Below are 72,089 nucleotides of genomic sequence, written 5' to 3'. Positions count from 1 at the left end.
ATCAGCCTGTTTGACATTATAATGTGTTTAATGCAGCTTTGCGCAAGTCTCATAGAAACTAAACTTAAAACTGCATGGCTCATTTGCATAAACTAAGCGGAGAAAAGACAAAAAAAAAAAAAAGCTTCTACTAAAGGACAGGACTCAGTGGAATATGAGTGTTCTCTCTGTGACAGAGGGATGTTGATGATGATGGTGAGTCTGTTCTGTATCTGTCGTGATGTTTTCAGAGATCAGACATGTGCAAGTTTAACGCAAATGCGGCGAGAACGGGAATGAAAATTACAATTCTTTGCGAGAGCGAGCGGAGCAGGACTGCACAGTGCGAGACTGTGTTCTAACAACACATAAAAACAGATTTTATAATAAGGCAACTCGCATAAGATTAACACGATTAAAAAACATAACGCTCTAAATATGACTGTAATTAATTAATCGCAATTAACGCGATAATTTGACACCGCTAGTTTAAATCATCTGAACAGACTCGTCACAGCAACATCACATGACTCTGAGGAAAAACGCTAGTGAGCAGTTGAAACTTTCAGGTATGAAAACAAACCTTTGGTCTGACAAAAGAGCCTACTGACATAAATTATTGGAAGAACAAATGAACTTGATTGGATGAAAACAGCCACTTCGTAAGACGACAGACGAGAGAGCAGCACAGGACCTCAGTCTGCTGTAAATCTCCATCTGAAAGCCACTAACCATTACTTTGAGGATAGTGAGGTACAAATCTGAGCCAGAGAAAAGACATGATTTGAGAGGGGAGTTAAAGATGCTATTTTTGTTAGGAAAGACAATCCATCTTTGAACAGAAACAGAGCACATCATCTCTCTCCTATTTACAATTCCATCCTCAGACCTAAATCAAAACAAAGAAAACAATAGTATAGTCCGGTCATGCTCAGAGGTGTGAAAGCTCCCATCAGGGGTCTGAGTAATTATGCTAATTTGACTCGGGCTCAATCCCCACTAGGTGCAGTTCAGTAGACATGGCTAACAAACAGAAACTGTAAACAAGGTGTTAGTTTCAGAGTAGTTTCAGTGTAGTTGTCTACAGATATAAGACAGAGTCCACCAGTGTCTGACCAGAACCGAAGAAGCAGGTTGGATGAGCTGAGAAACTTATTCAACCAAAAAACTTTTGTCCAGTTGACAGAAATGAATTTCTCCTACCTAGCCTGATTCATCAGCTGATTTCACTTTGTAGAAACCGTCTGACCTCGCAGCATTAGGATTCATTCGCTCGACAGTAAGCGGGTACTTTTTAAATTCAACCAATCGCTGCTATTTGGTCGTGACGTACGTAATGGTCCGGTAACAGGAATAACTGGTATATTAAACTTTTCCCAAATCCCGTAGGAAGAAGGACAATAACATCTTTCCCCTTGATAAAATTCAACAAACATTCTCTTTGTTTTGACTTTAAATCCTCGATCTCAGGAATCGTTGACAACACAGAATGTATGGCTCTTTGCTGATTGGCTGGTGCCCGAACCCGCACTTCCGGGGTTTTTGCGAATCGTCTAGTGTATTCTGATTCTTGACCTGTTTGTTGGGGAGAAATGAAATTGACGGGAGGCACTAGGTCTGGACGACTGAGGGATTTCATGAACAAGTGAAGCCAGTGTAATGTCCCCACAGTCTGTAAAACTAACAACGTGTGTGTGTGTCTCTGTGTGTGTGTGTGTCTGTGTGTCTCTGTGTGTGTGTGTCTCTGTGTGTGTGTGTCTCTGTGTGTGTGTAGAGTGTTCAAGTGCACGCTGTGTCCCTACACCACAGTGAGTCAGTATCACTGGAGGAAACACCTGAGGAACCACTTCCCCAGTAAACTCCACACCTGCAGCCAGTGCTCCTACTTCAGCGACCGCAAGAGCAACTACATCCAGCACATACGCACGCACACAGGTACTGGGACCGGATCTAGGACTGGATCTAGGACTGGACCGAGATAAGACTGGGATAGGATGGGACCAGAACTGGACCTAGCACTAGAACTGAACCCGGGACTGAACCCAGGACTGAATCCAGAACTAGGACTGGACCCAGAACTAGGACTGGACCCAGCACTAGGACTGGACCCAGAACTAGGACTGGACCCAGAACTAGGACTGGACCCAGCACTAGGACTGGACCCAGAACTAGGACTGGACCCAGAACTAGGACTGAACCCAGGACTTTATGCCGCACTAGGACTGAACCCAGGACTGAACCCAGAATTAGGACTGAACCCAGGACTTTATGCCGCACTAGGACTGAACCAGGACTGGACAGGACTGACCCAGGACTGCCAGCACTAGGACTGGACCCAGAACTAGGACTGGACCCAGCACTAGGACTGGACCCAGGACTAGGACTGGACCCAGGACTGCACCGAGGACTGGACCCAGCACTAGGACTGGACCCAGGACTTTATGCCGCACTAGGACTGAACCAGACTGGACCCAGAACTAGGACTGAACCCAGGACTTTATGCCGCACTAGGACTGAAGCCAGGACTGGACCCAGCACTAGGACTGGACCCAGGACTGGACTGAACCCAGGACTGGGAATGGAAGCCAGGACTGGACCCAGGACTGGACTGGACTGGACTGGACTGGACTAGGACCCCAGCACTAGGACTGAAGCCAGGACTGGACCCAAAACTGGGAATGAATCCAGGAATGGACTGGACTGGACCAGGACCAGGACCAGTACTGGCCCCAGGTCTGTAGTCCCCAGAACCCTCTTGACAGTCCTCTTTCTCTGCAGGCGTGCGGCCGTTCCAGTGCCCCTACTGCGACTACTCCAGCTCCCAGAAGACCCACCTGACCCGCCACATGAGGACGCACTCAGGTGAGACGCCCCGCCCACCACACGCCACAATAAACTTTAAGAACAATATATTACTACACAGATGTACTGCATGAACGGTATGAATGAATGAATTTATTTACTTTATGACACTGACACCACAACAGTAAAACAGGATAATCCCAGAAAGACATTTTTAAAGGAGCCGTGATGTCTGGAGAAAAGGGAAACGGTGTGATCCGAGCGCAAACGTCCACTCTCTTTCAAAGTCTGGAACGCACCGGTCCGCACCAGTTCAATTCCTTTATTGTCACTGTCAAATAAAATCACAACTAAATTACGTTGGAGCATCACCACAACTAATATAATAATAATGAGCCATGTTGGATTGTTGTGGTTGTCGGTCGGCTGTCAGTCAGTCGGACTAAACGCGGACTAAACGCGGACTAAACGCGGACTAAACGCGGACTAAACGCGGACTAAACGCGGACTAAACGCGGACTAAAAGAGAAAGCTGGTGAGTCTGAGTTAGTCCTGGGTTAGTCCTGTTTTAGTCCTGTTCTGTCCCTGTCCTGGAAATCAGTCCAGTTAGTTCTGCCGTGTGTGTCGGCGATGGTCTTTTTCCTCTTGAAACGATGTCAGACGCAGACTGAGAGAGACGCCTTTAGTGTTTTTATGACATAAAACATCAGCGGAGGAGATTGACTCGACGACTGGGGCGTATATGTATTTATACTCCACTAATGACACTGGATCAGTCCCGGTCTAGTCCCGGTCTAGTCCCGGTCTAGTCCCGGTCTAGTCCCGGTCTAGTCCCGGTCTAAGCACGGTCTAGTCCCAGTCTAGTCCTGGTTTAGTCCTGGTCCGGTCCTGGTGTAGTCTTTGTGATCGGCTCGGTGATTGTGGTGTATATATTTATTCTCCGCTCATGCTTGTGGTTCTCGCTCTGGTTCTCGGGTTTTTCTTCCTGATAATAACGTCGCTGCGTCACTGACGCCAAAGACGCGCCGCAAAAACACAGGACGCTCTAGTCGCACGTCCACATAGACTTTACATTGAAACTTGACGCCTTGGTGTGAACGGCCCTTAACTGTTTCATTTTATTTCGTGATTCTAATTCTTGAAGCTGTAACTTTTCAATTCATATTCTGATGGATGCTTCAGTTTGAATGCTTTTAATCTGTGTGTGATTCATCACGGGCACGGGCGGGTAACGAGTGGAATGTTAAAGGGTTCAGGTGGGTGTGGGTTTAACTTTGATAAAATCACAGATTAATGGGCGGTTGCGATGCTGAACTGCGCAGGTGCGGGTGGGTGTGGGTCTCCAAAAATGGACTCTGCAGGACTCTGGAGGATTTTTTGAGATTTGCTTGGGGTGGAGTCAAGCTTCGGGAGGAGGTTTAATGGCTTTTTAACAAGACAGTATCTTTCAAAAGGCCTGAGCTGCAACAAATAAATAGCAGAATGAACCAATAATTAGCCATAGAAGTTGCATTTTCATTTCTCTAAAGCTCAAATATTTTGGGTGTAGTACAGAGCCTTCACGTCTAAACCTGTGAGCCTGTCGTGACCTCTGACCTCCGTCTCTGTTGCAGGTGAGCGTCCGTTCAAATGCGAGAGCTGTAATTATTTGGCGGCCAATCAGCACGAGGTCACACGCCACGCCCGCCAGGTCCACAACGGGCCCAAACCGCTGGCCTGCCCCTACTGCGACTACAAGACCGCCGACCGCAGCAACTTCAAGAAGCACGTGGAGCTGCACCTCAACCCTCGCCAATTCAACTGCCCCCTCTGCAAATACGCCGCGTCCAAAAAGTGCAACCTCCAGTACCACATCAAGTCCAGACACGCCGGGTGTGACGTGAGCCTGGACGTCTCCAAGGTCAAACTGAGGGTGAAGAAGGCGGATTCGGACAGCAGGGGGGACAGGAGCGCCGACGAGGAGTCCTGCGTGGATCTGGGAGAAGATGTGGACGAAGACGAAGAGCCAGCGAGACCCATTAATCTGTCCATCAAGAACAAGAAGCCCCAGGAAGAGGCGAAGAAGTCCGGAGACGGTGGGAAGGACCTGGACAGGAAGCTCAAGCAGAAGAAGATGGAGGACTTTGTGAAGGCGGTGCAAAGGATGACGCCCAAAAAGAGGAACAAGAAAGCTGACAAGACGCAAGAGAAGTCTGAGGAGAGGAACGAGGAGAGAGCCAAAACGGACGATGGTAAAGCGACGGGGAAGAAGGACAAGAAGGACGAGGAGAAGGACAAAACGGAGGACGGCAAAGGTGCAGGGAAGAAGGACAAGAAGACAAACAAAGTGTCTTCCGTAAAAGCAGCCAAGAAAGCCAAGACGTCCAAGAGGAAGGTGGCGGAGGTGTTGGACCTGTCCCAAAAAGAGGAACGTCCAGCCAAGGTGAAGAAGGTCAAAGACGCAGAGGAGAAACCCAAAAAGAAGAAGAGCAAAAAGGGAGGGCAGAGTCCAACGGAGCGGGGTTCAGTGGAGGTCCCGAAAGAAGTCCGAGAAGAAGCCTCAACGGTCAACGGAGAACACGTGGAGAACGGCGAGCAGAGAGGTGACCAAGAGGCAGCTCCGGAGGTGGTCCAAGACGTGCCAGAGAAGATGGACGTCGTACCCGAGGAGACGTCGAAGGAAGCGAGCGAACCTGACACTACCGCGGTACCTGAAAATGTTCGTGAGCGCTCGCCGGAGAAGGTCGCAGAGGTGGTGGAGGAGCTGACGGAACAGTCCAACCAGAAAGTACAGCCAGAAAACGGAGAGAAGACGACGGAGGTGGAGGTCGTGAACAAACCGTCAAAGAAAGGGGAGAAGAGTCCAAAGAAGTCTGCTAAAAAGAAGGGAGTTTTGGTGGAGGACGTGGCGAATAAACTGGCTCTGAACAAGGAGTCTGAAATGGTGCCAAATGCGGACAAAGTTCCTCAGGTTTTGTTGAAACCTGTGGAAACCGTGGAACCCCTGGAGAAGATGACTCAGACAACCGTGTCCAAGCAGGAGACGGAGCCCACCACCTCAGAAGGTTCATCTCCAACGTTCTGGGAGTCCATGTTCCGAGAAGGTCCAGCCCACTCCTCCACAAACGCCATCTCCTTCCAAAGAGGTGTTCGTGAAGCCGTCGGGCCGACCTCCTCTGTTCCTCCAGCGGCAGGCGTCCAGCAAACCCACGGAGAGCGAGGAGGACGAGGGCATCCACGAGGGGGTCCACGAGGGGGCGTCCGACGCGTCCGACAGCGCCTCGGAGTGCAGCGACGACTCGGGGCTCAAGATGCTGACGCCGACCGACGACGTGCCCACGCCCGCCGAGCTCAAGGCCCACCTCTGCATCTTCTGCGACCGCACCTTCCCCTTCAAGAGCGACTACCAGCGCCACCTCAACCGCCACCTGGTCAACGTCTACTACATGGACCACAGCAAGGCCGGAAAGTGACCTCGAGAGTCTCTACATCTAAAATAAAACGCGACCTGCCCTTTTAAGAGTTAAGTTTTAAGAGTCTCTACGGTTACACAAACAAGTGACCTGCCCTTTTTTCACAATGTCCGGAAGTGTCCTGCTTTAGAACTTCCGGTTAATGGTTTTCTATGCGTCCGGCGTATTCTCCACCAGCTTCATAAATCTGCCCGATCACCAAATCTTCAACCAACAAGGTCCACAAAGAATGTATCCACAACTTATCAAGGTAAAAAAGATGAAAGTTTAAAGGCGAACAGCAACTATGTTCCCTCAGCGATGTGTTCCCTCATTTCTAAGTTGTTGGGGTTTTTTTTCTTTTCAAAATTAGGCCCTATGTTCCAGCAATTTTCATCAGATTTTATCCCAATTTCTCCCAATTTTGTCGTCAATTCCACCCGACCTTTTCTCCACCAACGCCACACTACAGATGTAACGTAGAGGTCACGAAGGTTGAAATGACTCTGAATTATCACTCTAAATGCGGTACAAAAATAAGAATGACTTGAATTTCAAGATGGGGAAAAGGTCGGGTGTAATGACGGTAACAAAAATGTGAGAAACGAGGGAACATAGTCTCTGTTTGCCTTTAAGTTTTCGTCTTCCTTACCTTCATAAGTTGTGGATAAATTCTTTGCGGTTGAAGATTTGGTGATGGGGCAGATTTATGAAGCTGCTGGAGAATACGCCGGACATTTCCACAGACATTTTGCCAAAGAAAACCATCAACGGGAAGTTTCGCAAACCTAAAATGGGGCACCTTCGGCTGTTGTGAAAAAGGTCTTTACTGTAAGGCAGGGGTGTCAAACTCATTTTGGTCCGGGGGCTTTATCCAACCTACTTTGACCCCAAAGTTCAAATATTTGTTCAGAGAAATACAAATCTATTACAGAAATCTTTTTTAATTGATGAACTCTTTCTTTTACAAAATATTATGAACAACCTGAAACTTTAAGAAAAATACAAATTCAACACAATATTTTAACATGAACTTGTGTGCAAATAGGAATAAGTCTATTTTTCTTGGAAAATCCTGCACTCGGCTCCACTTTTCTCATGTTGGACATTTTTCTGATGAGAGTTACCAATATTTTAATAGAAAATATAATTAAAATATTTTCGAGGGCCAGATTAAAGGTCTTGGAGGGCCGGATCTAGCCCCCGGGCCATATGTTTGACACCCCTGCTGTAAGGCTTCTTGTTGATCTGCTTTTTTTAAGAATCGATACAGTTCGGCCGACAAGTGACCTTCAATTATCAAGCGAAACGTGACCTTTTATTTGTAAAAAAAAAAAAAAAATACTAAGAAGACTTATTTTCTAATGTACAGTTTCTAAATCGGTGTCAAAGTGCGTTGATGTTGCTGCCGTATCATTGTACTGTAGATCAGTTATCCAGAATAAGACCCACAGACCTCGTAAACAGGGGTTTGAATGAGCTAACCACTCTGCCACTGTACTGGACTTGGTGCCTTATCAATCAATCAGTCAATCAGTCAATATGTCAATTCTTGTGTAAATAAAAATAAAACCTGGCTCTGAAAGTGAAGCCAATATTTCCAGAAACATAACAATGGGTCAGTCCGTATGAAATCAGCCGCCCTCCCCTATGAGCCTCTCAGATTTGACTGAAAAAATGTCCAAAAATTTCTAAAATGGCCAAATGAAAGAATCTCAAGTTTTAGCTCAGTCACTTCAGTCGCTCCTGAGTTATGGCCTGTTGAAATTTTGGGCCATGCTCACTTTTTCTGAAGCCTTCATTTATAAGCATGTTTGAAAGACAATAACTCCATAAAAAATAGAGCTAGGAAGATGAAGATTTGTATTATTGTAGATTCTTGGTCATAGATTCTGAATCTGTTGTCAAATATTGAGTATCTTTATTAAGGGGGGAGCTGTGGGCTCTCGAAATCTCACATTTGGTTGCCGCTGAATTTTTTTTTTTCAATTTTTGATGTCCAAGATCTATTTACTCCAAGCAGATATTTACAAACAAACTGTTGAACCTGAATATTTCAGAGAATGAATGAGAGTGAGAATCTCCAGTTGTCTTCCCTTTATAATAAACAAATAGTGTTTAAGTCTATTAAAGGTAATTTAATCTTTCTCGCAGGTGGAAAAGTACCTAAACTCCACCGAAAATGACCCTGTGAGAGCTCATTTTCAAAAATTCCATTTGAAATGAAGGAAGTTAATAGTAGATGTTTTTATTACTTTAAACTAATCAGAATATGCCAAAGTTTGTCTGGTAAAAATTTGATCAACATCTAACAGTGCCACATGGGGAAGTGAGGCTCCAAGAAGGGGTCAAAAAGATCGAACTCTGGTCTGTGACCATATTTGGGACTTTACACCGTCCACATGAAAGCTCAGAAAAGTGTGAGATTGTTGTCAGAAATGGTCATTCTCTAAAATATTCAGGTTCAACAGTTTGTTTGTAAATATCTGCTTGGAGTAAATAGATCTTGGACATCAAAAATTGAAAAAAAAAAAAATTCAGCGGCAACCAAATGTGAGATTTTGGGGGCCCACAGCTCCCCCCTTAATAAAGATACTCAATATTTGACAACAGATCCAGAATCTATGACCAAGAATCTACAATAATACAAATTTTCAACTTCTTAGCTCTATTTTTTATGGAGTTATTGTCTCTCAAACATGCTTATAAATTAAGAAAAAGTGAGCATGGCCCCAAAATTTCAACAGGTCATAACTCAAGAACGACTGAAGGGACTGAGCTAAAACTTGACATTCTTTCATTTGGTCATTTTATACATTTTTTGACATTTTTTCAGCCAAATCTGAGACGGCTCATAGGGGAGATTCTTTGAAAACGTCTGATTTCATGCGGACTGACCCCAGGTACAAGTTTGAAGCAGAGTTAGAGTGAAAATCTGGTTAGACGGACTTTGTGCCTTTGTTTTCTTTATGGTCTCGGGGCCACGTCTGTAACCGTGGTGCGTACTTTTTTTTATCTTCACTTGAGATTCGATTGCAGCTGTGTATCAATTATGAAGCTCCTCCACGTTTTTTAAGCACTAACCAGGTGTAAATATCAAATAATTTACCTTTGCACGTGTTTTTCTAAAGCAGTTTTTGAGTCCAAGCGTCAGACTTTTGATAAAAATAATGCATTGTTTTCATCTTTTTTCGGAAATACGATTACAAATTCTGAGTGTTTTGGTTTTTTTTTGGTTTTGTTTTAAAGTTGCATTGCGTAACTTTCCGCCAACTGCTTGCCTTCATAGAAATTGCGTGATTTTGTATTTGTAAACAGTTTTTACAACCGCAGATTTCCAACTTCGTGCAGGCGACTTTTAACATCACTGGACATCAGTAGGTCACCAGGACTGGACCAGGACTGAACCAGGTCTGAACCGGGACTGAACCAGGATTAATCCAGGTCTAAACAAGGTCTAAACACGGACTCAACCAGGAGTAAACAAGGACTAAATGAGTCCTGACTGAGTCGTGAGCCAGGACTAAACCAGGACTAAACCAGGACTAAACCAGGACTGACTGAACCAGGACTGAACCAGGACTGAACCAGGACTGAACCAGGACTGAACCAGGACTGAACCAGGTCTGAACCAGGTCTAATCCAGGTCTAAACCAGGTCTAAACCACGACTAAACCACGACTAAACCATGACTAAACCAGGATTAATCTTGGACTTGAGAGAGGGAAGACCCCGAGCCCAAGGCCCGTCCCGACACTTAGTCCTCGTTCAGTCCTGGTTTAGTCCTCCTGGTTTAGTTCTGGTTTAGTTCTGGTTCAGACCTGGTTTAGACCTCCTGGTTTAGTCCTGTTTCAGTTCTGATTCAGTTGTGATTTAGTCCTGGTTTAGTCCTGGTTTAGACCTTGTTTAGTCCTGGTTCAGTCCTGGTTCAGTCCTGGTTCACTCCTGGTTTCGTCCTGGTTTCGTCCTTTTTTAGACCTGGTTCAGTCCCGGTTTAGACTTGGTTTAGACTTGGTTTAGACTTGGTTTAGACTTGTTAGACTTGGTTTAGACTTGGTGTGGTCCTGCTTCAGTCCTGGTTCAGTCCTGGTTTCGTCCTGGTTTAGTCCTGGTTTAGTCCTGGTTTAGTCCTGGTTCAGTCCTGGTTCAGTCCTGGTTCAGTCCTGGTTTAGTCCTGGTTTAGTCCTGGTTCAGTCCTGGTTCAGTCCTGGTTTAGTCCTGGTTTAGTCCTGGTTTAGTCCTGGTTCAGTCCTGCTTTAGACCTGGTTTAGACCTGGTTTAGTCCTGGTTCAGTCCTGCTTTAGACCTGGTTTAGACCTGGTTTAGTCCTGGTTCAGTCCTGGTGTCCTACAGGCAGTTTTTATTTCTCAAATACTTTTAAAACCTTCTCAGATTTCACGCGTCACACATTTGTTTCCATGGATAGATCGATACATTTTAATGCCGTACTGTGGGACATTCCAGGCCCTTAAAAACATTCCGTGGAGGCGAGCAAACGACAGGCGCTCCACTGGCAAAGTTACGCAATGCAGCTTTAAAAAAAAAAAAAAACGTCTCCGGCATTATGAAATCCTGAATGAACTTTGCACTCACTGTATCTAAACCCGCCACAGGCCCATAGCGACCGGGACACTCCTCTGGTTCTGGTTCTGATTCTTATTCTTGGATTCTACAAATAAAATGTAACTTTCCTTTCGTTTATATCTTAGCGACATTTTGCCAAACCCGTGTGTATCTGTGTAAAGAATAATGTCTGTTTTTTTTAGCGCGTTTTTGTAGGTTCTGTCCAGTTTTTTTAACCGAAAAGTGCCTTTTTTGACAATCACGTTTTTGTCAGTTTGGTGGAGCCGTTGAATCTGGTTTGTTTCACTGTAAATAACTTTTTGTGTTTTGTACTTCACACCAAAGACACGCAATAAAAATCACAGAAAATGAAAAGAAGAGTGTTGCTTTATTTTTGATGATTTTCTGCTTTTCTTTGTCTGAATCAGAGGTTCTGAACCTTTTATCAGTATGAAAATGTCCCAAGGACCCATATTGTTTTCTGCAAAGTCATTGTAATCGTGCAGGCGACTTTTAACATCACTGGACATCAGTAGGTCACCAGGACTGAACCAGGACTGAACCAGGACTGAACCAGGACTGAACCAGGACTAAACCAGGACTAAACCAGGACTAAACCAGGACTAATCCAGGTCTAAACCACGACTAAACCATGACTAAACCAGGATTAATCTTGGACTTGAGAGGGTATGAAAATGTCCCAAGGACCCATATTGTAATAAAATTTAGAAGTTCAAATCATGTTTTTAACCACATTTAGATAGATTTATTTGTCAGTTTTACAGTGGATACTTTTTGCAGGTTTCCCACAATCATGGAAATTTTGGAAAACTCATCGGAAACTGAAAATGGAGCGGAATTTTGTAAATTCAATGAAAGTTTTGGAAAAGTAATGGAATTTTAGTGTCTCTTTCACACAACTACAGCGTTCTGTTAAGTTTTCATTAGGCTATTATTATTTCTGAACGTCTGTGCCTTTTGTTTCAAAGAAACGACATTAAATGCACTGACAGGATTTTGAATGTTAAAAACTCTAATAACAAACCATAAGGTGAGTGGAAAGAGTTCACACTTCATATTTAGCCCTAAAAGTCTGATCAGTTCTACACATGTAGGTGCTGTAAAGTCATGGAAAATTCACTTTAGGTCATGAGTGTCAAACTCAGGCCTGAGGGCCAAATTTGTATATAGTATAGAGTAGAGTATATTTGGCCCATGAGATCATATCAAATATGTATTTGAGCTATAGAGAAAATATTATTTTATATGATGTTTGTTCTCGATTTAATGTTTAAGCAAAACTATTATTAAACATTTATTTCAATATGAAAAGGTTTAACATTACATATGTCGAAAGAAGAGAAAACATGCAAATGCTGATGAAATTTTTCAATAAATATTTAGTTTGGCCTGCAACTTTTTAAATTTTGGCCTCTGTGAATTTGAGTTTGACACAACTCATGAAAAAGTCATGGAAAAGCTTTGAAGTTTTGTCAGTGAAAAAGAGTGGGAACTCTGGTTTTACTTTTACTTCACTACATTTGAGATCTGGACTGAAAAGTCTTTTTTGCACATTTAATTTGAGTTTCCAACCCAACTTTGAGTAAAACAAAAACACAAAACTCAATCCCTTAAAATCAGCTAAATTCTTTTTCATAACCACTACATTTCATCTTTTAATTGTTCTAAAAATCTTTCTTTATAAAAAACGTTCCACTCTTTAAGTACATTTTAGTACATTTAAATACATCTTAAGTCGTTTTTTTCAAGTGATACTTTTACTTTAAGAACTTTTCACTTTTGTACCTGTGCTTATATTTAAGTAACAGAGTACTTCATCCACCACTGCCCTCAACACAAAAAACATCTAATGCCAAATAACGTGTTGTGTCCTTCATCACTTAATTGTTTGTGGAGCCAGTCAATCCTTTAAAAAAATTGACCAAATAATTTCCGTTGTGGATCAATAAAGTCTAAATAGTAGGTTTGAGTTTGTGCTGCAGTAACAGGCCGTGTCCAGGAGGAGGCGGTATAACCACACTAAAGTCCCTGCGCTTTTGAGTCTCGTGAGTTTTAAATCGTGTTATAATGTTGTTTCCTCCTCAAAAACAGAGCTGGAGTTGTGTTTTTTTTCATTCATGTTTGAGTAAATCTTTATTATCAGTCTGTCCACATCTCCAAAGCTCAAAACAATCCACCAGTTCCACCTTGTGATGTCACAAAGTGGTAGTTTTGAAGTGAACAGATCGACCTTTCAGCTTTTGTTCAGTAGAGTTTGACAATTCCAGCGATGAAATCATCCAAATGATTCTAGTGAAGCTGTGTGGAGTTTAAAAACACAGTGGAGCACTTCCTGTATCACCACATGACATCACAAGGTGGAACAGAGTGTTTTCCGTTTGAGAGAAGAACTCAGTTTGTGTTAAACTTGTGTACTACTACTACTACTACTACTACTACTACTGTTACTACTGTTACTACTTCTGCTACTGCTACTACTACTACTACTGTTACTACTACCACTTCTGCTACTGCTACTACTATTACCACTGCTACTACTATTATTATTACTGCTACCACTACTACTACTACTGCTACTTTTACTTCTACTACTACTACTACTACTACTACTAGTACTACTGCTACTACTACATCTACTACTACTACCACTACTGCTACTACTACTACTACTACTACTACTACTACTACTACTACTACTACTACTATTACTACTGCTACTACTATTATTACTACTACTACTACTACTACTACTACTACTACTACTACTACTACTACTACTACTACTACTACTACTACTACTACTACTACTACTACTACTACTTACTACTACTTACTACTACTACTACTACTACTACTACTACTACTACTACTACTACTACTACTACTCTACTACTACTACTACTACTACTACTACTACTACTACTACTACTACTACTACTACTACTACTACTACTACTACTACTACTACTTACTACTACTACTACTACTACTACTACTACTACTACTACTACTACTAGCTACTACTATTACTACTGCTACTACTTCTACTACTACTACTACTACTACTACTACTACCGCTACTATTGCTACTACTACTAGTAATACTACTGCTACTACTACTACAACTACTACTACTACTAGCTACTATCTATTTATTATATGTTTTTAATTTGATGTATTATTTATTTATTTATCTATTTTTTTCCCTGAAAGTCTATGAAAAAAAACAACAACAACGAATAAATCAAAGTGAGATTAGTAGTATTTCTGTTCTGTTCTGGATCCAGTGGGACGTTTTTCTCGACAAAAACACAAATGACCTGTCGTATTTTCCAAACAAACCCCAGACTGTGAGTTTAAACCATGCAAATATCTCCCACGATGCTTTGCAGTTTATAACCTATTCGGCCCGGCCTCTGTGTGTCTTAAAGCTGCACTGTGTAACTTTTTCGATCGGGGGGGGGGTTCCACAGTGTGACATGAAACAGCTTTACTCTACATTTATTCAGTTACACGTGGATTTATGGCTCAAAAATACTGAGAAAAACAAACATTCTGACTGGGACTTGGTCTGGTTTGGTCTCCATGACGATAGGAAGGTTTAATAATGCCATACTGCGGAACATTTCAGATAAAGCAATAACAACTCCATGGAGAAAAGCGTTTGACGAACCCTCCACCAGAAAAGTTACACGATGCAGCTTTAATGTTAACCTCAGTCCACAGCGAACTGCTACTCCCAGACACTACTACTGTGTACTTTGTAGTAATACTGTAGTACTACTAATAATCCCACCACTACTAGTACTTTTTCGTCTACTACTACTACTACTACAACTACTACTAGTTTCTTCTACTACTACAAAATTGACTGCTACTGCTACTACTACTACTACTGCCTCTGCTAGTACTACAACTTCATCTACTGCCACTACTACTACAACTACTACATCTACTACTACTACTACTGTTAGTACTACTGCGACTACTGCTACTGTTGCTACTACTACTACTACTACTACTACTACTACTACTACTACTACTACTACTACTACTACTACTACTACTTCATCTATTACTACTGTGACTACTGCTACTGTTGCTACTACTAGTACTACTCCATCTTCTACTATTACTACTACTGCTACTACTACTTCTTCTATTACTAATGCGACTACTGACTATTACTACTGTTAGTACTACTGCGACTACTGCTACTGTTGCTACTACTACTACTACTACTTCATCTATTACTACTGTGACTACTGCTACTACTGCTACTACTACTACTACTACTTCATCTATTACTACTGTGACTACTACTACTTTTGCTACTACTAGTACTACTCCATCTTCTACAACTACTACTACTACTACTACTACTGCTACTACTTCTTCTATTACTAATGTGACTACTGCTACTGTTGCTACTACTACTAGTACTTCTTCTACTTCATCTATTACTACTATTACTACTACTACTATTGCTACTACTACTAGTACTACTTCATCTACTACTATTACTACTGCTACTACTGTTAGTACTACTGTGACTACTGCTACTGTTACTACTACTACTACAGTCTGTACTTTGTTGTTTCTGGCGTCATGTTTATCCTGGTTTGTGTTTTTATTGTGACTCCTGCGGTGAGGACAGATGATTCCACTGTGTACACGGCACTTTCAAATACTCAAGAAGTATTTTCACTCATGTTAAACAAGCATTTTAACCTCCTAGAAAGTTACACACTGTAGCTTTAATGTGGTGGTCTCATACAGGGGCCCAGACTACATGTTCCCTAACGAACAAGGTATATTAGGAAACTTTGTGAGGGGCCCCTGGGTAAATAGTACCCTTTACCTCCCCTAGTTTGATGTCCCTGGCCTGGGTAGTCTGTAACCCTTTAACTCCCAGTCAGTACCCTTTACCCTCGCAGTCAGTACCCTTTAACCCCCAGTCAGTACCCTTTAACCCCCTCAGTCAGTACCCTTTAACCCTCCCAGTCAGTACCCTTTTACCCTCCAGTCAGTACCCTTTAACCCCCAGTCAGTACCCTTTAAGTCAGTACCCTCCCAGTCAGTACCCTTTACGTCACCCTTACCCAGTCAGTACCCTTTACCCCCAGTCAGTACCCTTTACCCCCAGTCAGTACCCTTTACCCTCCCAGTCAGTACCCTTTAACCCCCAGTCAGTACCCTTTACCCTCCCAGTCAGTACCCTTTAACCCCCCAGTCAGTACCCTTTAACCCCCAGTCAGTACCCTTTACCCTCCCAGTCAGTACCCTTTAACCCTCCCAGTCAGTACCCTTTAACCTACCCAGTCAGTACCTTTACCCTCCCAGTCAGTACCCTTTACCCTCCCAGTCAGTACCCTTTAACCCCCAGTCAGTACCCTTTTACCCTCCCAGTCAGTACCCTTTAACCCCAGTCAGTACCCTTTACCCTCCCAGTCAGTACCTTTCCCCTTTAACCCCAGTCAGTACCCTTTACCCTCCAGTCAGTACCTTTTACCCTCCCAGTTAGTACCCTTTTACCCTCCCAGTCAGTACCCTTTACCCTCCAGTTTTACCCCTGGTCTAAGTAAACAGTACCCTTTACAATACCCTTTACGCTCCCTAGTTTGACACCTCTAGTCTAGGTAAACAGTACCCTTTACACCCCGGTTTGACACATCTGGTCTGGGTAAACAGTACCCTTTACAGTACCCTTTACACCCTAGTTTGAGGTCCCTGGCCTGGATAATCAGTACCTTTTACCTGAGGTGGGACCAAGTCTTTGTTTTGCAAGTCTCAAGTCAGTCTCAAGTCTTTGACCTCAAGTCCGAGTCAAGTCCCAAGTCAAATACAGGCAAGTCCAAGTCGAGTCTCTAGTCTCTGGCCCATAAGTCCAAGTCAAGTCCAAGTCGTCTGCTTTGAACTTCAAGTCATTACAAGTTTTTAAACCAAAGTACCAAATATAGCTTAGATTTTTGCCATTTATATGAATTTTGAAGATAAATTGTACTTAAAAATAAAATCATAGTATATTTATATTTGAGTATTTATAAAGTGTGTAAGAGTTTTAGAAATGAATGTACTTATTTTTTTCCTGTTTTAAATGTTTTGACAAGATCTTCGTGTGAATCATTACAGTCAGAACAGAAAGAATTCAGATTTAAAAGTGTTTCTCAAGTCACAGGCCTCAAGTCCCAAGTCGAGTCCCAGGTCTTAGTCCATTTTATCAAGTCAAGTCTCAAGTCTGACTCAAGTCCAAGTCATGACAAGTCCCCCTCTCTGCCCAGTTTGACGCCCCTGGCCTGGGTAAACAGTACCCTTTACCCCCCCCAGTTTGACGCCCCCGGATGTAAATACTGGGTCTGGAACACGTGTACTTTTATTGTGAAATCCTCCCCTGGAACATTATTGGGACATTATTGGAACGACGAGACGCTGGAGGGCTTTGGACCAGTCTGAACAAGAATCTCATAAAACCTCTCAGTGCTTTGGCTTTGCTCCCTGTGAAAGCCCCAGATATCAGGAAGACAAAAAAACAGAAGGCTTTTCTAGGTCTAGTTCAAGTCTACCCGGCAACAGCGTAATAAACCGACCAATCAGAGCCCACACAGTTCAAGTTTCTCAAGTTTATGTTCATCACAAAAGAAGGCACAGATAAAAACACTTCTCACAGTTTTTTCCTGATTGTCGTTTAGCATTCCAACATTTACACTAAAATCACAAGTGATTCTTTCATTTCTTTGGTTCAATCACAAACTGGGATTTACATAAAATGACATTCTGCTCCTGGGTCGGTCTTGTGGGACTACAAACATGGCTGCCAGAGTGCTGGGAGACTACAAACATGGCTACCAGAGCTCAAAGAAATTATAAACGTGACTGCCAGAGCTCTATGAGACTACAAACATGTCTCCCAGAGTGTTAGGAGACTACAACCATGGATGCAAGCTCTGACAACCATGTTTGTAGTCTGTAGTAGACTACAAACATGTCTGCCAGAGCTCTAGGAGACTACAAACATGGCTGCCAGCACTCTAGAAGACTACAAACATGGCTACCAGAGCTCAAAAAGATTATAAACGTGACTGCCAGAGCTCTATGAGACTACAAACATGTCTCCCAGAGTGTTAGGAGACTACAACCATGGATGCAAGCTCTGATAACCATGTTTGTAGTCTGTAGTAGACTACAAACATGTCTGCCAGAGCTCTAGGAGACTACAAACATGGCTGCCAGCACTCTAGAAGACTACAAACATGGCTGCCAGAGCTCTAGGAGACTACAAACATGGCTACCAGCGCTCTGGAAGACTACAAACATGGCTGCCAGCACTCTAGAAGACTACAAACATGGCTGCCAGCACTCTAGAAGACTGCAAACATGGCTCTGGAAGATGTCTTTTTTTCTCTCAACTGCATTTCATCAGATTTAATTATTCCTATGCCTGATGGTTGCAGTGAGAGGTCCCAGACTGCTCCGGTGTAGAAATCGAGTGGTGACAAACACTCTAATGTGACTGGCCAGGAGTTTGTACAATCTTTAAAAGGTCCTATATTACACAAAACTGATTCTTGTGAGTTTTAAGTCACGTTATAAGACCGTTACCTCCTCAAAAACAAACCTGGAGTTGTATTTTGTTTCAGTCACTCCACGTGCACGATGAGGAAACAACATTATAACATAGATCAGAAAATAGTGTAACATGGGTCCTTTAACCTTTTCCAAACTAAATGTAAACTGGGGAGGGCTGCACAAACAACACAGCATAATGGAAAAAAAACAATGTGCCTTTCACAAGAAACTACAAAACACCCGACTGGGATTTAAAATGACATTTACAATACTGCATATAGTTTTGTAATGAGATAATTTTGTCTGTCCCTGGTCCCAAACTGTGCAGCCCTGCCTCAGTACGACTCCGAGTTTGACCTGCGCCATCTGCCCCACTGGACTCTACAGCCGTGTTTCTCCCATAGACTGTATATACAAATGGACATAGCCGCGTTCCATCGACTCTGGCTCCGATTCACTTTCTATTGAAAAGCCGTCGCCCCTCTCTCTGTAACTGCTGCTGTCAGACTCGCCGTTTTGGTCTTAAAACGTTCGTATTAACCCGCTCTACGCGATTCTGGTGTTCTTATTTTGCTATTTTGTCCGTAAATAAAGATACGGACAGGGCTGGTGATCATTAAGAAGTTGGCGATATGATACATACCTCGATACGGTGAGCTTTCGATTCGATACGATTCAATACGATATATTTCAAATTAATAATTAAAAAATAAAGCCTAATTCATGGCTGTGATAATAAAAGTCTTTATTAAACAATTTCTTGTGCAAAGTTCATATGAAACACCCAATTTTAATCTTCAAAACTGTGAAAATGTCAAATGTGTCGCATAAAAAAGTTTCCTTCCCCTAAACGCGCAACAAAATGGTCGCGCTGTAACAAAATAATTTAGTAAAATACACCAAAAATTACTCTTGGCAATATATCGATACAGCAGCCCGTAATATCAATACTGTATCATCACATTAAACGATACGATACATAGATATTTTGATATTTTTGCGCACCTCTAAATACGAAGAGTAAGAACGGACAAATCAGGCGCCTTCGTTCCCTGAGGTCGCTCCAGCTTAACAGTTTGATTGACGGCGTTGATGAGAGCCCGCCCCCAGGCTAAATCAGCGGCGCGGGAAGGAACGGGCGTTACCTTCAATAATCTCACTCCTGATTGGCTCTTTGGTTCCTATGATACTCGCAGTCGGAATTCCAAATAATGGGATTCGGAACTCTAAATTCGCCGCTATGACTGCTAATCTCGATGAGCTTCATTTGACTGGAGCCGAACGCCATTTCTTTATACAGTCTACGTTTTTTTCGTCCCAAAGCCGAATTTACCCCAGAATCCTTTGTGCTTGGACACTGAGACCATGTGACCCTTAAAGAGCATCGAAAAACACACAACAATAAAAAAGTGCAAAAAGACATGGATTAAACAAGTTTTGAGTCCAGCCCGATTCAAGTCCCGAGGGTTCCAGCGGGGTCAGGGAGGGGTCGCGGCGGGGGGGTCACGGAGGGGTGCCCACGTCCACTGTGATCCGCGTGAACAAATCGAAGCGCTCCGTCTTCATCACGCGGTACGTCAAGGAGTTTATGCCGTCTTTGTGCATCGTCTCCCTGGTGTGGGAGATTCTGTCAAACCTGAGGCAGAGAGAGGAGAGAGGGTGAGAGGAGGACGAGAAGAAAGGATGAGAGGAGGAGAGGAGGAGACAGAGGAGGAGAGACAGAGGAGGAGAGACAGAGGAGAGAGAGGAGGAGAGACAGAGGAGGAGAGACAGAAGGCAGAGGAGGAGACAGAGGAGGAGAAGACAGAGGGAGAGAGAGACAGAGGAGGAGACAGAGGAGGAGAGACAGAAGGAGAGAGAAGAGGAGAGAGAGACAGAGGAGAGAGAGGAGGAGAGAGGAGGGAGGAGGAGAGACAGAGAGGAGGAGAGGAGGACAGAGGAGAGAGACAGAGGGAGGAGAGAGGAGAGAGACAGAGGAGAGAGACAGGAGAAGAGAGGAGAGCAGAGGAGGAGACAGAGGAGGAGAGACAGAGGAGAGGAGAGGAAGAGAGGGAGTGAGAGGAGGAGAGGATGAGAGGAGGAGAGACAGACAGAGGAGGAGAGAGGACAGAGGAGAGAGAGAGAGACAGAGGAGAGAGAGACAGAGGAGGAGAGGAGGAGACAGAGGAGGAGAGACAGAGGAGGAGAGACAGAGGGGGAGAGAGAGAGAGAGAGGAGGAGAGACAGAGGAGGGAGAGAGGAGACAGAGAGAGAGAGACAGAGGAGGAGAGACAGAGAGGAGAGACAGAGAGGAGGAGAGGAGAGAGGAGAGAGAGACAGAGAGAGGAGGAGAGACAGAGAGGAGGAGAGGAAGAGAGAGGAGAGGAGAGAGGAAGAGAGAGACAGACAGAGGAGGAGAGGAGGAGAGACAGAGGAGGAGAGACAGACAGAGGAGGAGAGGACAGAGAGGAGAGGAGGAGAGACAGACAGAGAGGAGAGAGACAGAAGAGGAGAGAGAGAGAGACAGAGGAGGAGAGACAGAAGAGGAGAGGAGAGAGAGAGAAGAGAGAGAGGAGAGAGAGAGAGAGACAGAGGAGGAGAGACAGAAGGAGAGAGGAGGCGAGACAGAGGAGGAGAGGAGGAGACAGAGGAGGAGAGAGGAGGAGAGACAGACAGAGGAGGAGAGAGAGGAGATGAGACAGAAGAAGAGAGACAAAAGAGGAGAAGACAGAGGAGGAGAGACAGACAGAGGAGAGACAAAGGAGGAGAGACAGAAGAGGAGAGACAAAGGAGGAGAGACAGGAGCAGGGGAGGAGAGACTGAATGAGAGCATAAGAGGAGGAGACAGAGGATGAGAGGAGAAGAGACAAAGGAGGAGAGACAGAGAAGAGACAGAAGAAGAGAGATAGAAGAGGAGAGCCAGACAGAGGAGGAGAAGAGGGGGAGAGGGGGAGAGGGGGAGAGGAGGAGAGCCAGAAGAGCAGACAGAAGAGGAGGAGAGACAGAGGAGGAAAGCCAGAGGAAGAGAGCTAGAAGAGGAGAGCCAGAGGAGCAGAGGAGGAGTGGAGCAGTGAAGAAGAGCTAGAGGCGAAGAGAAGAGGATTAGAGCCAGAGGAGGAGAGAATGAGAGGGTGAGAAGAGGAGAGTCAGAGGAGGAGAGGAGCAGAGGAGGAGAGACAGAGGAACAGAGGAGAGCCAGAGGAGGAGAGTCAGAAAACGAGAGGGTGAGAGAAGGAGAGCCAGAAGAGCAGAGACAGAGGAGGAGAGTTAGAGGATGAGAGTGAGAGGAGGAGAGAGAGAGAAAGAGAGCCAGAGGAGGAGAAGACAAGAGTCAGAGGAGGAGAAGAGGAGGAGCAGAGCCAGAGGAGCAGAGAGGAGCAGTAGTAGATACCTCTGTGGGTTTGGGTCGTTCTTCTGGTCCCTCTCGTGTCTGATCATTCTGCACTTCCCGATTTCACCGCTCGGTCTGGAGATGGTCATGCCTTTGGACGCCAATCTACACAGTCAAACATCACAACAAGTGTACTGTAAGTAACAAGTATTTTAGTCCCGGTCCAGTCCTAGTCCTGGTCCTGGTCCTGGTCCTGGTCTCTCTCTTGGGAGGGGGGCACATAAAAACATTTGCTATAGTGTTAAAAGTGAAAACAACAATGACCAAGAAGAAAACATCATGGATAAGTGTTTTTAGTGTCTTTTTTTCTACACTACGACCACGAGCGTCTCACCTGTTGTAGATATCGTCGTCCTCTCCGCCCCAGCCCCAGTAGTTGTTCGGGAATCCGTTGATTTTCAGATATTGCTCTTTGCTCATGGACGAGACGCCTCCGAAGTACTGGTTGTACGGAAGTCTGCAAGAGAACAGGGACCGTGTGAGCGGAGCCGGGTCAAAGTTTCACCTCAGTCCCACATGAGCGCCACCCGAGCCCCGCCTGGGTCCGATCCGAGCGCGCAGACTGTATAAAGGGACGCAGCTAATCTCCGAGCCGCCGAATAGGCAGTAGGAATCTAACAACAACCGAAATATTGTCAAAAGTCTCAAAATAATATCACGGGGCATCAAAATATATCGAATTACAAGTTTCTTCGCTTGAATGCGTTGTTTTGGTGCAGTATCAGCTAAAAAAAACTAAGGGAACTACATAAACCATGATCCTTTGCTGCAGTTTCAGTCCAGTTTCAGTCGCTTTTAAATCTGAAAGTATTTGGATTATGACAGAAAACAACAAGCTGAGAGATTTGGACATTGTTACATCCTTTATAGGCAGTGAGCAAAAACATTCTTCCTCTCTCTGTAAATGCTGCTGTCAATCCTGTCAATTTGGCCTTAACTCGCTCTACATGATCCTGGGTTTTTATATTACCGTGTTTTTCAGACTATAAATTGCACTTTTTTCATGGTTTGGGTGTTTCCTGCGACTTATATATTAAAATTTTCAGTCTTGTGTGTCAGTATCTGTACCTCCTCCATCCTGTACCACTGTCACTTGGCTCTACTGCGCATGTCTCCTGCAGAAAGAGCCTCTGTCGTGTCTGTATCATGTCAGTGTCTCGTAGGACTTCAGCAGATTTCAGGCTCCCTGGGTGTATCGATCAGGTATGAGTGGATGTCCGGCTACTGAAGTTTGAGACGTTTCTTCTCGTCATTTACGCACTCACCTGCATCTAACGCATACGTTGAGTCTTTGAGTTTAGTGCCCTGGTTCAGTCTCTTGTTCAGTCCTGGCTTAGTCCTTCTTCAGTCCTTACCTGAACCCAAACTTGTCCATAGTCACAGAGATATCTGAGTCCTGGCTGACTCCTGGTTTAGCCCTGGTTTAGCCCTGGTTCAGTCTCTGGTTCAGTCTCTGGTTCAGTCTCTGGTTCAGTCTCAGTCTCTGCTTCAGTCTCTGCTTCAGTCTCTGCTTCAGTCTCTGCTTCAGTCTCTGGTTCAGTCCTGGTTCAGTCCTGGTTCAGTCCTGGTTCAGTCCCTGGTTCAGTCCTGGTTCAGTCCCTGGTTCAGTCCCTGGTTCAGTCTCTGGTTCAGTCTCTGGTTCAGTCTCTGGTTCAGTCCTGGTTCAGTCCCTGGTTCAGTCCCTGGTTCAGTCTCTGGTTCAGTCCCTGGTTCAGTCCCTGGTTCAGTCCTGGTTCAGTCCCTGGTTCAGTCCCTGGTTCAGTCCCTGGTTCAGTCTCTGGTTCAGTCTCTGGTTCAGTCTCTGGTTCAGTCTCTGGTTCAGTCTCTGGTTCAGTCTCTGGTTCAGTCTCTGGTTCAGTCCCTGGTTCAACCCTGCTTCAGTCTCAGTTTAGTCCTTCAGTCCTTACCCGAACCCAAACTTGTCCATAGAAAAAAACAGGTGGCGTAGCTGGTTGAAGTACTTGTAGTTCTAGTTTAGTCCTAGTTTAACCCTGATTCAGTCCCGGTTGAGTCCTTAGCTGACTGAGTCCTTAGTTCTTCTTTAGTCCTTACCTGAACCCAAACTTGTCCATAGACACAGAGAGGTGGCGCGGCTGGTTGAAGCACTTGTACGTGTTGCGATCGTCCATGGGGATCAGATCCACGTCGCTGAACACGAAGCACTCGTAGTCGTACTCCTTGAGGGCCTCCGTGTAGCCGATGTTGAGCAGCTTGGCGCGGTTAAAGGTGGCGTCTCCGTCCTGGGTAGAGCAACAACACAAGCACAAAGTCATAAATCATAATTCACTCAAACTGTTACATAACGCTCTCATCCTTCCATCTCAACTGTTGTGTGGAAATATGGAGAAATAATTATAAAACATTCTATTCTATTCAATTCTATTTTCTTGCTGCAAAAGAAAGCTATTGTGATTAATGCAGATTACTATGCCCCAACAAAGTTAACCTGTTGGGGTTAACACTCCAACAGGGTCAAGTTAAACCTGTGATATTCTTTCAAGTTGTTGACAAAAAATTTAAAAACTCATGTCGGTAACGGAGGGAATGAAATATGCAGCACTTTTTGGGCAATAAATACAAACAGTGATAACTCTTGGTTCTCACTTACATATCCTTAACAAACTGGTTTGAATATTTGCTTCATATAGTTTTCTACCATATGGTACAAGATTAGGTTCTTACTTTTTGAGTCATGAGATTTTTTATGAAGAAAGGTCATGGTAACGGAGGGAAAAGTAACGGAGGGAAAATTGTGCAAACAAGTAGAAGGTGCAGGATTTTACATAATTTGTCAGTTTTTTTCTTCCGAATACTTTAATATTACTTCAAAATGAAAGGAAACTATTTCTATAAAATATGTCGGTCCTTCCAAGTACATTTTTATTATTTTAAATACATAAAAAAAAAAAAATCATGTACCTTCATCAACAGTTCAAAGATGGAACAACACAAGATATGATGAAATACATCCATTTATTTACATGATTTTTGGGTCTTTGAAATTTGGGAAATAATTTTTGTTCCATGTTTCATACATGGTCTGTTTAAAACGTATGTAACTTTAGAACCAAAAATGGTACAGAAAAAAGGTCAACAGTTTCATAAACTAGAGTACATATGTATCTGTTCAATACATTTTTATATCAGATGCATTAACTTGAAATTTTGGCCTTGTTGTTTACTTCTGCTTGACCGGGCCCAAATGCTCTCTGTATTAAATTAAATACATTAAAATTACATAACCTTGTTGATCTAAATACTGAAATTGTCATGTTTAAGGCACATAATAATCTGCTTCCTCAGAGAATTCAAGACATGTTCAAACCCAGAGAGAATGAGCACAAACTGAGAGGATTGAGCCTCTTTCACAAAACTCATGTGAGGAAGAGCCTGAAAAGTCGATGTGTCTCCATCAGAGGTGTTAATCTGTGGAATAGTCTAGATGGAACTTTAAAAGGCTCTAAAACAATTTACACATTTAAAAAAAAAAAAAAAAAACCAGAATTATTGAGAATTATAAAGAAATACAATAAATCAGATTTTACCTCATGTAATTTACAGATTAACTGTAACTCTCAATTATATTTATATATTTAAGTGTATTTATAAACCAATAGGTATAAATATTAACATGTACATGGTCTGTGTGTGTGTTTGTGTTTGTTGTGTATGAACATCGACCTATACTGGATTGTGTTCTGTATTGTGTATGTGTAAACCAAAAGATTCCTTCCATCTTGTATCCTGTTCTATATGTTAACATGGTTTGGCAGAACAAGTGTTAAACTTCAGCCTAAACCCCTTCGGTCTGTAGAATAACTTTAGTGATATGCATAAAATACCGTATTTTCCGCACTATAGGGCACACTTAACATTTAATTTCATCAAAAAATGACTGCGCACCTTATAATCCAGAGCGCCTTATATATGAATTTATTTGCGTGTCTTAGTACGGCTTTAGTAAACTACAAAGCCGCAACACTTGCAGCATTACCATAGTCAGGAGCATCACGGAGTAAAACATACTGTGATTCCTTTTAATATCAAAATGCACCTGTCAAGAGACACACTCACAACTCAAGGCTGTTATAAAGTGAAAGTGCGTTTAGCTGCATGGGAGCAGTGGATGAGAGAAGGAGAACACACATTCACCAAGACAGGGAGACAACACCGAGCGACTTACGCCACGATCTGCCGACGGATCGTGGACGCCCGGGCTAAGGATCAGTATCAACTGTGGTCCGAGCTTTCACCAAGACCAGAATCATCACGAACTGTAACCACACTGACTCGGACAATGACGAGAGGGATGCTGGACGCCGTAATCGCCCAACTGTTTGAACAATTACGACTTATTGTGAATACCCGAACAATTTAGCATCTCAGTATTTTTTTACGCGTTACAATTGAACAGAGTTGAGAGTTATTGTGAACGCGTTAAATAAAGTTTGACTGACTTATCTAACTGCTGTGTTTTCTTTAATGCGCCTCATAGTCTGGTGCGGTTTATATGTGAAAAAAGTTCAAAATTAGACCATTCAATGACAGTGCGCCTTATAATCCAGAGCGCCTAGAGTGTATAACTTTTTGTGTTAAATCATTGTAATATGATGTATGATTATGTTAACTGACTGAAGAAAATAAACTAACAAAGTCAAACAGGAAGTGGTGTTCAAATATTTCGGGTATAGAAAATCAGATACTGAAACGAGCATCGAAACTAGACACTGAGGCCCCATTCACAGGACAGAAATGAACCTTTCACGCTTCAGAATGATCTTGATCTGAATCAGAACAAGAATAAGAGCACAAAGACTAGTACACGCCCATGGACCAGTGAGAGATGACACAGATATCAGACCACATGAGAGTATAAAAGAAAGTATTACGATTTAATGTTGAAAATCACATTCTATTGTCTAAAGAAAGTTTTGTTTTTTTTCCACTGTGACATGAAAACCATCTCATGAGACTTGATTAAAGCTTAAGCCGTATTCACACAGGATTAGTTTTACCTGTGGACCTTTGGTGATTTGTAATAATCGCAGAAGACGCCTGAGATCTTAATCCCGTGCGAATGCGTCATGTCTGTAATTTGTAAAGTAAAAATTCAGCCGCAAATTACCTACTATATTTCGCCAAACGCAGACGTCCAGTGATAATACAACTCCAGCGCGAATTTGCATCTCAGTGTTTGTTGTTGTAGCTTTCTCTTTTTTTCCGTGTGCTTTTCTCTTTCAGTCTCAGTCAGTGTCAGTAAACTAGAGTAATTTGCAGACTTCGTTTATCCCGTGTGAATGCGCCGCGAGTAACACAGAGGTGGGCCGGTAATTTGGAAAGTACCAGACGTCCCCCGGGTTGTACTTATCCCGTGCGAATAAGGCTTTAGTCCTGAACCAGAACTTGCTGCTAACTGATCTTTGTGCCACCGAACTAGGAACATGATCACATATGTTCTGATTTTGCCCTGAAACTTTGGGCAATCAATTTTCAAATTTCACTTTTACTTCACTACATTTGAGAGCAGAATCCGTGTTTCATTCGTTCATTCATTTTTCAATATAAAACCAAAAATAAAAAAACGAAAAAACAACTGTTTTCTTCATTATTTGTCTACAAAACCAAAATGAAAAAATGGATAACGATTAGTTTTTTCAGTTTTCGATTTTATGTTTAAATGAAGAAGGGAAAAAACGGATAACGGCCGTTTTCCGTTTACGTGACTTCCGTGACTGCGATGCCGGACTTTTGCACTGCATACGGACTGAACCAGGACTGATCCAGGTCCTAGACCAGACCGGGACCAGACCGGGACCAGAGTGGGACCAGGGCGGACTCCTAGCTTTGATTCCGAGCCTCGGCTTCGAGCTCCAACCCTGATGTGAGCTCTGAGCCTCCGGTCTGGTCCCAGTCTAGTCCCGGTCTGGTCCCGGTCTGGTCCCGGTCTGGTCCCGGCCTTGTCTCGATCTCAGTCCCAGTCTGGTCCTGGCCTAGTCCTGGTCTTGTGTCGGTCTCAGTCCGGCTCTGGTCCTGGTCCGGTCCCGGTCTCAGTAGCGCTCTGGTCCCGGACCTGGTCCATTTGAACCAAAAGCTCTTAGTTCGGTTCGTTTTCGTTGGTGTGAAAGCTTCAATTGGACTTGGACCAGCACCAAATCAAATGGACCGAGACATCAAAAAAGAGGTGGTCTCGGTTCACTTGAATTTGTACCAAATACCAAATTTTGTTATCAGTTTTTTCCATTTTCATTTAAACACAAAATCGAAAAATGAAAAAACGAATCATTATCCGTTTTTTTCATTTTGGTTTTGGAGACAAATAACGAAGAAAACAGTTGTTTTTTCGTTTTCTTATTTTTGGTTTAATTTTGAAAAACGAATGAATGAATGATACACGGACTGAGCAGGTATCTGTAGTTTCTACTCCACTACATTTTTGAACAGGACTGAAAAGAAAGTAACTAAGGGTTTATTATTTTTTAACACATTCACAGTCTGAGCAAACAAAAAATATGCTAGGAAAAAATGGACTGAACAAAGTTCAGATTTAAAAAATACTCTGTGCCGTTTAAGTCCATTTCCATTACATACTTAATATTTTTACTTAAAGGTGCATTGTATAACTTTTCTAGTTCGTCAAATGCTTTTCTCCAAGGAAATGTTATTGCTTCGTTTGGAAAGTAGTTTGGCATTAAACCGAAAAAATAAAATACAGGTCAGATCTATAGAGAGCTGACCCCGCTCACAGTCAACATTCCCGTTTTTTTAATACTTTTTTAGGTATTTCTGGGCTATAAAACCACCTGTAATTTAATAAATATGCGGAAAACATAGAAACAAGCAGGTGAAAAGTTACACCGCGCATTTTCAAGTAACAAAATGTACTCGTTCTTCCACCGCAGGGTAACATGAGGCTGTGCGCTCCCTCGTAGCGTCTCACAGCTGTGGAATGATCCTGCAGAAATGAGGAAGCTCCAGAGACTCAAACATGCTACAGACACCAGGCCTGAAATAACCCCGCGAACTCACACATCTGTACTTGTGCTGCGTCTTCTGATCTATAAAACTGACAGTGTTCTTCCTTATCTGACCTCAACTACTACGAACAGTTACGAGACAAAGCACAAGCCGAAAGAAAAGAGTGTTTTTTTTTATCGTCACGGTATTGAGTCCCACACAACTGAGAGACTATGCAGATATAAGACCGCATGGGAACAGAAAAGAAAAGTATGAGGATTTAATGTTGAAAATCACACTCTATTGTCTAAAGAAAGTGTTTTTTTTTTTTTTTTTTTCAAACCGAATCGGTGAAAGAGTTTACATGCACATCAGTGTCCCAGTTACTGCAACATAAAGTTGAGTGCACATGTGTCCAAAATTAGTGCTGTCAAAAGATTAAAAATAATAGATTTATTAATTACAGATCATAATCAAATTAATCTCTTTTTTAATCTCACCTAAAAATGGCTAAGAAAAGCCTTCAACTTGAGGTATTTTCATTTGAATTCATTATTACATTATTTTCATTCTATCATTAACGTTTTTATATAAGTATCATCATTATTATTATTACTAATCTGCATAAATAAACTCAACTTTACAACATATAAACATAAATAATCTAGAGCCACATCAGCCCGTTTGACATTATAATGTGTTTAATGCAGCTTTGTGCAAGTCTCACAGAAACAAAACTTGAAACCGCATGGAAAATTTGCATAAACTAAGCGAAGAAAAAAAAAAAGCTCTTGTGCACTGATGCGGTTGGATTAAAGGACACGACTCAGTGGAATATGAGTGTTCTTTGACAGAGGGATGTTGATGGTGAAGGTGAGTCTGTTCTGTGTTTGTGTCGTGATGTTTTCAGAGATCAGACGTGTGCAGGTTTATCGCAGATGCGGCGAGAACGGGAATGAAAATTACAATTCTTTGCGGAGCGAGCGGAGCAGGACTGCACAGTGCGAGACTATGTTCCAACAACACATAAAAACTGATTTTATAATAAGGCAACTCGCACAGAAACAGTAAAGTTAGAGATTAAAAATAAGATTAACATGATTAAAAAACATAACGCGCAAAATATGACTGTAATTAATTAATCGCAAATAACGCGACAATTTGACACCCCTATCCAAAAGATAAACACTTTTCAGTCTTTTCATCACAACAAGAGCCAAAATAAATAAAGCGACCAACATAAATAAAGTGAATGAAATAATGTTAAATAAAGAGCTGCTGCGCTAAAACTGCACACGTCTGATCTCTGAAAACATGAATCATCTCCAACACGACACACAAACAATAGACTCACCATCATCATCATCATCATCATCATCATCATCATCCCTCTGTCACAGAAAGAACACTCATATTCCACTGAGTCGTGTCCTTTAGTCCGACAGAAGCTGAACCACATCAGCGCACAAGGAAAGAGCTGTGTTTTTTTTCTACGCTTTATAGTTTATACAAATGAGTCATGTGGTTTTAAGTTTCATTTCTGTAAAACGTAAACAAATGTGTCAAAGCTGCATTAAACACATTATAATCTCAAATGGGCTGATGTGGCTCTTTAGTGGTTATGGTTTATATGATGTAAACTTGATGATAATGATCATTTTAATATAAAAACGTTAATGATTAATTGAAAATCGATTGTTAATTCTCCTGACGATCGATTAAGAAAGTTTAATCGAATGCCCATCCCTAATGGAGTCTGTTCCTTAGTATCGTAATCGAGTGTCCATGTTTTCTATTGTAACAGCACTATGATCAATTTTCTTGTTGGTGTTTTGAACTGTCAAGAATGTTGTCAAAACAGAAACAAAAGAAATCAAGAAAGTAAAAGGGGATTTTAAAAAGGTGGACTACACAACTTTTCTGACAGAGAGTAGACCACCTGCCTGTCTCTGTGGTGATCCAGTTTGAAAGTTTTCTATTTGGACAATACTGCATTGTCAAAAATGTTGTCAAAATAGAAACAAATGAAGTATTTAAAGGTCCTACATTAAACAAAATTGACTCTTGTGAGCTTTAAGCCATATTATAATGTTGTTACCTTCTTACACTAGACAAAATATATATATATATATCTACGTAAATTAACTTTATTTGAGTCGATTCTACTTGACAAATCAAATTATCCACCAATGGAATAAGTGTGTTTGTATTAATTCAAGCAAAAAACAACGTTGTTTCTTATTTTAAGTGTAGCAAGATGTATTTTCATATTTTAAGTACAAAACGTCTTATTCCACTGGCAGATGATTTTGCTTTTGAAGTGAAATTGACTCAAATCATGACCAAACTTTCTTTATTCATCTTAACTTGACTAGATTTAGTTTTTTGCAGTGGAAAACCATGCATGGAGTTGTGTTTTGTCTGAGTAATCCTTTATTATTAGTCTGTCTACATCTCTAAAGCTCAAAATGCTCTGTCCCACCTTGTGATGTCATGTAGAAGTAGTTTTTCAAGTTAACAGCTACTTTTTGCCTTTAGTTCAGTAGATACTGATGATTCCAGGGCTTAAAGGGCTTTCCAGAGCTTTCTTTCTCCAACTAAACTCAGACAAGACTGAAGTCATAGTGTTTGGTCCACAGAAACAAAGAGACAGTGTCAGCAGTCACCTCCAGTCTCTCTCTCTAAAACCTTCAAATCAGGCAAGAAATCTGGGGGTAATAATGGACTCAGACTTGAACTTTAATAACAGCCACATCAAATCAATAACATCTGCAGTGTTTTACCATCTAAAAAATAAAGCAAACATCAAAGGTTTACTGTCTAAAGCAGACTTGGGCTACGTTCAGACTGCAGGGCTTAACGCTCAATTCGGATTTTTTTGTGAAATCTGATGTTTTTGCGAGGTCGTTCACATTTCCAATTAAATGCGACTTGTATGTGACTCCAGTGTGAACATTAAACGGCCCAAAAGTGTCCCACATGTGCACTGGAGACACGACGACGACGTCAACCGCAGCGAGCGTGCTCTGTGTTTACAGAAGTTGTCCAAACATGGACGCAGCATCGAGCACCTGGAGATTTTAAAGTTCCTCTCGTACCGGAGCCAGAACATGAACAACTTACTTGTTTTAAGGAGGAGATTGAGAAGGAGAAGGACGAGGTTTTTGGTCGTGGTGTTTTGTGGGGCAGCGGCAGCAACGTCTGTTGAAAGGAACATGTGGATGTGGAGACGGAGCCAAGAGTGGTGAGTGGTGATGTGCTTCACTTCAGTGACACGGAGTTCATTAACAATTTTCACCTACTTCAGCGCAGAATAGTGACGTTTGTGGCTTGTTGATAACGTGTAGGTCGGATTAATGCGCTTTGACCGTTCAGACTGAAGTCGCATGTCAAAAGATCAGATATGTATCGGATTTCAGGACCACATATCCAAGTGTCCTGGGTCGCATTTGAAAAAATTGGATCTGTGTCGTTCAGACTGTCATTAAAAGATCGGATACAGTTCACATAGAAGCCAAAAAAATCGGATTTGGGTCACTTCAGGCTGCAGTGTGAACATAGACTTGGAGAGACTTATCCATGTGTTTGTCTCCAGTAGGATAGATACTGTAATGTTCTGCTCACTGGTCTCTCCAAACGAGCTGTGAGATGCTGCAACTCGGGTCCTGACTTGAGCCAGGAAGTACGAGCACATACGTCTTGAGCTCAGGTCTCTGCACTGCCCCCTGTGGCTCAGAGGCTTCAAAGCGGCTCTGTTTGTGTACAAGTCTCTACATGCCCGAGCACCAAAGTCCATCTGTGACATGTTAGAGGCGCTCAGGGACCGACCTCCTGCTGGAGCCCAGAGTCAAGACTAAACACGAGGAGTCAGAGTTTCAGATTCACGCAGCTAAACCTGGACCAGTCTTCCTGAACATGTGAGACGCTGTTTAAATCCAGGCTCAAAACGGTTCTGTTCAGCTGCATATGACTGAACGGTTTTCATTCTGCACTCTTCTCTCTAATTTAATATCTCTCTCTCTCTCTTTTTACCTGGTCCCCGAAGGTTTGACCAGGTTTTCTATTCACCCTGTGTGTCTGTCCACCCGTGATAATTCCGCCATTTTATGGACCGATTGTCATCAGATTTGGTACGTGGCTCAAGCCCCCGTGCCCGATGCTGCAAAAAAAAAGTTTGGTGACGACCCCACATCATTTGAAGTCACACGGGTCAATTGAAAGGTCACGCTGTTATAAAGGATAGACAATTTTGACAATTTCTGAATCATCTGCGGGCTAAAATATTCACCCAATCATCACACATAAATAGGATACACTGGATATTACAGGTTGAAACTGGTAAAGGTCACTTCAAGAGCAAGTATGCGTTTTTATCACGCAGGTAAATTGGACTCAAATGCAACACAAGTACTCAGGCAAACAAAGTTATTTAAATAACAGAAGATGTCCTATAACAGGAAATGTTATTAATGACAACTCAGACTGGAAATATAACTGGGGAATATAAGATATTAAATGTGAACAAAAATATCTTCCAAGACTGGGAATACACTAGTAAAAAACACACTGGGAGGAAACTCAGGAACAGGGACAACAAACAGGGAAACTCAGAATTGCAGAAGTCACAAACAGATCAGATTCAGGGAATACAGGGTTTTCAGATTTGGGGTTTTCAGGAGCTTGAATGTCTGTCTTAACAGGTAGACAATCTGGCAAAGAGTGAGGGAGCAGAGGGAGTATATATAGACTGGGCCTGGGCTGATTACAGAATGAGCGGCACCTGTAGGGAAAGGAGGGAGGTGGCAAAAGGAGGACCGGAACAGACTGAGAAATGGACTGGATTGGGGAAAAATGTAAACAAAAAGGCAGAACTGTGACAGTTTTTGGTCATAACACCGTGAAGGATGAAGCTAGAGCAACGGACGTGGTCTCAAAATCTCAAAAAAAAAAAAAAGTTCATGTTCAATATCACACAAATGTTCATGGGCCTGTACAGATACACACATTGCATTGTGGATATAACGATCATGTAATATGGGCTGGACTCCTCATAAGCGGTTTCCGTGGTGATGAACTGACCCCACCGATGCCTCATGGGAGACCAGGTTACTGTCTTTGATTGCGCTTGTTTTATTTTATGATAATTATTTATGTTTTGATTTGTTTTTATTGTGATTTGAATGTATTTCTTACACTGTAAAGCACTTTTAATTACTTTATGTGCGAATTGCGCTGTACAAATAAACTTGCCTTGCCTAAATGATTCTAGTGAAGGTGCATGGAGTTTAAAAACAAAATGGAGCTCTTCCTGTATCACCACATGACATCACGAGCTGGAACAGAGTGTTTTTCTTTTAAGAGGAGAACTTGGTCTCAATAATAATGCAGGATTTGTGTGTTAAACATGTGTGAATGAAACAAAACACAACTCTGGGTCTGTTTGTGATGAGGAAACAACATTATAAAAAAATATACAGATCAGAGAATAGTCTAATATGGGGATTTTTAAAAAAAAGCTGCACTATGCAAATTTCCTGGTGAAGAGAGTACACCACGTCTGCTATCCGTGAATATTTCTGTGACATGACCTTATCTGTGTAATCAAAGTCCTGCTGGTACATGCAGGCGTCAGATCCAGAACATCTCATCAAATGAACACGCTGCAGACGCCTCGGTGTCCTCAGGAGGAGTCCGCACGCCGTTCATCTGCTCTAATCTGATCAACGAGCGCCTCTCATGTGCTCGGCTTAATGTTATACAGCGGTTACGACACGGGGAAGGTCTGGTGAGTCAGTCTGTCCAAGGGCAGAGGGCGGAGAGTGAAGCTTTCAGTTCAGTTCATACAGCTGAACAGGTATTTGTTCACACAGTGTCAAATATTTGTGTTTTCATGGCTGATGGCGATTGTTTAGCATCCAGAGAAACCAATGGCTGATAAGCTCTGCCGATATTACTGAGCCGGTGTGAGATAGTATATTGACCTCCATAGTACACTGACCCCGGGGTCAACATACTGCTATAGTAAAGTGAACCCCCCCATAGGATTTTGACTCCCCTTACTTTTTTCTTTAGTAGTTACTTATCTGATCATTATTTCTCATGTAATTTACTTTTATTCATATATTGCTACATATTCACTTTCTTTTAAGGTATTTTAAAGGGCCCATCTCATGCAAAATAACTCTTTTCACATTGTATCTTCTGCACATAAACAAGCACAAATTGAGTTCTGGAACATCCATTACACAATAGTTATGAAATCTTATTGATTTCTTGGAGACAGTCACAGACCAGGAACTATGAAAGTCCGACTATTACTCCTCCTTCCGCCCGTCCTGAGAAAGCACAGGCTCCGCCCTCCAAACGTGATGTAGGCTCTGAGTGAGCCGCCCTTCCTCCGCCCATCTCAGGGAGGGAGGGGGAGACAGATGTGCACCCTGATAGAGGCAGGAATAAACTTTTATTCATCATGGAGATACAGCGCGTTCAGCTGGTGCTGGTGATTTAACGCCGATTGCAGATTAGATTAAAAGTCCAAATATTGGTCAAAATATCGGTCTATCTCTAGTCACGGTCTGTTCGCAAAACAAAAACAAAAACAAACATGGCTGCTTATTATTTCCACAAGACGAGATACGAGATTGGGTCCACGAGAACGAGACGAGATTTTAATATAATTCCTAAAACAGTATATCAATTTCACAATTCAGTTTTGATTTTAGAGTTTCGTTTACATTCTCGTACTGCGTTTTGGAACTGTAAGAGATGTAACTCACCTACACGTAACCCTTTTTTGTCCAATCCAAATGTAAATATGTGGAAAAAAAAATCTAAAACACAAAAATAAAAACAAAAAGAACTGAGAAACGACTTGGAACTTTTACTCATTATTAGGGTTGGCACGAGACAATTTCCACTCGACAAGACGAGATACAAGATTGGGTCAACGAGAACGAGACAAGAAGAGATTTTAACATAATTTCTAATAAATAAAGTTTCCAATTTTGGGCTCACAATTTTTTATTTTATTTCTTCGATTTCACATTTTTGTTTCTGTTCTAGTGCTGCATTTTGGAACTGCAAGAGATGTAACTCACCAAACTGTAACACTTTTTTTTTTTTCCAATCCACGCTCATGTACACGCTTTTCTCTTGCGTGACAAATAATCTTGTGGCAATTTTGTGGCACGAGAGCTTATCCCTATTACTTATTACTCATCTCAGTTCAAAGAAGCATTATAGTTTGTTCTGAAAGCTCCAAGAATTTTGGAGAGACATGTGACACAAATGCAGCTGTTGTTGGAGCGTCTCAAGTTTGAGATTGAGGATTTTCACGCTCTATTGTCCAGGATTTGAACAGCATGAAGAAGGGACTGGTTGTTCGGGCAGGGGCAGACTGGCAGGGGCAAACCGGCAGGGGCGAGGCTGCTCATTGGCCCCGTTGTGATGTAAACTTAGACTGTGGAAAGATTTCTCACAATCTGTTTTTGTGTAAATTAATGTGATTTCTAGCTGAGACCCAGTCCTTAACATACGTAAAGTCTCCTCGAGGTCCCTTGCTCCTGCGTTGTTGTTTTATTTTACTTTATTTTTTGCAAACTGGGTGCACTGGGGCATCTATTTCCTATCTAAATGAATGGAATCACCAGTATTTGCACTAGTGTTGTAGTCAAGACCACACTAATCGAGACCAAGACCTGTCCAAGACCACGGACAAGACCAAGACCTCTGACGGTCGAGAATAGAGCTGGGTGTGATTAAGAAGTTGCCGATACAATACATACCTCGTTGCATAGGCCACGATACGATACATATATGTTGATATTTTGATATTTTTGCACACTCCTAGTCGAGACCGAGACGAGACTTCTGACAGTTGAGACCGGGATTCATCAGCCGGTTTCACTTCGTAGAAACCGTCTGACCTCGCAGCATTAGGATTTTTTCACTCAATGGTAGGCAGGTACGATTTTTTTCATTTAACCAATCGCTGCTATTTGGTCGAGACGTATGTATTAAGTATGTATTAAGCTTTTCCCATATCCGGTAGAACAGAAGGTCAATAACGTCTTTCCCCTTGATAAAATTCACAGAACATTCTCTTTGTTACGGCTTTAAATCCTCGATCTCGGGAATCGTTGCCAGCACAGAATGTATGGCTCTTCACTGATTGGCTGGTGCCTGAACTTGCACTTCCGCGGTTCTTGCAAATCGTCTAGTGTATTCCAATTCCTGACCTAGTCACTGGAGAGAAATAAAATTGAGCGGAGGCACTAGGTGGCACCAGCCTGACTACGAGACTACGGCCTATTGAGACCAAATCGAGACCATCTTTGTCATTTTTTACATGTATTTGTATTTTACTGTTATTTTGGCTCATATATACCAATATTTGGCAACACTTTATAATAACTACACCTTATTTAGCCTTAATAAAGCATGAACAAAGACTTAATTAATAATGATTCACGCTTAGTAACTACTTAATTCCTACCTGAATTAGCACTTAACTTGCACTTAATTTGCCTGTGCTGTAAATAGTAACTCATAAGTATTTCTTACTTTATTACTCATGAACCAACCATTTGCGTGTGCATTTGTAAATGTATATTTAAGTACAAATTTGAGCATTTATTAATGATTAGTAAACCATGAGAGAATGATTTACTAGTAATGCAATATTGTTTCTCTGGAATTTGACCAACCTTAACAAATGCTTAATAAATCATAATTAGTCTTCACTTTAAAAAAGCTCTCAGAAAGACTTAACAGATAACAGCTGCCTGAATTATCATTGCATTGCATTATTAGTAAATCATTCTCTCATAACTTACTAATCATTAATAAATGCTCAAATGTGAACTTAAATACGCATTTGTAAACATGCAAATGGTTAGTTCAGGGAGTAATTAAGAAGTATTGAGTTACTATTTACAGCAGAGGTGAATTAAGTGCTAATTCAGGTAGTAATTCAGTAGTTACTAAGTGTGAATGATTATTAATTAAGTCTTTGTTCATGCTTTACTAAGGCTAAATAAGGTGTAGTTATTATAAAGTGTTACCCAATATTTTTATAAATCTATTTCCACTTTATTTGATTAATGCAAAATTAGATATAAAATAAGCCAAGCAAACTGTACTGCACTCAAACACACGCCCTCATCCACCTGCTTTATCAAGTTCCTAACTGGAGTTATATTATCTCACTGGTTTTACAGCCTCTGCACATTTACCAAACCAAATGAGCATCGTGACAACACAGATTTATTTCCTCATCAAATCTACACAATTCACGTAGGTCAAAAAATTCGCATCCACACAAGTGTCGGATCAATAAATATTCACGTCCAGACGACAACGGAGCACTGAGTGAAAACGATGTAATACACCTGCCACACCTGTATGTGGCGCTGTTAACAATGATAATAATATTTAATAATGCAAATCTTATCAAATTTAAATTTATAAATTTTTTTTTACTTTAAGGTAATTTTGCTGATTTTAGATGTATCCCAGAAATATAGCTGTTTTGTTTTGCAAAAGTTAAAAATAAGTTTTTGTTTTTTACCATAAGATTTGGATGAGAATTATCAGAATAATTTAGTCTCAAAACCCAACAGTTTAATTACCCGTGTGTAATCTTTGTTATTGATCCGTGTGGGTAATCTGGATTGTTGGGCGACGGGAGCGGATCCATAAGCTACACTTGTCACATTTCGGCAACGCTCTTGCGGTGAGCGGTGGCCGGTTTGAGGGTTGCAGCCTTCACTGCATCGGAGGATCTTGGCAATGTCGGGGTCGTGATGTCATTGTTTTCCAAAAGCTGAGGTTTGTTTGTCCACACGACAACACTCACGTTCTCAGATTTCTCCACTCTGGAACCTGTTTTTCAGTTTTAGTCCTCCCAAAACGCCGGCTCCATGTGGACAAAAGGTCAAAACAAATACAAACTTCACCGTTTCGAAGAAAAAACGTTGTCGTGTGGACAGACTATAAAAGCCACTGTGGATTAAGAAGTCCAGCTCTGTCCTGGGCTGTCCTCTGGACTCAGTGCAGGAGGTGGGGGACAGGAGGGTCCTGACTAAGGTCATCTCTATGCTGGGCCATGAGTCTCACCCCCTGCAGGACGCTCTGTCTGCTCTGGAGAGCAGCTTCAGTGACAGACTGATTCACCCTCGCTGTGTGAAGGAGAGGTTTCGCAGGTCTTTCCTTCCTGCTGCTGTCAGACTTTACAACAAACACTGTTAACACTGAACATGTGCCAGTCAATCATAACCATGTACAATTATTTTTAAGTCTATTTTTAAATTATTTTAAGCTATTATTTATTATCTGTGTTACCTTTTCCTGCTGTTCTGAAATTGTGCGTTGCAACACTGGAATTTCCCCACTGTGGGACTAATAAAGGCATATCTTATCTTATCTTATCTTATCTTAAACCGACACTTCCCCATGATCCATCCAACGTCTTCCTCCACTCTACTGATTGTTTACTTACTGCTGCCGGTGCCAGAAACTGAAGTATTGTTTGCACATACTACAAATTAAATGTTCATTCATGATACATGATTTTATGTTGTGAAAAATGTTTTTACATGTTTTTTTTTTCCCTCGCTTCATTTAACATGGCACTACAGCCCGATTGAGTTACAAAAAACTAGGCTAATGAAACTGAAGACCTTTGTGAAAAAAACAAGACAACAGAGTTTAAGACTTAATTTAGGTACATGAAATTTAAACGCTCTCGATTACCCTGGTATTCCAAAAATGCTTCGGGCTTCGCAAATGGATTCATTATTTATTCTTCAAGAAACGTGTGTAACGTTTCCACAGCAGGTCCCTGAGATGAAGCGAGCGTGAGGCGTCTGTGCAGGTTCTGGTGACGGGGGAGGGGTGGGAACTGGAACATACTGGAGCTGTATGATCTCTATACAAGGTCATGGAGCATTGTAGGGATCATTATTTGAAGTATTAAATGGACTGAACGCAGGTGGCAGTTTCTGGGTGGAGCTGGGCACAGTGTTTAGTAAAATGTGGACGGACTGGTTTTGTGTCAGAGGAAACACGCTGGTATGAAAGTGGAGCAGATCAACGGTCATAAGGGCCACGCGGATTAAGAAGAAGATTACAAACGTGTCTGACATAAACAGTAACACACACAAATGACTCACGTTTGAAGCCGTTTCCAGATGTTATTGATGTCTTATTATTGATATAAACACATTTTATGATTCCACAAATAATAATAATAAATAATATATAAAATAATATATATAATTAATAATAAAAATACAGTTATTAAATCATAGTTGAATTTACAGCTGCCTCTCCACAGATCTGACCTGTAACTTGGTCTGGTTTGGTCTTTATGAAGATAGAAAAATGTAATACCATACTGTGAAAGGCAAGAATTTTATTATCATTATTATTATCATCATTATTATAATTATTGTTATTATGATTGTTATATTACTATTATTATTATTTTTTTTTAATTATTATTATTATTATTGTTTTATTTATTTATTTAATTTATTTATTTATTTTATTTTTTTGAGCTGTTGGAGAAAAAAAAAAGAAGAAAACGACGTGCCTTTTTTTTTTTTTTTTTTTTTTTTTGCTTGCCGCTCAGGGCTTCCGTATTTGACAGACCCTCCATCAGAAAAGTTACACAATGCACCTTTAAGTAATTAGATTGTATAGTTTTGGATTGTAATTCAGCTCAAATTTGGTCATATTGTAGAAAAATAACCAAAAATTCCCACTAGTACAAAATAAAAAGAAAAAAAAGTAAAAAAAAAAATTTGTTACAGTTTTCATATATTTAATGATAAGTTATTATAGTATTTATCGTGACATGCCTAGTTTTCATTTTTGAATAAAAATAATAACAAAATATATTTATCGGGGACATAAAATCATTACTCATTTTATTATACACAAACAGATAATTCTCTTCTTTTTCCATTTTGATTCATGAGTCTGTTCACAAATAAATATCGGTATCAAGTACCAGTAGTACTACTACACTAATATATCGGAGTCACTTTGAACGACGTACTACTATGTTAATGCAGTAGCTCTAATAATGATTTTTATTGCTACGTAATTAGAATTTGTTACCCTTCATTAATTCTACAGTGGGTCTGCAGTATTCTACACAATAGAATCTAAATTACAGTATGAAGATGACAGTTAAATCTGATGCAAATTTATCAATTAAAGTCAACAGTCCGGGTACAGAGAGTCCTGTCCCAGTACACATTTAAACTCTTGCGGTCAAATAAGTGCACTGTGTCCTGTCTGCATCTAATTATACAGAGTTTAATAGGCTCTGTGCACAGCAGCGCGCTGGCTCTCTGTGGCTCAAACACAGCAGTAGAGTAAGATTACTTCCTGAACACAGAATACGCCCAACGTGTAACAACAGAAACGCCAAGTTCTGAGAGCAGAGCTAGTGTGGGATAGACATACTGAAAACTACACAAGAATCCTACAAAATCCTACTTTGTGGAAGCTGTGAATGCCCTGTCAGAGCAACACGGGCAGTTTTTAAAGATGCATTGTGCTTCATGTTCACTTACACTAACACTGACCCTGTGTTACACAAGCCGGGGTTTCAAAATGGCCGCCCATTCAAGTCGATGGGTCGAGTTCAATGTCGCCTGATTCCAGATTCGCCTTTAGCCCGGTGAGGTACTTCTGGTATCTGTGGGACGATTGAGCATCTGAGTGATCTTTTCTCCCATAGGCACACGTGAGTGCACACATGGAGCGCAGTCTCGTGTATCACGTGAGCGCTTTGACCAACCACAGCGAGAGGAGCTTGAGCGGAGCCATAGACCGTGTGTATATATGAGTGGACAGAGCTAACGCTGTAGCCACCGTGTGCCAAATAGAAAGTTCGCCAGGAGGCTCTTCCGGCTCCTTCTGACCCTGGCTCCAATGGACTTACATCAGGATCTGGTCGTCCCTCTCTCTGTACCTGCTGCAGTGAGTTTCGTCATTTTGGTCTACAAACTAAAAGCAGCAACACCCTCCAGTTATTTTAATAGATTTGTGGTGTTACGTTGTGCTCTATGGGAGCTGCAGTACCTGGAGCGACCACTAGTTGACCTCGCGCGCTGACAGAGGGGGAATGTCTATGATCTCAAAGCAAGCAATCACTTTGGTTAAACAGAAAATAAATAACCTACTTGTAGTTTTCAGATTCAAGAACGTGATGATGTCACGTTGTTTGATCACATTCGACAAGTCTCAAATGTTGAACCTGGTATGTTCAATTATTGACTCAACCCAAGAGCTCACTGTATTACAAGATAATTTTGCATTTTCACAATATTAATTTGAGCTGCCCTCATCTGTATTAACCTCTTGCAACCCGAGATTTTGTCTGGTGTGCATTTTTTATTTCTCCTTGATATTTGGGATAAGTAGACCTAATAAGTTTCACGAATAAACTTTGTTTTTATACAATATAAAAATGATGTTCTCATATGACGACAATGGGTCGATCTTACTGTATGACAGTGTTTATGCCTATAAACTTTTTAAGTATATTAAAACTTTTAACTTCTTGGGTTCTTTTTAAAGACAATGCAGTAAAGTGTGTTTACCTTGTTGACATGTTTCGGCTGCTGCATCTTCAGAACTGTCACCGGTGTTGGTGGCCTACAGGAAGTAACAACAGCTGATACACGACACGTCACCACCAACACCGGTGACAGTTCTGAAGATGCAGCAGCCGAAACATGTCAACAAGGTAAACACACTTTACTGCATTGTCTTTAAAAAGAACCCAAGAAGTTAAAGTATATAAGAAGACAAAATGAACATCTTTTGCATATTAAAACTTTATTTAAGTAAATGTACCACTTAAATTAAGTATTTACAAGTGTAAATTCTAGTGTCATAGACCAGTCTTGGTCTCGAGACTGGTCTCAAGACCACTTTTTTACAATCTTGGTTTCATCACGGACTCGAGCACATTTGGACTCGGTCTTGTCTCGGTCTTGATGGCGCTTGGTCTCGGTCTTGTCTCGGTTTCAGCCTTTAAAAATCTCGGTCTTGTCTCGGTCTCGACTCTCAAAGGTCTTGGTCTTGTCCTGGTCTCAGGGCTCTGTGGTCTTGGACTAATCTTAGTGCGGTCTTGACTACAACACTAGTAAACTCATTTAAATATTCCCAAGTTTAGCAAACAACCTGGTACAATCAATAACATGACAAAGTCCCAATGTCCTGAAACGAGGACATGACATTTCCTGATGCTCTCGTCTGCTCTGATTACTAAAATGTGTCAAATTTTAATACCGTATGAAGACAGAGATTACATTCATAAAACTTGGATATAAACTTTATCTTGTTGTTTGTTGATATTCCCGCCATTTTTCTTTCACTGAAATTGGTGTAATGTCGGGAAATCACCAGAATACGGTGCGGGCAGTGTCCCTCGGGTCAAAGTTTTTAAAAACGGAGCACGGGTCTCAAGAGGTTAATAAATATTGACCCATACAATCCCAGCAAATACAATTCAAATTAATTAAAATAAAGCCTAAACAATAATTTTTTACGTGTAGAATACTTCAATTTGTGGCATTGTCTTAATATTTATTATAGAATTAGCATTAGTGTCGGCATTAAGACATTTCTGTTTCTCTTTCTCTCTGACGTATTCATTTTGTTTCGTCTTCTTGACTCATATCATCAGTGATTTCCAACTGCAGCTTCCCGTTCACGGCTTTATCTCTAAATATTTATTCGTTTTATCACGGCTCAGCAAAAACGCACAGATAACGTTGAACAGGAAGTAATGACATTAATAAGGCGATTGCTCGGAGCTCCTGAGTTTATTTCTGGGAACGAGGAAGGGCGCGTTAGCATGCTAATTGCCGTGAGCTTAACCTTTTGGACCTGCAAATAATAAAAACGAATATTGTATCAGACGTTCCGCTTCTTACGTTTAGATAAATGAAATAAACGGTTGTAAAAGCCTTTAGATCCACTTACGGTAAATGTACAGATTATATTGATAGTTCAGGTTGTGTAAAACTTTGACGAAATAAAGATTAAAATTAAATTAAATTAAATTAAATAAGAAAAAAAAGACAAAAATTAATAAAAATAAATATAATAAAATACAAATAAACACAGAAAATCTTATTAGAATAGGAGGACTAAAGGACTAAAGGGGAGAGTGAGGAGAGAGGAGGAGTCTGAAGGACTAAAGGGAAGAGTGAGAAGGGAGGAGGAGTCTAGAGGACTAAAGGGGAGAGTGAGGAGGGTTGAGAAGAGGTCTGGAGGACTAAAGGGGAGAGTGAGGAGGAAGGGTCTGGAGGACTAAAGGGGAGAGTGAGGAGGAAGGGTCTGGAGGACTAAAGGGGAGAGTGAGGAGGAAGGGTCTGGAGGACTAAAGGGGAGAGTGAGAGGGGAGGAGGAAAGGTCTAGAGGACTAAAGGGGAGAGTAAGGAGGGTTGAGGAGGGGTCTGAGGCCTAAAGGGGAGTGAGGAGGAGTCTAGAGGACTAAAGGGGAGAGTGAGGAGGGAGGAAGGGTCTAGAGACCTAAAGGCAAGAGTGAGGGGGAGGAGGAGGGGTCTGGAGGACTAAAGGGGACAGTGAGGTAGGAGGAGGAAGGGTCTGAGGACTAAAAGGGGGAGGAAGGGTCTGGAGGACTAAAGGGTAGAGTGAGGAAGGAGGGGGGTGGTCTAGAGGACTAAAGGAGAGAGTGAGAGGGGAGGAGGAGGGGTCTGTAGGACTAAAAGGGAGAGTGAGAAGGGAGGAGGAAGGGTCTGGAAGACTAAAGGGGGCAGTGATGTAGGAGGAGGAAGGGTCTGAGGACTAAAAGGGGGAGGAAGGGTCTGGAGGACTAAAAGGGAGAGTGAAAAGGGAGGAGGGGTCTGGAGGACTAAAGGGTAGAGTGAGAGGGGAGGAAGGAGGGCTCTGGAGTACTAAAAGGAGAGTGAGGGAGTCTAGAAGTGTAGAGGACTAAAGGGGACAGTGATGTATGAGGAGGAGGGATCTGAGGATTAAACAGGAGAGTGAGGGGGGTAGAGGGGCGAGGTCTGGAGGACTGAAGGGGAGAGTGACGGGGAGGAGGAAGGATCTGGAGGACTAAAGGGGAGTACTTGAAATTGCAGTACACAATACAATTAAAACACCATATAAACAGTTTTTTCCACAACTAAAATTAAACACAAACCCAAAAACGATGATAATATGTGACATCTTGTTTGGTTTTAGTTCAAAGATTCGATTGATAACGAAACCGCCTTTGTGTGCGACATTTGGTTGCTATGCCGACGAGTTGCTGTAAAGGTTCCAGGTACAGATCCTTTAGCTTTCGTGTTGTGTTTTGGATTACAGCCTACAGTAGCCCTTGTGTTCTTTCTTATTCTGTGAAGCACTTTGAATCACTCTGTGCGCGAACTGAGCTGTACAAATAAACTTACCTTGCCTTGTTCAGAAAATAAACAACAAGAAGTAATTTGGAGTTTCTCACAGTGGAAAACAGGCGTATGTAGTTGGTGCGTATAATTAGCTGCAAATTAGCATGTTTTTGTTAATTAAAAGCTCCTATGTTACACAAAACTGACTCTTGTGAGATTTAAGCCAAGTTAGAATGTTGTTACCTCGTCAAAAACAGACCTGGAGTTGTGTTTTGTTTCATTCACACATGTTTGAGTAACACTTTAACAGCTCAAAATGCTCTGTTCCATTTTGTGATGTCATGTAGTGGTAGTCTTAAAATTAACAGATGCTTTAAACTTTTGTTCAGTAGAAATTGGCAATTATCCAGATGATTCTAGTAGGGCTGAGTATCATTGAGAGGTTGCGGATAAGATACATACGAGGGATGGGCATGCGATTAAATGTTCTTAATCGATCGTTGGGAGAATTAACAATCGATTTTCAATTATTCATTAACATTTTTATATTAAAATTATCATCATTATTATTACTTTTAATAATCTGCATAAATAAACTAAATTTTACAACATATAAACCATAAATCAGGGGTGTCAAACTCATTTTGGTCCGGGGGTCGTATCCAACCTACTTTGATCCTAAAGGGGCCAGATCAGAAAACTCATGTCATATAAACCCCAAAAATAACAATAAGTTCAAATATTTGTGCAGAGAAACACAAATCTATTACAGAAATATTTTTTAATTGATGAACCTTCTTTTATAAAACATTATAATATTATGAACAACCTGAAACTCTAAGAAAAATGTAATTTCAACACAATGTTTTAACATTAACTTGCTTGCAAATAGGAATAAATTTTTCTTGGAAAATCCTGCACTCGGCTCCACTTTTCTCATGTTGGACATTTTTCTGATGATGGTGTCACGGTCAACAGTCAAAACGATCGTCCTTTAAGAGCGTTTGGAAAGAGACAAGTCTTCATTTGTGCTGCTCTGGTGGGAGGGGCCACGTACAGAGACGCTGGAGACGCTGATATGATAAACACCACAGAAAATTGACAATATTTTAATAGAAAATATAATTAAAATATTTTAGTAGAAAATCAGCCGAGGGCCAGATTAAAGGTCTTGGAGGGCCGGATCTGACCCCTGGGCCGTATGTTTGACACCCCTGACATAAACACTTTAGAGCCACATCATTTGACATTATAATGTGTTTAATGCAGCTTTGACACATTTGTTTACGTTTGACTCATTTGCATAAACTATAAGCTCTGCTCTTGACTCTTGGCGCAAGTTTTTATTTAACATCATTTCACTCACTTTATTTTTATTTAATTTATTTTATATAAGTTGGTCACATTATTTATTTTGGCTCCTGTTGTGATGAAAGGACTGAAAAGCGTTTGTCTTTTGGACGCATCTGACTCAACTTTATTTTGCAGTGACCGTGATACTGCGTTTACAAGCACCATGACGAAACCGGGATACTCAAAAAAAAAAAAAAAAAAAAAAAAAAAAAAAAGATCAAATCCAGGACACTGGAGCCAGAGCCCAAACGTGGGACTGTGAGGCCGAGACTCCAGTGTTTTTTTCAGACGCAGCCTCATCTCCTTACACTACGCACAGCAACCTACATTCAGTTTGATTATTAAAAATGCGATCGACGAAACTCTTAACAATCAATTATCGTTTGGTCGACTAATCATGCCCATCCCTAAAACACACCTCGATACATAGGCCACATATTGATACAGTGCAATTTCGGTTCAATACAATATACTGTATTTCAAATCGATTCGATACGGTTCAATAAAAAGTAAAGGCTGAATCGTGGCTGTGATACTAGGTTAGGTTTAGGTTGCTTTATTAGCCACAGGTAAATTTTGCTTTTGCAGATTTGAGAGGCTGGTCCCACATTTCACATTTCGTTCATCCACATTATTTACAATAAAAACGTATAAAAACACAATTACAAAATGAAAAAAAATAAAGTGTCACAGTGCTTCAGGGCAGAATGCTTTTGTTCCATAAATAATTAATCCGAAACTAAACTAATACTAACTAAAAGTCCTTGTTAAACCACTTCCTGTGCGAAGTGAATATGAAACACAAACATTTACATCATTGAAACTGAAAATGTGAAGTGTATATTTATAAATCAGTTTCCTTTCTCTAAACACGCAACAAAACTGCAGCACTGTAACAAAGTAATTTACTAAAATAAACCAAAAAATACTCGATACAGCAGCTCACGATATCGATGCTGTATCGTCACATTAAACGATACGATATGTGGATATTTTGATATTTTTAGGCACTCCTACATTCTAGTTGAAGGTGTATAGAGTTAAAAAACACAAGACCACTTCCTGTATTACCACGTGACATCACAAGGTGCAACAGAGTGTTTTTATGTTTTGTGTGAATGAAACGAAACACGACTCCGGGTTTATTTGTTTGTTTGCGCTGAGGAAACGTCAGAGCGTCGGTGAGTAGAAGTGTAACACGGCGTTTTGTTTCGGAGAGTTAAGAGTCGTGAGTCGGCAAGCAGCGGCGGCGGTGGCAGTGGCAGAGACGACAGGGCGTGATCGTTTAAAGCGGTAAAAAAGAAGAAAAGAAGCCCGTTACCCATGATGCTGAGCGGCGGAGGAGGTGTCGTCTGCCATGCAAAGGACAGGAGCAGCCAGAGGACACAGGAGCGCAGGATGAAGAGAGAGAGAGAGAGACAGAGAGAGTGAGAGGAGGAGAGGGGGGGAGGGGGGGGGGGGGGGGGGGAGGGGGGGGGGGAGGGGGGGGAAAGGGGAGGGAGAGGAGGGAGACAGAGGGAGAGAGAGAGGGAGAGAGAGGGAGAGAGAAGGAGAGAGGAAGGAGAGAGAAAGGGGAGAGAGTGGGGAGAGAAGGAGAGAGGGGAGGAAGAGAGAGGGAGAGAGAAAGAGAGAGAGAGAGAAAGAGAGAGAGAGAGGAGGGAGAGAACACAGAGGGAGAGAGAGAGAGGAGAGGGGAGGAAGAGAGAGAAGGAGAGAGGAGGGGGACAGAGGGGAGAGAGAGGGGAGGGGGGAGAAGAGAAACAGAGGGAGAGAGGGAGAGAGGGGAGGAAGAGAGAGAAGTAGACAGGAAGGAGACAGAGAGGGAGAGAGGAGGGAGCGAGAGAGAGAGGAGAGGGGAGGAAGAGAGAGAAGGAGAGAGGAGGGGGACAGAGAGGGAGAGAGGAAGGAGAGAGAAAGGGGAGAGTGGGGAGAGAAGGAGAGAGGGGAGGAAGAGAGAGGGAGAGAGAAAGAGAGAGAGAGAAAGAGAGAGAGAGAGGAGGGAGAGAACACAGAGGGAGAGACAGAGAGAGGAGAGGGGAGGAAGAGAGAGAAGGAAAGAGGAGGGGGACAGAGGGAGAGAGAGGGGGAGGGGGGGAGAGAGACAGACAGAGAGAGGAAGGAGAGAGAAAGGGGAGAGCAGGGAGAGAAGGAGAGAGGAGGGAGAGAGGGAGAGAAAAAGAGAGAGAAAGGGAGAGAGGAGGGAGAGAAAACAGAGGGAGAGAGAGAGAGGAGAGGGGAGGAAGAGAGAGAAGGAGAGAGAAAGGGGACAGAGAGAGGAGAGGAAGAGAGAGAGGGAGAGAGAAAGGGGAGAGAGAGGGGGAGGAGGGAGAGACGAGGGAGAGAGACAAAGACAGAGACAAAGACAAAACAGAAGGATAGGGAGAGGGGAGGGAGAAAGAGAGGGAGAGAAGGAGAGGAGGGAAACAGGAGGGGGGGCAGAGGGAGAGAGAGAGAGAGAGGGAGAGAGGAAGGAGAGAGCAGGGAGAGAAAGAGAGAGGGAGGGAGAAGGGAGAGAGGAAGGGTAGAAGGGGGGGAGAGAGAGAAAGAGAGAGAGGGGGAGGAGGGAGCAAGAGAGAGGAGGGGGGAAACAGAGGGAGAGGGGTAAATTAAGGGAAGGGGGGAGAGAGAGGGAGAGAACACAGAGGGAGAGGGAGGAAGAGAGAGCGAGAAAAAAGACAGAGGAGGAGTGAAAGAGAAGAGAAAAACAGATGGAGAGCGGGAGAACGAGGGAGGGGGAGAGAGGATCAAAAAACACAAGGGGAAGGGGAGAGTGAGGAAATAGAGAGTGGGGCAGAGGGAGAGAGGGAAGGGAAGAGAGAGTGAGGGAGAAAAAGAAAGAGAGAAAGGGAGGGTGAGAAAGAGAAGGGAAAACAGTGAGATAAAGAGAGAGAGAGAGAGGGAGGGAGGAGAGAAAAACAGGGGGAGGGAGGGAGAGAGAGGGAAGGTGAGAGGGTAAGGGAGGAGGAGGAATAGAGGGGAGGGGGAACGTGGGAGAAACAGAGAGAGAGAGAGAGAAAGAAAGAGAAAGAAAGGAAGAAAGAGAGGAAGCCAGTTAGAGGCATGCTTCAATAAACACAATTATTCCAAGAGCACTGGGTTAATGAGCATCAGATCAGATTAGAAAAAACTTATTCATGCTTAAAAGCTGCATGCGGCTACACTCCACACTTTTACACACTGTTAGTACTCGAGTTAGACCTGGGTCAGTCCTGGTTCAGTCCTGGGTCAGACCTGGTTCAGTCCTGGTTTAGACTTGACTAGGTAAAGTGTGCTGTGCCTTTACTTGTACCTCTACCTCTACCTGTAGCTTTTCCTATAGCTGTACTAACCCTTTTACCTGTAGTTTTAGCTGTAGTTTTTACTGTAGTTTTACTGTAGTTTTACCTGTACCTGTAGTTTTACCTGTAGTTTTACCTGTAGTTTTACCTGTAGTTTTACCTGTAGTTTTACCTGTACCTGTAGTTTTACTTGTACCTGTAGTTTTACCTGTGGTTTTACCTGTAGATTTACCTGTACCTGTAGTTTTAGCTGTACCTTTATCTGTAGCTTTACCTGTACCTTTACCTGTAGTTTTACCTGTATCTTTATCTGTAGTTTTACCTGTCGCTGTACCTGTAGTTTTACCTGTACCTGTAGTTTTACCTGTGCTTTTAACTGTACCGTTACCTGTACCTTTACCTGTAGTTTGAGCTGTAGTTTTACCTGTAGTTTTAGTTGTACCTGTACCTTTATCTGTAGCTTTACCTATAGTTTTACCTGTAGATTTACCTGTGGTTTTACCTGTAGATTTACCTGTACTTTTATCTGTAGTTTTACCTGTAACTGTAGTTTTAGCTGTATCTTTACCTGTAGTTTTACCTGTCGCTGTACCTGTAGTTTTACCTGTACCCATAACTGTACTTGTACCTTTGCCTGTAGTTTTACCTGTAGCTTTACTTGTACATGTAGTTTTATCTGTACCTATAGCTGTACCTGTACCTGTAGTTTTACCTGTACCTTTACCTGTAGTTTTACCTGTACCTATAGCTGCCCCTGTAGTTTTACCTGTACATTTACTTGTACCTGTAGTTTTATCTGTACGTATAGCTGTAGCTGTACTTTACCTGTAGTTTTACCTGTACCTATAGCTGTACCTGTATCTGTAGTTTTACCTGTACCTTAACCTGTATTTTTACCTGTATGTTTACTTGTACCTGTACCTGTACCTATAGCTGTACCTGTACCTTTACCTGTAGTTTTATCTGTACGTTTACTTGTACCTGTAGTTTTATCTGTACCTGTAGCTGTAGCTGTACCTTTACCTGTCGGCTCCGCCCCCTGTGGGTCTCCGGGGCGACAGTCGTGTGACACAGTTGTGAGTCGATTCTCCAGAGACACGACGAGTCCCCAGCCCCAGATCACTGTTCCTAGAACTGTTGTGGTTTAAGATTACTGGAGATTAACCAGGACTAAACCAGGACTAAAACAGGACTAAAACAGGACTAAAACAGGACTGAACCAGGACTAAACCAGGACTAAAACAGGGTTGAACCAGGATCAAACCAGAATTAAACCAGGACTAAACCAGGACTAAACCAGGAGTAAACTAGGGCTGAACTAGGATTAAACCATGACAAAAACAGGACTAAAACAGGACTAAACCAAGGCTGAACTAGGGCTGAACTAGGCCCAAAACCAAGTCTGAACCAAGACTAAACCAGGACTAAACTAGGGCTAAACCAGGCCTAAAACAAGACTAAACCAAGTCTGAACCAAGACTAAACCAGGCCTAAAACAAGACTAAACCAGGACTGAACCAGGTCTGAACAAGGAATAAACCAGGAGTAAACTAGGGCTGAACTAGGACTAAAACAGGACTAAACCAAGGCTGAACTAGGCCCAAAACCAAGTCGGAACCAAGGCTAAACCAGGACTAAACTAGAGCTAAACCAGGCCTAAAACAAGACTAAACCAAATCTGAACCAAGACTAAACCAGGCCTAAAACAAGACTAAACCAGGACTGAACCAGGTCTAAAAAAGGAATAAGCCAGGACTGAACCAGGACTAAACCAGGACTAAACCAGGACTAAACCAGGACTAAACTTGAGCTAAACCTGGACTAAACCTTTAAGAACAGTTATGATCTGCATGTGTAAAATGAGTCTGAATCAGGTCTGAATCAAATGTGAATCCGGTCTAAGGCAGTTCTAAATCAGGTCTAAAAGCAGTCTCTAAAGCTGGCCTAAACCAAATCTGTAAACCCGGTCTTGTAAACCCGGTCTAAACCCGTCCTCGTACCTGGTTGATGACGTAGACGCCGTAGTCGAGCTGCTGCCTCTGGAGGATGGGGTGGAGGTAGTAGAGCCAGTACTTGAGGTGCTCGTCTCGGTTCCTGAAGGGGATGATGATGGCCACCTTCTGCAGGGCCTCGCAGTCGGGGGGTTTGAAGCGCCCCCCGCTGGTGATCCTGGGATTGTCCTTCTTCACCTGCTCCAGAGACGGACCGGGCTTCATGAACTCCACCCTCAGCGGCCCCACTGCAAATCAGAAGAGACGCGCCGATGAACTCACGGTACTTTTGGGCAGAGATATGGATCAGATTTAGATTTTTTTTTACCCAATTTATGTCACTACAAACTCTCATGTGAACATAACTCTGACTAATCTGCATGTGTTTTAATATCTCGGTTTTATGGGATGATGATATGTGTTTATTATCTTTAATCTGTGTGCGACTCGAGTTATTCTCTGATCTTAAAGTCTGTCCCGTGTGTGATGGACTGAACGTTTTTGCGCCTATGTCCTGTTTTTTTGTCTTATCAAATTGATAAAAATGAGCCTGCGATGCAAACTCTGGCACATTTACACGCTGTACTACACACGCTGATTAATGCACACTGTCCCATTCTTAATAAATATAACAACTTAAACAAATAAAGCCTTTTCAGTTTCTTTTTCATTTATTTTCAGGTCGCTGGTCAGATAAAACAAATATGGGTGTGTGCTGGAGGTTTAATCCAATAGATGCAACACGAATCTCGGACTTCCGGTCATTGTGCAACGCATACTGGGAAGGATTTGCCCAAAAAGTGAGCATCAAACCTCCATGTTTGTTTTCCCAGTGAGATGTGTCTATTGTCAAAGTCGATCTTTTCAAGTCTTTTGAACCATATCGCTTTTGTTTCTGGTTCTGATATTGTCATATTTTAGTTTTGGGATTCGGACATCGTAATTGTGTGGTTGTTGGATCCTAACAGCGGAAAACGGCTCGAGAAATCTGTTTGCGAACTCCATAAATGCAAAAGGGAATCAGATGTGTGTGACTGTAAACTTCCGTTCAAACCGTTTCCCCTCCACAACCGAATCGGGCCATGGCCAATGACGTCATCACATGTCACTGGCCGTGTTTGGCGCTTTAGCGGAGAAAATAACTGTTGCGATACACTCCTCCGTGAGTTTATTAGGGCTGGGTATTGTTGAGAAGTTGCCGATACGATACATACCTCGATACACAGGCCACGATATTATACATGTCTCGATACAGTGCGCTTTTGATTTGATACGATATATTTCAATACAAAATAAAGTCTAAATCATGGCTGTGGCATTAAAAGTCTTTGTTAAACCACTTCTTCTGCAAAGTTCATATGAAACACAAACATTTAAATCATCAAAACAGTGAAAATGTCAAATGTGTCGCATAAACGAGTTTCCTTCCTCTGAACAAACAATAAAACTGTAGTTCTGTAAGAAAATAATTCAGTAAAATATACCAAAAAATACTCTTGGTGATATATTGATACACCAGCCCATGATATCGATACTGTATCGTCACATTAAACGATACGATATATTGATATTTTTGCACACCCCTAGAGTTTATGGATATAAAACAGTGCAGAAGAAGACGTGACTAGGGCTGGGTGCCATTAAGAAGTTGGCAATACGATACATATCTTGATACAGTGCACTTTCGATTCAATACAATATATTTCAAATCGATTCGATACGGTTCAATAAAAAATAAAGGCTAAATCATGGCTGTGATACTTAAAGTCTGTTAAACCACTTCTTGCGCAGAGTTCGTATGAAACATGCCGATTTTAATCCTCAAAACAGTGAAAAAAACTGTAGCTGTAACAAAATAATTTAGTCAAATATGCAAAAAAATACTCTTGGTGATATATTAATTAGAGCCCGACTGATATGGATTTTGTTGTGGCCAATATGATACCGATATAATGATAGTTGGAGCTGCCGAGAGCCGATATAATCACCGATATATTTAGTGATGTAAAAATTCACTGTAAATCTTGAATTATTTAAAAAAACTTAGGTTTGGCTCTTGTGGATTTTAAACTGGGTTTATTTAGGCAACATTTATTGTTATTCTGCCTCTTTACATGAAATGTCATAGGACTAAAGCAGGTCTAAGGCAGGTCTAAAGCAGGACTAAACCAGAACTGAACCAGCACTGAAAAAGCACTAAACCAGGACTATAACAGATCTAAACTATGTGCAAAACAGAACTAAACCAGAATTTAACCAGGACTGAGTGTCGGGACTCGGTCTCTATCTCTCTCCCTCTCTCAACCGCAAGATTAGTCCTGGTTTATTTATTTTATGCTGAATAATTTTTGCAAGTTTTTTTTACACTATGCACACGCGGCATGAAGAGAAAAAAGTGAGAAAAAGAGAAAACACGGCTCCCAATAAGGATCAGGCTCCCGTCGTTCGCTTTAAAGAGCCGGATCTAAGAGCCGCTTCGTTCGCGAACGACCCATCACTGCTAGCGAGTAAATAAACAATCGCTATTAGCCTTTAGCTGTAAATGCTGCGCGCCGCGGTAATTAATTATATGTGCAAATTTCATCATTCACACGTCTATTCACAGCTCATTTACATATCAATGCAGGTCCAGTAACAAATATACGGCCAATATAGTCACTTTACAATAGGCCAATAGAAAACGGCCTGTTTATGTGTGGGAGCTACAGCAGCTAACCGCTAACCAAAAACTTGCTTCAAAGTCGACATATTTCCAACACTCACCACTCACACAGGCTTCTCCTCACATCACAAATCTGCACTAATAAATGTCCTTTTAATCCAGACTCAAACCGATTGTCTGTAAAAAGAAAATAATCCCAGTGTTTGGATCTGTGTCTGCGGATGTAAACAAACGCACGTGACTCTCACACAGACAAATGACTCCGCAGATAAATACTGATGCGGAGCCACATATTAGGACATTTATCTGACTGTAAATTAGATTAAATGAACATAATGTAGAGAGTCTAAGCTTTATAACGACGTATAACATGCCCACGTGAAATATCGGCCCCTATCAGCAAGTATATCGGCCGATAGCCGATATGCTTCCAGGTGCTCAATTCGGCCGATAATATCGGCCAACCGATATATCGGTCGGGCTCTAATATTAATACAGCAGCTCGCGATATCAATACTGTATCGTCACGTTAACCGACACGATATATATTGATATTTCAATATTTTTGCAGACCCCTAGAGGAGATGATGCTGCAAAACTTCCGCCTCTACCTTCGTCCTTACTGAAGGTGACTGCGGATTCCCCATTTGTTTTAGAGTGGACTTTATTCACTGTGTTTATCTTAAGAGTGACATCAGTGCACACACAGGGATCATGTAGTAAAGTCGTGCGTGTGCATGAGTGTCTCGCTTTGGCCCACCTCCTCCACCCGGGCTGAAGTCCAAAAGCCTGGGCGCGGTTCGATTTCTCTCACACTGGACAAACACACTTCGCTTTAGGGGCGACCCGTGATTGGGCATCGTAGGAAAGTTTATTTTGGGACATATTTTAAATAAATAAGTATATTAATTTTATTTTTTATATAGCGAGACTGTAGAAGAGCTGGGTATATGGCTTATTTTGGACACATTTATGTTTTTCTGTGCCTTATTTCATGTTCAAAGTATATTTTATTCATTTTATTTTATTTTTTTTGTGTGTAAAATGTGTAAAACGAAATCACACGTTCCTGCTTTTACATTTTAAAAACATATACAAACTGGAGCCAGGGAACCTCTTTCACAATTTAACAGAACTATGAATTAGTTTATTTTTAAGTCTGATCTCACCAGTTTTACTTACTCTGTCCAGTTAGACCACATCTTGTAAAATAAGTCCAGCTGCACTTTCAATAAAAATAAAACCTTTTCCATCGTGTAGATCTCTGGCACAATGTCAATCCAGTTCTCAATTGTTGGTCGCTCAGGTTTAAGCCACTTACTTTGTTATTGCCGTTTTTACTTGCTGCCAATAGAATATAGACTAATCTCTTGTTTGTGTTGTTAAAACCGTCTAATATTAAGTTGACAGGGAGAAACATAATGAAAAAAACATTTGAGTCATTTTATGTTTTATAATCGCAAAGCTGCTCTAAGGTTCATATTTGTAGCCTACAGTATATTTATTTTCAATTTGAAAGTTTTGCGTAAATTATCAATAACAAAGTTAACAAACCCACTTCACAAAAACTCACACCACAAACTTCTGAGAGCACAGACCTGAGCAGGAGGTCTGAGGTGCGATTCCGACCAGAGCAGCTCCAGTCTCGTTTAGTCCTGGTTTAGTCCTGGTTTAGTCCTGGTTTAGTCCTGGTTTAGTCCTGGTTCAGTCCTGGTTCAGTCCTGGTTCAGTCCTGGTTTAGTCCTGGTTCAGACCCGGTTTAGTCCTGGTTCAGACCCGGTTTAGGTCTGGTTTAGCCCTGGTTTAGATCTGATTTATATCTGATTTAGACCTGGTTTAGACCTGGTTTAAACCTGGTTTAGCCCTGGTTTAGACCTGGTTTAAACCTGGTTTAGCCCTGGTTTAGTCCTGGTTTAGATTTGATTTAGACCTGGTTTAGACCTTAGTTCAAATTTAGACCTGGTTTAGTCCTGGTTCAGACCCGGTTTAGTCCTGGTTCAGACCCGGTTTAGGTCTGGTTTAGCCCTGGTTTAGATCTGATTTATATCTGATTTAGACCTGGTTTAGACCTGGTTTAAACCTGGTTTAGCCCTGGTTTAGTCCTGGTTTAGATTTGATTTAGACCTGGTTTAGACCTTAGTTCAAATTTAGACCTGGTTTAGTCCTGGTTTAGTCCTGGTTTAGTCCTGGTTTAGACCTTCTTTAGACCTTAGTTCTAATTTAGACCTGGTTTAGACCTGGTTTAGTCCTGGTTTAGTCCTGGTTTAGATCTGATTTAGACCTTCTTTAGACCTTAGTTCTAATTTAGACCTGGTTTAGACCTGGTTTAGTCCTGGTTTAGTCCTGGTTTAGATCTGATTTAGACCTGGTTTAGATCTGATTTAGACCTGGTTTAGACCTTAGTTCTAATTTAGACCTGGTTTAGATCTGGTTTAGACCAAAAAGTGTCCAAACAGCGTTTTTTTTTTTTTTTTTAAATAAATAAAAATAAAATGCTCATTTGATCCAAAATAATCGTGATAATGATTTTTTCCATAATCGAGCAGCCGTACACTGGAGCGTTCAGCAGGAGTCCCAGGGTCGTCACTCAGCGTCAGTGGTGGAAGGTAATGAAGTACAAAAGTAAAAATACAATATCTGTAAAGTAAACCTAAAAGTAAACCTAAAAGCTGTACTCAAGTGGGTGATTCTATAATTAAGGTTTCATTTCATGTCCACTCACTGTATTTATGAATAGCACAATTATTTCCTCAAAGCAGGTAGATTACACCATCATTCCCTCTTTTGGATGAACTTTGGGGACCTGGTAGCATTATTGATTTTTGCAGAATCAATTAATCAATATATATGCTGAAAATAGAATAGAACATGTCAGATTCACTTTATTTATTATAATTATCAGCCCCCAAATCTTTATCTGAGTAGAGTATTTTGGCTTATATAACATCCTAAATGTTAGAATAGACTTTAAAGTTTTAAAGGTCAGATGAAGAGAAGAAGTAACTTAAGCGCTTCACTGGGTCATAAAAAAGTCAAAAAGCAGCAGTGCAGGTGCTCTACGAGGGTTAAACTTGAAATATTAAGAAAATGTAGCTTACTAAAAAATGAAAAAGTGAGCAAAGTACAAACCCGAGGCGCAGCGACTGAATATATTAAAAGTTCTTTATTACATGGAGAGATGCCAGCGCGTTTCTACCAGCCAGATGGTCTTCGTCAGGGCAGAAGACTGATTTTTGTGCCTATTACTTGTACTCTGAACACTTTCTCATCCAGCATTTCTGTCAACTGGGTAACGCCTCGGATAATCCCTCGTAAAACTGCAACGGTTCAGTCTAACGTCACAAACTCAACGCCGCAGTGAGATTTGAAAACATAGTCCGGTTCCTTATATACTTTTGTGGGAATTTTTTGGGGGATTTGCTAAACTATATATTTTTGGAAAGGTTATAATATATGGAGTCAGAAAATCAATGTTTGCATTTGCCCACATGTCTTTATGGCGGCCATATTGGATTTTTTTTTTTTTTAAATGGCCGCCAAAAAACTCTTTTTGGAATATCTCAGCCTCTGAATAAGTTGAAATGTTGATTTTAACTGTTAAACCCACATTTTCAGGGTCAGGAAATCAAATGGTGCTAGTTTCAAAGCTGTAAGACCTACCCACATTAACCCTTAGATGCATAAGTCGGTCAAAAATGACCCGGTTTGGTTGTTTTCTTGCAATTTGATGTATTTCAACAGGATAATTTAAAAAAAACATATTTTTAGAGGAACATGGAGTATTACATGCAAATATTACAGTGAAATTGCAGTGTGACAGAGAAACACGGTGCACATCGCATTTACTTCCTTTAAATATCCATGAAGACGATAAGAGATTTCCAGCTACAGATAAACTCCGTCAGAACTAAAACCGGTCTGACCTCTGTTTGGATCTGCACCTGTGGGACATACTGGTAAACAACGTAGCTACGAGGGTCTGTTTAGTCACAATACTGGTACTGCTGCAGGCGAGAGCAAAGAGACCGCAAAGATCCACCGCTGAGACTTTAACTCCTGTTGGGGATGTCACAAAAACCCAAGTGTCGTGAGTCATGTCTTCAGTCCCGTTCAGACCGGAGCATCAAAAAACCTCCGAGGCGCCTCTGTTTGGACGCCTCTGCATTTGAGTTGTGCCCAGTCCCGGTCTTGTCCCGAAACGATGGTGTGTTATTATATACATACATGTATATATATACTCCACTAATGACACTGGATCAGTCCTGCTCTAGTCCTGGTCTAGTCCTGGTCTAGTCCTGGTTAGTCCTGGTCTAGTCCTGGTCTAGTCCTGGTCTAACTGTGGCCCTTTCCTGGTGTAGTCTTGGTTGAGTCCTGGTCTGGGCCAGGTCCGGTCCTGGTCCAGTCCTGGTCTAGTCCTGGTCTAGTCCTGGTCTAGTCCTGGTTTAGTCCTGGTTTAGTCCTGGTTTAGTCCTGGTTTAGTCTGGTCCTGGTCTAGTTCTGGTTTAGTCTGGTTTAGTCTGGTCCTGGTCTAGTCCTGGTTTAGTCTGGTCCTGGTCTAGTCCTGGTCTAGTCCTGGTCTAGTCCTGGTCTAGTCCTGGTCTAGTCCTGGTCTAGTCCTGGTCTTGGTCTAGTTCTGGTTTAGTCTGGTCCTGGTCTAGTCCTGGTCTAGTCCTGGTCTTGGTCTAGTCTGGTCCTGCTCTAGTCCTGGTTTAGTCCTGGTTTTGTCTGGTCCTGGTCTAGTCCTGGTTTAGTCCTGGTTTAGTCCTGGTTTAGTCCTGGTTTACTCTGGTCCTGGTCTAGTCCTAGTCTAGTCCTGGTTTACCCTGGTCCTGGTCTAGTCCTGGTTTAGTCCTGGTCTAGGTCTAGTCTGGTCCTGGACTAGTCTGGTCCTGGTCTAGTCTGGTCCTGGACTAGTCTGGTCCTGGACTAGTCCTGGTTTAGTCTGGTCCTGGACTAGTCCTGGTTTAGTCATGGCCCGGTCCTGGTCTAGTCCTGATCTAATTCTGGTCTAATTCTGGTCTAGTCCTGGCCCGGTCCGGAAAAAAATAAATAAAAAATTATTACAAAAACTCACAACTCACAACAACTGTACAACAACTCACCCTTGTGTAACAGATAATACTCCCTACAACTCACCCTTATGTAACAGATAATACTCCCTACAACTCACCTTTATGTAACAGATAATACTCCCTACAACTCACCCTTATGTAACAGATAATACTCCCTACAACTCACCCTTATGTAACAGATAATACTCCCTACAACTCACCCTTATGTAACAGATAATACTCCCTACAACTCACCCTTATGTAACAAATAATACTCCCTACAACTCACCCTTATGTAACAGATAATACTCCCTACAACTGCACAACAACTCCCCATTATGAAACAGATAATACTCCCTACAACTGCACAACAACTCACCCTTATGGAACAGATAATACTCCCTACAACCGCACAAATAAACAGAAAAATAAAGGTTTCATATATTTATATTTTAGTATTTGTCAAATCTTAATTTCTTACGTAAATTAGTAAATATTTATCCCAGATGCCCCGCCCACGTCCAACCAGGCGTCAAATTTAACACAATCTAAAATTTAACTACAATAACTGAACTGTAGAGAACTGGGATGTAATAAAAACATTAAAAAAATAAAAAAGAAGAGGCTTAGTTCCTTTTTTTTTAAAACCGTGACTGGACCGAATACTCCAGACGAATCACGCGATGCAGAAGTGGCGGTGTCAAACGGCAGCGACCTCTGACCCCGAGGCTGGGCGGGTGTTGTTTCAGCTGAAGACCCGAGCGCCGGGCCGACCCTGGACTGGACTGGACTGTGGACTGGACCGTGGACCGGCCCCCGAGACCACAGCGCCGCGCACACTGTCGCGGATTTAAAAGGTGCGTTGCGTAACTTCGCCGGTGGAGGGTCCGTCGAGGGCTGCGCAATCCGTGTGTTTTTCAAAATAAAACCAAAAATAAGAAAATGGGGGGAAAAAAAAAAGTCTCTAAAACCAAAATTTAAAAAAACAGATAATGATTTTTTCTTTTCCAGTTTTTGATTTTGTGTTTAAATGAAAAATGGAAAAAACGGATAACGGCCAGGACTAAACCAGGACTAAACCAGGACTAAACCAGGTCTAAACCAGGTCTAAACCAGGACTGAACCAGGACTAAACCAGGAAACCAGGTCTAAACTAAAACCAGGACTAAACCAGGACTAAACCAGGTCTAAACCAGGACTAAAACCAGGACTAAACCAGGTCTAAACCAGGACTAAACTAAACCAGGACTAAACCAGGACTAAACCAGGTCTAAACCAGGACTAAACCAGGACTAAACCAGGTCTAAACCAGGACTAAACCAGGTCTAAACCAGGACTAAACCAGGACTAAACCAGATCTAAACCAGGACTGAACCAGGACTAAACCAGGACTAAACCAGGTCTAAACCAGGACTGAACGAGGACTGACTAAGGACTAAACCAGATCTAAACCAGGACTGAACCAGGATTAAAACAGATCTAAACCAGGCCTAAACCAGGACTAAACCTGGACTGAGACCGGGACCAGACCGGGACCAGGACTGAGACCAGGACCAGACCAGGACCAGACCAGGACTAAACCAGGACTGAGATGGGGCTGAGACCGGGACCAGACCAGGACTGAAACCAGAAATGAGACCAGGACTGAGACTGGGACCAGATCGGGACCAGACCAGGACTGAGACCAGGACCAGAGCAGGACCAAGACTGACACGGGACTGAGACTGGGAGCAGACCAGGACTGAGACCAGAAATAAGACCAGGACCAGACCGGGGCCAGACTGGGACTAAGACCAGAAATTAGACCGGGCTGAGACTGGGACCAGACTGGGATTGAGACCAAAAATGAGACCAGGAATGAGACCAGGACTGAGACCGGGACCAGACCGGGACCAGACCAGGATCAGGCCGGGACCAGGCCGGGACCAGGCCGGGACCAGGCCGGGACCAGGCCGGGACCAGGCCGGTACTGAGACCACAAATGAGACTGGGACTGAGACCGGGAACAAGACCAGAACTGAGACCAGTTTAATAATGCTTTAGTCCTGCTTTAGTCCTGGTTTAGTCCTGGTTTAGTCCTGGTTTAGTCCTGCATCTCAGTTTAAGTCACGTAAACGGGAAACGGCCATTATCCATTTTTTCGAGTATTTATTTAAACACAAAAACTAAAACTGAAAAAACAAATTGTTACCCGTTCTTTCATTTTGATTTTGTAGACAAATAATGAATAAAATAGTTGTTTTTTTCGTTTTCTTATTTTTGTTTTTATTTTGAAAAACGAATGAACGAACGATACACGGATTCTGCTCGATTATGAAAAAAATCATTATCACGATTAATTTTGGTCAATACTGAAATTATTTTTTTGTTTATTTCCATTTATTCAGCATTTCTCTCTCAAATAAAAACACTTTCACTCAAACTAAAAATAAATATAGTCTACAAATGTTTACCTTAGAGCAGTATAAAACATAAAATTAATAAAATACACTTTGAACATGAAATAAAACATAGAAAAACATAAATAAATCCAAAATAAACTATATATCCAGCTGTTCTAAAATCTCTATACAATGAAAGTAACAGGTTTTTATTATACTTTAAACACTATTTCAACTACAAAAATGTGTTTTCTTCTTATTGTACTTTTACTTTTTATAATCTGTGTGTACTTTAGGGATGTTTTGGCCCGGTTTACTACATGTTTGCTTGGAAACGGTTACGAAATTCCCGTCATTATTATCAACCAGGAAACACAACTTTAGACCTGAAATCTCGCCAAGCTGGAGGAAAACAAAGTAAAATTCTTTCCGTGCACTGTGTAACTTTTCATTTAAGGGTCTGTCACTTGCTTGTTTCTACAGATATGACACTGCTCTGCCTGGAATGTTCCGCAGTGTGACATTAAACAGCTCTACTTTTAGATTTATTCAATTACAGGTGGTTTTATAGCCGGAAAAAAAAAATCGCAAGAAAAACACAGTTTTGCAGTAAGTGGCGTCGCCTCTCCGCAGATCTGACCCGTAGCTCGGTCCGGTTCGGTTTCCGTGACGACAGGCAGGTTTAAGGGTGCCGCTGAGACATTCCAGACAAAAGCGATAAGAAAGACAAACAAAAAAGAGAAAAGCTTTTGACGGGACGCTTCACCTGACGAACCACACAATGCACCAGGACAGGCTTTTACTGCTTTTATTCTCATTGTTAGACCTGGTTTAGACCTGGTTTAGACCTGGTTTAGACCTGGTTTAGTCCCGCTTTAGACTTGGTTTCATCCTGGTTTAGACCTGGTTTAGATCTGGTTTAGTCCTGGTTTAGACCTAGTTCAGATCTGATTTAGACCTGGTTTAGGCCCACTTTAGACTTGGTTTTGTCCTGGTTTAGACCTGGTTTAGACCTAGTTCAGATCTGATTTAGACCTGGTTTAGACCTGGTTTAGATCTGATTTAGACCTGGTTTAGATCAGATTTAGACCTGGTTTAGACCTGGTTTAGACCTGGTTTAGATCTGGTTTAGATCTGATTTAGACCTGGTTTAGACCTGGTTTAGACCTGGTTTAGATCAGATTTAGACCTGGTTTAGATCAGATTTAGACCTGGTTTAGACCTGGTTTAGACCTGGTTTAGACCTGGTTCAGATCTGATTTAGACCTGGTTTAGACCTGGTTTAGACCTGGTTTAGACCTGGTTTAGACCTGGTTTAGACCTGGTTTAGACCTAGTTCAGATCTGATTTAGACCTGGTTTAGGCCCACTTTAGACTTGGTTTTGTCCTGGTTTAGACCTGGTTTAGACATGGTTTAGACCTAGTTCAGATCTGATTTAGACCTGGTTTAGACCTGGTTTAGATCTGATTTAGACCTGGTTTAGACCTGGTTTAGATCAGATTTAGACCTGGTTTAGACCTGGTTTAGATCTGGTTTAGACCTAGTTCTAGACCTAGGACTAAAACCAGGACTAAAACCAAGACTAAAAACCAGGACTAAAACCAGGACTAAACCAGGGCCAATTTGAAGAGAACAAACATGAATTTTCAGGATGTGGTTGGTACATTCATGTAGTTTTAAAAAACATGACAATATCAAGTAATCCAAAGTATTCAGATTACGTTACTCACTTTAAGTAATTTAATGGATTACGTTACAAACTACATTTTGGGGATGTAATCTGTAATCTGTAGGGGAATACATTTTAAAAGTTATCTTCCCAACACTTTAGATAGATCTGTATAATGTCACACTGTGGAACATTCTGGGCAGAGCAATGACATCGCCATAGAACAAAAAGTTACGCAGTGCATCTTTAATAATATGATTTACTGTTTCTAGTGGTTGTTTTGGTCATTTTTAGAAGAAAGGAGGTAAATCTGCAAAATAATCTGGACAAAAATGTGTAAAAAATGAGTGTGTGTGAACTCCAGTGGCCTCTGTGGTATCAAGTACTATGTGACATCACGCAGGACTGCCCTGATTACAGCCAGTTGTTTCTGTTTACAAATCCCTGGCTATGGGGGGGGAGTTTGTTTTGTGGACACCTGTCGGACCAATCACACTGTTCTTCATACCCCCTAGCCCCGCCCCTCTCTCCTTTCACTCACATCTTTAGTTCTCCAGGTACCAATCAGTTTATCAGCTCTATCTCAAATGTGTTTGTGGATGGAGTTTATGTAAGTTCAGTTACATAGCAAAATATCTACTCAATTACAAGTGCTACTATAAAACTTGAAATATCATGCTTTTTTGCTCGTTTCCTGCGACTTACACTCTGGTGTGAGTTATATTATAAAATGTTCGCACTGACAGTCGCGAGAGGCTCTAGTCTTGTGTGTCAGTATCTAGTTCTACTATTACTCCTGTACCACTGTCACTTCACTCTACTGCGCATGTAGGTCCGGTCAAGCAGAAGTAAACAACAAGGCCAAAAATTCAAGTTAATGCATCTGATATAAAAATGTATTGAACAGATACATATGTACTCTAGTTTATGAAACTGTTGACCTTTTTTCTGTACCATTTTTGGTTCTAAAGTTCACATATGTTTTAAACAGACCATGTATGAAACATGGAACAAAAATTATTTCCCAAATTTCAAAGATCTGCAAATCATGTAAATAAATGGATGTATTTCATCATATCTTGTGTTATTCCATCTTTGAATTGTTGATGAAGGTACAGGATTTAAAAAAAAAAAAAAGTATTTAAAATGATAAAAATTTGCTTGGAAGGACTGACATATTTTATAGAAATAGTTTCCTTTCATTTTGAAGAAATATTAAAGTATTTGGAAGAAAAAAGTTGACAAATGATGTAAAATCATGCACCTTCTACTTGCTTGTACAATTTTCCCTCTGTTACTTTCCCCTCCGTTACCATGACCTTTCTTAATAAAAAATCTCGTTTTTCAACCTAATCTTGTACCATATGGTAGAAAACTATATGAAGCAAATATTCAAACCAGTTTGTTAAGGATATGTAAGTGAGAACCAAGAGTTATCACTGTTTGTATTTATTGGCCAAAAAGTGCTGCATATTTCATTCCCTCCGTTACCGACATGAGTTTTTTAATTTTTTGTCAACAACTTGAAAGAATATCACAGGTTTAACTTTACCCTGTTGGAGTGTAACTCTTTCCTACATTCTGATACTTTACTTATTTCAATAGTCCCTCTAGTTTCTGAATAAGAGCTATTTCAATGTAAAAAATCTGCCCGTTTCCCTCCGTTACTGCTTGACTGGACCCATGTCTTCTGTAGAAAAAGCCGCTGTCTCGCTGCAAATAGTGAAAAATTCAGCCGAAAACTGTAATCAAGCAGCAGAAAGTAAGTTTGGAGTGAGCGAGAAAGACGTATGTCGTGAAAATATCGTACGGAGAGATTTGGATATTGTTACATCTCTAATCGTGAGCCTCCCCACTGTATCGTGAGCTTTCCCACGATATCGCAATAAATATCGTATCGTGAGGTTCATGCCGTGACGATATCGTGTCATGAGACTTGGATATCGTTACGCCGCTACAAAACAGTGAAAATGTCAAATGTGTTGAGTCAAGAACAAGTTTCTTTCCACTAAACGAGCAACAAAACTGTCGCTCTGTAACAAAATAACTGAGTAAAATAAACAAAAAAAAATACTCTTGGCGATATATCGATACAGCAGACCACAATATCGATACTGTATCATCACATTAAATGATACAATATACCGATATTTTGACATTTTTGCACAGCCCTAATTATAACGTGGCTAAAATCTCACAAGAGTCAGTTTAGTCTAATATAAGACCAGGTTTAGTCCAGGTTCAGTCCAGTTTCTTCCCTGTTTCGTGGCTAAAATTGAATATTGCTTAAAAAACGTCTTTGAGAACGAGATTAAAACAGATTATTGATGTGTAGGCTGAAGAATAGTTCAATACTTGCCAAGATAAGTTAAGAGTTATTCTGAGTAAAGTCCTGGTTTAGTTCTGAACTCTGGACTGGCCTGGACTTGGACATTGCTCTACTAGTTTAGTTTTTTTTGGCCCAGATTAGGAGTTTTGCGACACATTTGACATTTTCACTGTTTTGAGAATTAAAATGTTTGTGTTTCATATGAACTAGGGATGGGAATTCAATAAAATTTTCTTAATCGATCGTCGGGAGAATTTTCAATATTAATTTATTGTTAACGTTTTTATATTAAATTTATTGGCCTGTGTATCGAGGAATGTATCGAAATGTGGCCTACGTATCGAAGTATGTATCGTATCGTGACCTACGTATCGAGGTATGTATCAAATCGTGGCCTATGTATCGAGGTATGTATCGTACCGTGGTCTATGTATCGAGGTATGTATCGAATCGTGGTCTATGTATCAAGGTATGTATCGTACCGTGGCCTATGTATCGAGGTATGTATCAAATCGTGGCCTACGTACCGAGGCATGTATCGTATCGTGGCCTATGTATCGAGATATGTATCATATCCTGGCCTATGTATCGAGATATGTATCAAATCGTGGCCTATGTATCAAGGTATGTATCATATCGTGGCCTATGTATCGAGGTATGTATCATATCCTGGCCTATGTATCGAGATATGTATCAAATCGTGGCCTATGTATCGAGGTATGTATCGAATCGTGGCCTACGTACCGAAGTATGTATCGTATCGTGGCCTATGTATCGAGGTATGTATCGAATCGTGGCCTACATATCGAGGTATGTATCGAATTGAGGCCTATGTATCGAGGTATGTATCGTATCGGCAACTTCTTAATGATACTCAGCTCTATTTGACACACAAATCGAAATCGCGATTGCACAGCCTTAAGTCGGTCAAATGCTTTTCGTCCGGGAGATGTTATCGGTTTGTCTGAAATGTTTCACAGTACGGCATTAAACCTTTCTATGTTTTCTATGTCATAATGTCGTTTTTTCTAGGTATTTCTGAGCTATAAAACCGTCTATAATCGGATAAATGTAAGTTAAAGGTGTTTAATGTCAACATATGAACATAACATATGGATAGAAACAAGCAACCAGAAAAGTTACACAGTGCAGCTTTAAGTACAAAAGTTTGAAGTTTTTTTTTTTGGTCCTGGTTTGTCCTCATCACGTCACGGATTATTAAAAGTATTTCCACGTGATGCAGCGGCGGACCGTCACTCACCCAACAGCGGCGATGTGTCCGGACACTTGTCCAGCTTCTTGACCGGCTCCGGGGCGCTCTGCTTCGGCTCTTTCACCGCCGCCGCCGCCGCCGTCTGCGTCTCCGTGCCCGGGTCGGTCCGTGCAGTCCCCGGGTTTCCTGGCTCCGCTGCGCCCGGCTTAGCGGTCTCCGGGGGGACGAGGTTCGAGCGGTTGTTGTTGTTGTTGTTCGTCGTGAAAAATCGCGGGTTGTGTTGCTGGTTTCGGACAAAAGCGAAGCGTAAATCGAAAGAGCTGACGTAGAAAAATATAGTCACCGATATGTGCAGGAGACACAGTAACACCACGAGTTTACAAGTTCGGTTGAGCCACTGAAAGTTGACAGACCCTTCCGCAGCCATTTTGGTCCAAGTGACAGGAAACAGATGTTTAGGATGTGAGAGTTTGTGAGAGTTTGTGAGCCCCCGAAGAGCCCCAAAGAAAGAACCGCTATCTCCTCCGGCCCGGCGTCATCTCAGTGCCCCCGGGGCCCTGGACGGTTCAACGCCGGCGGAAGAGCGGCTCCGAAAAAACTCTCCCCCCCCCGTTGAGCTCCGCGCTGATGTGACGCTCCGGGCAGATAAGGACCTATAGCAGCTTTAGCACGGTTTAGCTTCCTGGTGCCTTCAGCCGCGCTCCCCCGGTCAAACTGTCCACACGGGGCGGGGGGGAATGTTCGGAGAGTAACGGACAGTCTCGGCGTAAACGGTCCCCGGGCGCGGAGGGAGCCGGAGGAGGGAGGCTGGGGTGCTGGTTCGGAGCCGGTTCGGAGCTGGTTTTGAAAGGCACGGCGGTGAGGAGGGAGACGGGGACACGGTGATCTGAGCGGTTCCTGGGGCACAGTGTAGCGGGGAGGGCGGTCCGTGGGGGCGGGTGGAGGAGGAGCCAGAGCCCGAGGGAGAGGGGGGAGTGTTCAGTCCGGGCACCAGCCGCGGCAGTACACCCCCAGTGCGGAAGTGACGCGCACGCGGGTTATGACGGGAAAAGAGCCCCGGACAGAACTGTGATAATTAACAGTGTTGTGAAGGTGACTTTTAAAACGTATTCCCCTACAGATTACAGATTACATACCCCAAATTGTAGTTTGTAACGTAATCCATTAAATTACTTTAGGTGAGTAATGTAATCTGAATACTTTACTTTATTACTTGATTTGCTGTAGAGAAGCAAAGACCAGGATATCATAACATAAGATGTTTTGTCTGCTAAAAGAAAATTAAAAGCCCAGACTTTATTGAACTGTATAAAGAATATTATTGATGGAAGAGGAGGAGACACGTCCACGCAGCATGGTTTAGTCCTGGTTTAGTCCTGGTTTAGTCCTGGTTTAGTCCTGGTTTAGACCTGGTTTAGACCTGTTTTAGTCCTGGTTTAGTCCTGTTTTAGTCCCAGTTTAGTCCTGGTTTAGTCCTGTTTTAGTCCTGGTTTAGACCTGTTTTAGTCCTGGTTTAGTCCTGGTTTAGTCCTGCTTTAGTCCTGCTTTAGTCCTGTTTTAGTCCTGGTTTAGTCCTGGTTTAGTCCTAGTTTAGACCTGTTTTAGACCTGGTTTAGTCCTAGTTTAGTCCTGTTTTAGTCCTGGTTTAGACCTGTTTTAGTCCTGGTTTAGACCTGTTTTAGTCCTAGTTTAGACCTGTTTTAGTCCTGGTTTAGTCCTGTATTAGTCCTGGTTTAGTCCTGGTTCAGTTCTGGTTTAGTCCTGGTTTAGTCCTGTTTTAGTCCTGGTTTAGTCCTGTTTTAGTCCTGGTTTAGTCCTGTTTTAGTCCTGGTTTAGTCCTAGTTTAGTCCTGGTTTAGTCCTAGTTTAGACCTGTTTTAGACCTGGTTTAGTCCTGGTTTAGTCCTGTTTTAGTCCTGATTTAGACCTGTTTTAGTGCTGGTTTAGACCTGTTTTAGTCCTAGTTTAGACCTTTTTTAGTCCTGGTTTAGTCCTGTTTTAGTCCTGTTTTAGTCTTGTTTTAGTCGTGGTTTAGTCCTGTTTTAGTCCTGGTTTAATCCTGGTTTAGACCTGTTTTAGTCCTGGTTTGATCCTGGTTTAGATCTAGTTTAGACCTGGTTTTAGTCCTGGTTAAGACCTGGTTTAGATCTAGTTTAGACCTGGTTTTAGTCCTGGTATGTGTAATCTGTTACTCCCCAACGCTGTTTTTAACCTTCGTGTCCTTTAAAAATAGTTACAGCTGTGGTCCTTCGTGACAAAAATGTACATTGAAAAAAAAAACGCAATATTTTTATGCAGTACAGATTTTTTTGTCCATTTTTTAAAATCAATGTCTTCATTTACTTCTGCTCTAATCATACATACCAAATATTATATAATATTTTGACATTTTAACACATTAAATACTGGTTTTGTTTGTGAAAATCTCAAATGATGTGCATGAAAAAACAATAAAATGAATAAATAAATAGATTTTTTCTATATTTTCCAACTAATTTTAATTTGCACACACACAAACTCACACACAGTCCCAAACAAACACTGTCTATTTTAAAATGTTTTTCAAGGATCATCTTGCTTTATGTGTGTCAAAAGCATAAAACAGTTGAAGTATTATCGTTTATGGCAGAATATCTCTGTAGTAATATAGTCAAAATGTGTAACTGTGACAGGCCTAATGACAAGAAGTTACACATTATAACACTGTACTTGAAGAGATTAAGTGTAAAATACAACATTCAGTGCATTCTGGGACTCCTCTAGAACACATCCATATGATTTTTACATCAAATATCTACGTCTCTGTCCTTCAGTGTGAATTAAATTGTACAAATGTCTTTCTATTAATATAATCTTGTAATGGAAGATAAACAGTAAAAAGAAAAATATACACTACCGTTCAAAAGTTAGAACTTAGAAATGTCCTTATTTTTTGAAAGAAAAGCACTGTTTTCTTTAAACTAATCAGAAATACACTCTATGCATTGCTAATGTGGTAAATGATTATTCTAGCTGCAAATGTTTTTTGATGCAGTATCTACACAGGTGTACAGAGGCCCATTTCAAACAACTGTCACTCCAGTGTTTTAATGGTACAATGTGTTTGCTCATGGCGTCAGAAGGCTAAAGGATGATTAGAAAACCCTTGTGCATCATGTTAGAACAGGTGAAAACAGTTTATCTGGTTAGAGAAGCTATAAAACTGACCTTTCTTTGAGCAGGTTGAGTATCTGGAGCATCACATTTGTGGGGTCAGTTAAACGCTCAAAATGGCCAGAAAAAGAAAACTTTCATGTGAAACTCCACAGTCTGTTCTTGTTAGAAATGAAGGCTATTCCATTTGAGAAACTGCCAAGAAACTGAAGATTTCCTACAGCTGTGTGCACTACTCCCTTCAGAGAACAGCACAAAAAGCTCTGAGCAGAGTAGAAAGAGAAGTGGGCATCTTGACCGTACGGACGCAAGAAGTGTCCATCCAGTCAATCCAACTTGTGGGAGGAGATTCTTGAAGCGTGAAATTTCTCCTGATTACCTCAACAAATTAACAGCTCGAATGCCAAAGGTCTGCGATGCTGTAATTGCTGCAAATTGAGGATTCTTTGACAAAAGCAAAGTTTGAAGGAAAAAAATAATAATTTCTAACACAAATCATTATTTCTAACCTCATGCACGATGTCAAGTGCGCCCTACGTTTTGGGGTGAACGATTACAATTATGCCGCTGACGTGGCCCATGGGCAATGCCACCGTGCCATGTCAGCGGGCACATGTCACTGACATGTGAGTGTGAGTGTGTGTTTGGAAAGGGGAGAGCACTTCACACTGCTGAACAGTAACAATAGGCCCTACGCCACCCATGGCGCCTAATAATTACCGATGTCAATGAAAGAGCGCAGGTTTGAACAAACAAAATAAACTGGGTCATTATGTAATTATATATTTGCATATGGTCTGACAACAGTTGCGGTTTAACTAATCAACTCTTTACCACAACTATCTGCTGCTGAAGACTCTGCCAACACTAATTTACAGTGACATCATGCAGGAGGTGTTCTACATGCATGTCTATGATGGAATGTGGGCGAGTTACACATTAGCAAACGTTGGCAAATAAGTTTTAAGAGTCGGAAAACTCAAGAAAAAGTACAACATGGATTTAAACACGTTTTGAGGAGTTTGATCAACACGAGCGTTCGGCGTTAGAGTTTGATTTTGACGGTGATTTAAAGTTCGAGACTTGTTTAACAGCACAAATCAGCTCGTCTGTTGCAGTTCTTTCAGGTCAGATTGAGTTGAATTAAAGATTTGATTAAAGTCTTCAGATTCAGATTGAGTTACACATTAGCAAACGCTGTCAGAAAAGTTTTAAGATGGTTGGAAAACTCAAGAAAAAAATACAAAATGGATTTAAACACATTTTGAGGAGTTTGATCAACACCAGCGTTGAGTTTTAGTGTTTGATTTTCAACAAGAAAGAATATTGAATGGACTTTTGTACTACTAATACATTTTTAAAATATTTTTTATGCAGTGAGTAATAAACACGACACTATTAATCATTCCTAGACAGTGTTGGGAGTGTTACTTTTAAAATGTAATCCCCTACAGATTACAGATTACACACACCAAAATGTAGTTTGTAACATAATCCATTAAATTACTTAAAGTGAGTAACGTAATCTGAATACTTTGGATTACTTGATTTGCTGTAGAGAAGTGTAACATAAGATGTTTTATCTGCTAAAAGAAAATAAAAAGCCCAGACTTTCCTTAACCGTATTAAACATATTATTGATAGAAGACGAGGAGACACGGTCCACACGGCATGGTTTAGTCCTTTTAAATCCTGTTTTAGTCCTGGTTTAGTCCTGGTTTAGTCCTGGTTTAGTCATGGTTTAGTCATGGTTTTAGACCGGTTTAGACCTGGTTTAGACCTGGTTTAGACCTGGTTTAGATCTAGTTTAGATCTTTTAGACCTGCTTTAAGTCCTGTTTTAGTCCTGTTTTAGACCTGGTTAGATCTGGTTTTAGTCCTGGTTTTAGACCTGGTTTAGATCTAGTTTAGATCTAGTTTAGACCTGCTTTTAGTCCTGTTT

The 72,089-nt window shown here is 41.6% G+C and overlaps 2 protein-coding genes across 2 annotated transcripts in view; one reads left to right on the top strand and one right to left on the bottom strand.

The window, feature by feature from the left end:
• Nucleotides 1-7,797, top strand: part of rest (RE1-silencing transcription factor) — a 13,964-nt gene extending 6,167 nt beyond the window's left edge. The window contains 3 exon segments of the mRNA XM_020933426.2: nucleotides 1,754-1,914; nucleotides 2,758-2,841; nucleotides 4,395-7,797. Coding sequence (XP_020789085.2) covers nucleotides 1,754-1,914; nucleotides 2,758-2,841; nucleotides 4,395-6,280 — 2,131 coding nt within the window. The 3' untranslated portion in view covers nucleotides 6,281-7,797.
• A 9,604-nt stretch (nucleotides 7,798-17,401) lies between these two features.
• On the bottom strand, nucleotides 17,402-67,919 carry b4galt1l (DP-Gal:betaGlcNAc beta 1,4- galactosyltransferase, polypeptide 1, like). Its single transcript, XM_020933425.2, has 6 exons — nucleotides 67,045-67,919; nucleotides 51,700-51,938; nucleotides 23,785-23,972; nucleotides 22,067-22,189; nucleotides 21,733-21,837; nucleotides 17,402-19,998 (listed from the first exon to the last, which is right to left on the bottom strand). The coding sequence occupies exons 1-6, from the start codon at nucleotides 67,421-67,423 to the stop codon at nucleotides 19,866-19,868; spliced, it is 1,167 nt and encodes a 388-aa protein (XP_020789084.1). The 5' UTR covers nucleotides 67,424-67,919; the 3' UTR covers nucleotides 17,402-19,865.
• Between the last annotated feature and the right edge of the window lie 4,170 nt (nucleotides 67,920-72,089).

Source organism: Boleophthalmus pectinirostris, unplaced genomic scaffold, assembly GCF_026225935.1.
Source record: "Boleophthalmus pectinirostris isolate CB_2022bp ecotype Guang Dong unplaced genomic scaffold, ASM2622593v1 HiC_scaffold_3, whole genome shotgun sequence".
In the NCBI taxonomy this organism is placed as follows: domain Eukaryota; kingdom Metazoa; phylum Chordata; class Actinopteri; order Gobiiformes; family Gobiidae; genus Boleophthalmus; species Boleophthalmus pectinirostris.
The sequence above is the reverse complement of the archived record's forward strand: the minus strand, read 5'-3'. Positions and strand labels throughout refer to the sequence as shown.

Coding starts and splice junctions, on each gene's coding strand:
- b4galt1l (XM_020933425.2), bottom strand. CDS start 67,423: ATGGCTGCGGAAGGGTCTGTCAACTTTCAGTGGCTCAACCGAACTTGT. Junction 21,838..22,066: donor GACGACGATATCTACAACAG/GTGAGACGCTCG, acceptor TTGACTGTGTAG/ATTGGCGTCCAAAGGCATGA. Junction 19,999..21,732: donor AACGACCCAAACCCACAGAG/GTATCTACTACT, acceptor TCTCTGCCTCAG/GTTTGACAGAATCTCCCACA.